Source organism: Canis lupus, chromosome X, assembly GCF_011100685.1.
Source record: "Canis lupus familiaris isolate Mischka breed German Shepherd chromosome X, alternate assembly UU_Cfam_GSD_1.0, whole genome shotgun sequence".
Taxonomy (NCBI): domain Eukaryota; kingdom Metazoa; phylum Chordata; class Mammalia; order Carnivora; family Canidae; genus Canis; species Canis lupus.
The window spans coordinates 102,334,108-102,406,196 of record NC_049260.1 but is presented as its reverse complement, the minus strand read 5'-3'; the positions used below and the strand labels follow the sequence as shown (position 1 = coordinate 102,406,196).

General features: G+C 39.5%; 1 protein-coding gene and 1 pseudogene across 1 annotated transcript; one reads left to right on the top strand and one right to left on the bottom strand.

The window, feature by feature from the left end:
- Positions 1-12,345: 12,345 nt before the first annotated feature.
- Positions 12,346-43,803, bottom strand: SLC25A14 (solute carrier family 25 member 14). The gene is made up of 10 exons (NM_001284446.1): positions 43,689-43,803; positions 38,259-38,352; positions 36,867-37,014; positions 33,930-34,024; positions 32,378-32,463; positions 27,377-27,472; positions 22,082-22,206; positions 20,911-21,046; positions 13,611-13,691; positions 12,346-12,686 (listed from the first exon to the last, which is right to left on the bottom strand). The coding sequence occupies exons 1-10, from the start codon at positions 43,761-43,763 to the stop codon at positions 12,645-12,647; spliced, it is 978 nt and encodes a 325-aa protein (NP_001271375.1). The 5' UTR covers positions 43,764-43,803; the 3' UTR covers positions 12,346-12,644.
- A 2,347-nt stretch (positions 43,804-46,150) lies between these two features.
- LOC100688891 lies at positions 46,151-55,899 on the top strand (annotated as a pseudogene).
- The last annotated feature ends 16,190 nt before the right edge of the window (positions 55,900-72,089 follow it).

Sequence of the window (72,089 nt, the reverse complement as noted above, 5' to 3'; positions counted from 1 at the left end):
GAACCTCTTCTCTTGCTACTATCACTCCCTTGGTGATCTCATTATCATCACTTTAAGCACCATATATATGCTGATGATTTCCAAATGTACATCCCTGGCCCATACCTTTCCCCTGAACGCCACACTTCTATGTCTCACTGCCCACTCCAAATCTCTATTGAAATCTAGTAGTGGGGGGATCCCTGGGTGGCGCAGCGGTTTAGCACCTGCCTTTGGCCCAGGGCGCGAACCTGGAGACCTAGGATCGAATCCCACGTCGGGCTCCCAGTGCATGGAGCCTGCTTCTCCCTCTGCCTATGTCTCTGCCTCTCTCTCTCTCTCTGTGTGTGTGACTATCATAAATAAATAAAAATTTTAAAAAAATCTAGTAGTGGGGAGGAGGGGCAAGATGGCGGAAGAGCAGGATCCCCAAATCACCTGTCCCCACCAAATTACCTAGATAACCTTCAAATCATCCTGAAAATCTACGAATTCGGCCTGAGATTTACAGAGAGAAGAGCTGGAACGCTACAGTGAGAAGAGTTCGCGCTTCTATCAAGGTAGGATGATGGGGAAAAAAGAAACAAAGAAACAAAAGGCATCCAAGGGGGAGGGGCCCCGCGAGGAGCCAGGCTGAGGCCGGGGCGAGTGCCCCCAGGACAGGAGAGCCCCGTCTCAGAGAAGCAGGAGCTGCACCAACCTTCCCGGGCGGAAAGGGGCTCCCAGAGAGTTGGAGCAGGACCCAGGAGGGCGGGGATGCCCTCAGGCTCCCTGGGACACTAACAGACACCTGCGCGCCCAGGAGAGTGCCCTGAGCTCCCTAAGGGCTGCAGCGCGCACCCACTGACCCGGGAGCAGCTCGGAGGGGCTCCGTGGGGCTGAGCGGCCCTGGGAGCAGCTCGGCGGTGGCGGCTACGGCAGAGGAAGAGGCTCTGTGCGGAGGGGGCTGCGCAGCCCCGGAGCAGCTGGGGTGGGAGGGGTGGCTCGGGCGGCGGCTCCGCGGGGAGGGGGCTGCGTGTCCCAGGAGCAGCTCGGAGGCGGCTCAGGCAAACGAAGAGGCTCCACGCGGAGGGGGCTGCGCGGCTCCGGGAGCAGCTTGCGGGGGGCTCGGGCGGCGGCTCCGCGAAGGAGGAGGCTGCGCAGCCGGAGCGCGAATCCAACAGCGCAGGCCCGCGCAGGCCCCGGAGCACTGGGCGCCTGGAGACAGCCCAGGATCCGGCCTCACCCCGGGACAGGTAGAGGCCGGGAGGGCACAGGACAGCAAGGATGCTCCTGCCCCGAGCTGAGATCAGCGGCCCCCACCTCGGAGCCTCCAGGCCCTGCAGGCTGAGATCTCTGTAGTTACTGTGGGAGCTGAATCCAGGGCTCCAGAGCTGGCCGCCTGGGGCCTCACGGGGTAAACAACCCCTACTGAGCCCTGCACCAGGCTGGGGGCAGAGCAGCTCCCCCAAGTGCTAACACCTGAAAATCAGCACAACAGGCCCCTCCCCCAGAACACCAGCTAGAAGGATAAGTTCCAGGGGAAGTCAAGGGACTTAAAGTATACAGAAACAGAAGATACTCCCCCGTGTTTTTTGTGTTTTTTTTTCTTTTTGATTTCTGATTGCTTCCCCCACCCTTTTTCCCCTTTCTTTCTTTTTCTTTCTGTTTTTCTTCTCTTTCTTTTTTCCTTCCTTTTTTCTTTTTTCTTTTTCTCTTTTCTTTCCTTCTTTCTCTCCTCTCTTTTTCTCCTTTTCCCAATACAACTTGTTTTTGGCCACTCTGCACTGAGCAAAATGACTAGAAGGAAAACCTCACCTCAAAAGAAACAATCACAAACAGTCCTCTCTCCCACAGAGTTACAAAATCTGGATTACAATTCAATGTCAGAAAGCCAATTCAGAAGCACTATTATACAGCTACTGGTGGCTCTAGAAAAAAGCATAAAGGACTCAAGAGACCTCATGACTGCAGAATTTAGATCCAATCAGGCAGAAATTAAAAATCAATTGAATGAGATGCAATCCAAACTAGAAGTCCTAACGACGAGGGTTAATGAGGTGGAAGAACGAGTGAGTGACATAGAAGACAAGTTGATGGCAAAGAGGGAAACTGAGGAAAAAAGAGACAAAAGAACATGAAGACAGATTAAGGGAAATAAATGACAGCCTGAGGAAGAAAAACCTACGTTTAATTGGGGTTCCCGAGGGCACCGAAAGGGACAGAGGGCCAGAATACGTATTTGAACAAATCATAGCTGAAAAATTTCCTAATCTGGGAAGGGAAACAGGCATTCAGATCCAGGAAATAGAGAGATCCCCCTCTAAAATCAATAAAAACCGTACAACACCTCGACATTTAATAGTGAAGCTTGCAAATTCCAAAGATAAAGAGAAGATCCTTAAAGCAGCAAGAGACAAGAAATCCCTGACTTATATGGGGAGGAGTGTTAGGGTAACAGCAGACCTCTCCACAGAGACCTGGCAGGCCAGAAAGGGCTGGCAGGATATATTCAGGGTCCTAAAGGAGAAGAACATGCAACCAAGAATACTTTATCCAGCAAGGCTCTCATTCAGAATGGAAGGAGAGATAAAGAGCTTCCAAGACAGGCAGGAACTGAAAGAATATGTGACCTCCAAACCAGCTCCGCAAGAAATTTTAAGGGGGACTCTTAAAATTCCCCTTTAAGAAGAAGTCCAGTGGAACAATCCACAAAAACAAGGACTGAATAGATATCATGATGACCCTAAACTCATATCTGTCAATAGTAACTCTGAACGTGAACAGGCTTAATGACCCCATCAAAAGGCGCAGGGTTTCAGACTGGATAAAAAAGCAGGACCCAAAAAAAAAAAAAAAAAAAGCAGGACCCATCTATTTGCTGTCTACAAGAGACTCATTTTAGACAGGACACCTACAGCCTGAAAATAAAAGGTTGGAGAACCATTTACCATTCAAATGGTCCTCAAAAGAAAGCAGGGATAGCCATCCTCCTATCAGATAAACTAAAATTTACCCCGAAGACTGTAGTGAGAAATGAAGAGGGACACTATCTCATACTTAAAGGATCTATCCAACAAGAGGACTTAACAATTCTCAATATATATGCCCCGAATGTGGGAGCTGCCAAATATATCAATCAATAACGAAAGTGAAGAAATACTTAGATAATAATACACTTATACTTGGTGACTTCAATCTAGCGCTTTCTACACTCGATAGGTCTTCTAAGCACAACATCTCCAAAGAAATGAGAGCTTTAAATGATACATTGGACCAGATGGATTTCACAGATATCTACAGAACTTTACATCCAAACTCAACTGAATACACATTCTTCTCAAGTGCACATGGAACTTTCTCCAGAATAGACCACATACTGGGTCACAAATCAGGTCTGAACCGATACCAAAAGATTGGGATCGTCCCCTGCATATTCTCAGACCATAATGCCTTGAAATTAGAACTAAATCACAACAAGAAGTTTGGAAGGACCTCAAACACGTGGAGGTTAAGGACCATCCTGCTAAAAGATGAAAGGGTCAACCAGGAAATTAAGGAAGAATTAAAAAGATTCATGGAAACTAATGAAAATGAAGATACAACCGTTCAAAATCTTTGGGATGCAGCAAAAGCAGTCCTGACGGGGAAATATATCGCAATACAAGCATCCATTCAAAAACTGGAAAGAACTCAAATACAAAAGCTAACCTTACACCTAAAGGAGCTAGAGAAGAAACAGCAAAGAGATCCTACACCCAGCAGAAGAGAGTTAAAGATTTGAGCAGGACTCAACGAATTCGAGACCAGAAGAACTGTGGAACAGATCAACAAAACCAGGAGTTGGTTCTTTGAAAGAATTAATAAGATAGATAAACCATTAGCCAGACTTATTAAAAAGAAGAGAGAGAGAAGACTCAAATTAATAAAATCATGAATGAGAAAGGAGAGATCACTACCAACACCAAGGAAATACAAACGATTTTAAAAACATATTATGAACAGCTATATGCCAATAAATTAGCAATCTAGAAGAAATGGACGCATTCCTGGAAAGCCACAAACTACCAAAACTGGAACAGGAAGAAGTAGAAAACCTGAACAGGCCAATAACCAGGGAGGAAATTGAAGCAGTCATCATCAAAAACTTCCCAAGACACAAAACTCCAGAGCCGATGGCTTCCCAGGGGAATTCTATCAAACGTTTAAAGAAGAAATCATACCTATTCTACTAAAGCTGTTTGGAAAGAGAGAAAGAGATGGAGTACTTCCAAATTTGTTCTATGAGGACAGCATCACCTTAATCCCAAAACCAGACAAAGACCCCAACAAAAAGGAGAATTACAGACCAATATCCCTGATGAACACAGATGCAAAAATTCTCAACAAGATACTAGTCAATAGGATCCAACAGTACATTAAGAAAATTAGTCACCATGACCAAGTAGGATTTATCCCCGGGACACAAGGCTCATTCAACACTCGTTAAACAATCAATGTGATTCATCATATCAGCAAGAGAAAAACCAAGAACCATATGATCCTCTCATTAGATGCAGAGAAAGCATTTGACAAAATACATCATTCATTCCTGATCAAAACTCTTCAGAGTGTAGGGATAGAAGGAACATTCCTCAACATCTTAAAAGCCATCTACGAAAAGCCCACAGCAAATATCATTCTCAATGGGGAAGCACTGGGAACCTTTCTCCTAAGATCAGGAATAAGACAGGGATGTCCACTCTCACCACTGCTATTCAACATAGTACTGGAAGTCCTAGCCTCAGCAATCAGACAACAAAAAGACATTAAAGGCATTCAAATTGGCAAAGAAGAAGTCAAACTCTCCCTCTTCGCCAATGACATGATATTCTACATAGAAAACCCCAAAGCCTCCACCCCAAGATTGCTAGAACTCATACAGCAATTTGGTAGCGTGGCAGGATACAAAATCAATGCCCAGAAATCAATGGCATTTCTATACACTAAGAATGAGACTGAAGAAAGAGAAATTAAGGAGTCAATCCCATTTACAATTGCACCCAAAAGCATAAGATACCTAGGAATAAACCTAACCAAAGAGGTAAAGGATCTATACCCTAAAAACTATAGAACACTTCTGAAAGAAATTGAGGAAGACACAAAGAGATGGAAAAATATACCATGTTCATGGATTGGCAGAATTAATATTGTGAAAATGTCAATGTTACCCAGGGCAATTTACACATTTAATGCAATCCCTATCAAAATACCATGGACTTTCTTCAGAGAGTTAGAACAAATTATTTTAAGATTTGTGTGGAATCAGAAAAGACCCCGAATAGCCAGGGGAATTTTAAAAAGAAAACCATATCTAGGGACATCACAATGCCAGATTTCAGGTTGTACTACAAAGCTGTGGTCATCAAGACAGTGTGGTACTGGCACAAAAACAGACACATAGATCAATGGAACAGAATAGAGAATCCAGAAGTGGACCCTGAACTTTATGGTCAACTAATATTCGATAAAGGAGGAAAGACTATCCATTGGAAGAAAGACAGTCTCTTCAATAAATGGTGCTGGGAAAATTGGACATCCACATGCAGAAGAATGAAACTAGACCACTCCCTTTCACCATACACCAAGATAAACTCAAAATGGATGAAAGATCTAAATGTGAGACAAGAGTCCATCAAAATCCTAGAGAACACAGGCAACACCCTTTTTGAACTTGGCCACAGTAACTTCTTGCAACATACATCCACGAAGGCAAAAGAAACAAAAGCAAAAATGAACCATTGGGACTTCATCAAGATAAGAAGCTTTTGCACAGCAAAGGATACAGTCAACAAAACTAAAAGACAACCTACAGAATGGGAGAAGATATTTGCAAATGACGTATCAGATAAAGGGCTAGTTTCCAAGGTCTATAAAGAACTTATTAAACTCAACACCAAAGAAACAAACAATCCAATCATGAAATGGGCAAAAGACATGAACAGAAATCTCACAGAGGAAGACATCGACATGGCCAACACGCACATGAGAAAATGCTCTGCATCACTTGCCATCAGGGAAATACAAATCAAAACCACAATGAGATACCACCTCACACCAGTGAGAATGGGGAAAATTAACAAGGCAGGAAACCACAAATGTTGGAGAGGATGCGGAGAAAAGGGAACCCTCTTACACTGTTGGTGGGAATGTGAACTGGTGCAGCCACTCTGGAAAACTGTGTGGAGGTTCCTCAAACAGTTAAAAATATACCTGCCCTACGACCCAGCAATTGCACTGTTGGGGATTTACCCCAAAGATACAAATGCAATGAAACGCCAGGACACCTGCACCCCGATGTTTCTAGCAGCAATGGCCACGATAGCCAAACTGTGGAAGGAGCCTCGGTGTCCAACGAAAGATGAATGGATAAAGAAGATGTGGTTTATGTATACAATGGAATATTACTCAGCTATTAGAAATGACAAATACCCACCATTTGCTTCAACGTGGATGGAACTGGAGGGTATTATGCTGAGTGAAGTAAGTCAGTCGGAGAAGGACAAACATTGTATGTTCTCATTCATTTGGGGAATATAAATAATAGTGAAAGGGAATATAAGGGAAGGGAGAAGAAATTTGTGGGAAATATCAGAAAGGGAGACAGAACATAAAGACTCCTAACTCTGGGAAACGAACTAAGGGTGGTGGTATGGGAGGAGGGCGGGGGAAGGGGGTGAATGGGTGACGGGCACTGAGTGGGGTACTTGACGGGTTGAGCACTGGGTGTTATTCTGTATGTTGGCAAATTGAACACCAATAAAAAATTAATTTATTAAAAAAATCTCAATAAAACTAGAAGGAATTTTTACAAAAAAAAAAAAAAGAAAAGAAAAGAAATCTAGTAGGGGGATGAAATCTAGTAGCCATCCAGGGATGGCTCAGTAGTTGGGCATCTGCCTTTGGCTCAGGTCGTGATCCCGGAGTACCAGGATTGAGTCCCATATCGAGCTCCCCAGGGGGAGCCTGCTTCTCCCTCTACCTATGTCTCTGCCTCTCTGTATCTATCATGAGTAAAATAAATAAATTTTTTTTAAAAAAGAAAAAAAATTAGAACAGTTCCATAAGGAGAGACAAGTACTTATTTAAAATAAATAAAATATGGGATCCCTGGGTGGCGCAGCGGTTTGGCGCCTGCCTTTGGCCCGGGGCGCGATCCTGGAGACCGGGGATTAAATCCCACGTCGGGCTCCCGGTGCATGGAGCCTGCTTCTCCCTCTGCCTGTGTCTCTGCCTCTCTCTCTCTCTCTCTCTCTCTGTGACTATCATAAATAAATAAATTAATTAATTAATTAATTAAAATAAATAAAATATAATCTAGTAGGCACTTCAAACTTAACATGTACAAAACAAAATTAGTACTGTCCTGACCAAAAACAACCTGTGCCTTCCAGAGCCTTCTCCACCTCTATGGCAATACTGGCCTTCTAGAGACCCAGGCCTTGGAGCAATTCTTACCACTGCTCACTTTCTCTCTTACAACACATATCCTATGCCCTAGCAGGTCATTACTTGCTCTTCTCCAAAATATATGAATTTCAACCACTACTCACAGCCTCCACTGCTGCTACCCTCATCCAAGCCACCATCACTTTTTGCTTGAATCATTAAACTTCAAGTACACCCTCACCTCAGAGCCTTTGCATTTCCTTTAACTCTAGATTGGCTCCTTTTCTCACCCCCTATAGACTTAAATTTGACTTTCTTGTTATGTGACCCTGCCCCAATATTCCCCTTCCCCTGCTTTATTTTTCTATGAACTATTTATCACCATCCAGTATACGATATATTTTACTGATTAATCTTTTTGTTAGGTCTCCCTTCTGCAGACAATAAGCTCTATGAGGCAGGGATATTTGTTTAATGAATAAAAAGATAATTTAAAAGATTAGATATATCAGGGCACCTAGGTGGCTCAGCCAGTTAAGTATTCAACTCTTGAAATCAGCTAAGGTATTGATCTCAGGGTCATGAGTTCAAGCCCTGCATTGGGCTCCGCACTGGAAGTGGAGACTATTATATAAAATACTTGTAATAATAATAAATAAAAGATTAGGTGCATCTCCCTCAAGCACCTCTATGTATCCTTAATATCCTACTCTTTATCATCTCATCCTTATCTAGTAATTCAAAACTTAATTTCATTCCATTTAAATCCCACGGTATTTGTTTAACCTTTGCTATATTTTAGGCATTTTATCAGAACTTTGGATATAGATACATTTATTTTTTTCATTTTAATATTTAATGAGTATATATAATAGTGCTAGGCATGGAGCACATAGGAGTAAACAAAATCAACAGAATCCCTATTTTTATGGAGCTTACAGACTAATGGGAGATATTGATATTAATCAAATAGTCACACAAATATAGTATGTAGTTATAAATATGTGGTATAAGAAATTATAATGAGGAAAGTTATTTAGATTGGTAGAGAGAAAATCAATGTAAGGTTTCGTTAAAGGAGTAACATTTAAGCTGAGATGAATAGAAAGCCAATTTCCTATATAAATCCTTTAAGAAACTACCCTTCAGTCTATGCCCTTGTGAAAAAATGGCTTCCTTTTTGCTCATCTATTCAGGAATGAGTAAGGTATCTTACTGGTGTAGTAGTCTTAAAAAGTATATACAATGGAATATTATTCATCCATAAAAAGAATGAAATCTTGTCATTTGCAACATGGATGGAGCTAGAGAATATAATGCTAAGTGAAATAAGTCAGTCAGGGAAAGACAAATACCATATGATTCCACTCATATGTGGAATTTAAGAAACTAATGAACAAAAGAAAAAACAAAGGAAGAGTCAAACCAAGAAACAGACTCTTAATCATAAAGAACAAACTGATCAGGCAGCCCTGGTGGCGCAGCAGTTTAGCACCGCCTGCAGCCTGGGGTGTGATCCTGGAGACCCAGGATGGAGTCCCATGTCGGGCTCCCTGCATGGAGCCTGCTTCTCCCTCTGCCTGTGTCTCTGCCTCTCTCTCTCTCTCTCTCTCTCATTAATAAATAAATAAAATCTTTTTTTAAAAAAAGAACAAACTGATAGTTACCGGGGGGGGGGGGGGTGGAATAGGTGAAGGGGATTAAGAGCGCACTTGTCATGATGGGTAATGATTAATGTATGGAGGTGTTGAATCACTATATTATATACCTGAAACTAATATAATAACAGTGTATGTTAACTATCCTGAAATTAAAATTAAAAATTTTGGGGCACCAGGGTGGCTCAGTCAGTTAGGCATCTGCCTTTAGCTCAGATCATGGTCCCAGGGTCCTGGGATCAAGCCCTGCATTGGGCTTTTGGCTCAGTGGGGAATCTGCTGCTCCCTCTCCCTCTGCCTACCACTCTCCCTTCTTATGCTCTCTTTCCTTCTCTGTCAAATAAATAAAACCTTTTTTAAAAAAGTAAAAACTTTAAAGAAACTTTTTAAAGTGACAACTGAAAGAGAAAAAAATAAACAATGAAATATGACTACACACCTATAACAATAGTCAAAATCCAAAACACTGACACCACTAAAAGCTGGCAAAGATATAGAGAAACAGGAACTCTTGTTCATTGTTGGTGGAATGCAAAATGGTACAGCCCTTTGGAAGACAGTTTGGCAGTTCCTTACAAAACTAAACATACTCTTATCATACCATTCAGCAACTGGACTCCTTGGTATTTATGCAAATGAGTTCAAACTTCTATCCAAACAAAAACCTGCATATGAATATTTCTAGCAGCTTTACTCATAATTGCCAAAACTTGGAAGCAACCAACCAAGACATCCTTTAGTAGGTAAATGGATAAATATACTGTGGTACATTCAAAAGAAAAGAAAATGAGCTATCAAGTCATGAAAAGACATGACATGAAAAGACTAGACCTTCATGCATATTACTGAGTGAAAAAGCCAATCTGAAAATGCTATATACCAACTATATGACACTCTGGAAAAGGTAAAACCATAGAGATAATAAAAGGATCAGTAGACTTCAGGGGTTAGGGGAGAGGGAAAGTCAAATAGGCAGAGCACAAAGCGTTTCTTGGGCAGTGAAATGATTCTACATGATACTAAAATGGTGGGTACATGTCACTGTACATTTGTCAAAACCCATATAATGCATAACCCCAAAAGTGAATCCTAATGTAGATGATGATTTGGAACAGATAATGATATGCCATTGTAGCTTTACTGACTGTAACAAATGAATCACTCTGGTGATGAATTTCAATGGGGGGAAGCTGTGCATATGTAGGGTTAGGGATACTTGAGAAATCTCTATACCTTCCAAACAATTTTGCTGTGAATCTGAGACTTCTCTTAAAAATAAAGTCTACTAAAATTAATTTCAAAGATAGTACTTTTGGCTGATAGTTAAGAACACACTATGGAGTGGTAGAATGAGACACGAAAATATCTGAGAATTATGTACTAGTCTCAAATCTGCCACAATCCAGTTATGTGACTTAGGACAAATTGTCTTCATTTTTGTGGACCATATTGTGTCTACCTGTACATAAAAATTAGATTTCAGTGGGTCTTAACTTTTTTCGGTTGTTCCCCTCCTGGCTACCCTCAACAACAGGGTTATCTTTCTAACAAATAAAAGCTGGTTATATGATTCCCCTATTTTAAACTTCCTTTACCTACCCCTCCCACTCCAGGATAAGAAAAAAATCACTTTCTTGGTGCAAATAAACATCCCTTGGGCTCCCTGGGTGGCTCAGCGGTTTAGCACCTGCCTTCAGCCCAGGGCCTGATCCTGGAGTCCCGGGAGCAAGTCCCACGTTGGGCTCCCTGCATGGAGCCTGCTTCTCCCTCTGCCTGTGTCTCTGCCTCTCTCTCCCTCTCCCTCTCTCTCTCTGTCTTTCATAAATCAATCAATCAATCAATCAATAACTTTAAAAAAAGATTCCTCATAATTTGACCCTTTTGGTCACACAATTACTTCATTTCATTCCAGCCCACAGTTCTATACAAGTGATTCCCAAAGTGTAGTCTAAGGAGCACCTGTATCAAGTACCTGTGATGAAATCAAATGACTTTGCCCCCAAATAAGGTTAGGATCTCAGGCAAAGGAATATAAGAATCTACATTTTCATAAGATTTCCAGGAGATTCAGCCTTGCACAGTATTTGAAAACCACTGCCCTACATTTTAGCCACACTGAACTTTCCCCTATTTCCTTGCTCCTAATGTCCTTTGCTGCCTTATCCATATGAGGTAGATTTGCTATCTACCTCAAATGTCACCTCTGCTATGAAGCCTCTGGCCAATCCCTAGGTAACTGGCTATTCCCTTCTCTGTGCTTCTAGCACTTTGTTCATCTTCCGTATAGTACTTAGTACCTACTATAATTATATACTTACATGTCTATTTTTCCTCCTATAATGTGAGCTTGAAAACAGAGACTATGACTTAACTTACTTTTATATTCCCAGCACGTAGGACATGATAGACATACAATAAATGTTTGTTGAACAAATGAATGGATAAGAAGAGCTAAACTAGCCATTCCACAAGTATTTTTTTGATTTTTAAAATTTAAATTCAATTAATTAACATACAGTGCATTACCAGTTCAGCAACCCATCAGTCTTCTATAACACCCATTGCTTACATCACATACCCTCCCCAATGTCTACCACCCAGCCACCCCATTCCACCCCTACCCAGCAACCCTCAATTTGTTTCCTATGATTAAGAATCTCTTATGGCTTGTCTCCCTGATTTCATCTTGTTTCATTTTTCCCTCCTTTCCCCTATGACCCTCTGTATTGTTTTTTAAATTCCGCATGAATGAGATCATATAACTGTCTTTCTCTGATGGACTTATTTTGCTTAGCATAATAACCTCTGGTTCTATCCACAAATACTTGAGTGCCTACAACATGCTAGGCACTGTTATAGTACAAGAAAAGAGCCAGAACTTTTTGCCTCTAAGACAATTAGAACCCTGGACACATAGTTCTATTTTAAGTCTCTTCTTACATTTTATCTGTAGAAACTTCCAAATGAGCCACTTGTTTATTCATACTTAGGAAAGAACCATTTATCTGGTGTTTATAAGTGAGCAGCATTATGACAAGTGGCAGTGGGAAAACACAATGCTCTTTGTCTATTCCCATAAATGTGCTTTAAGAGTCCAGACTCAATTTCATAGAAACCTTCTCTTTATCACTGTCTGGAGAATATAACTTAAAGAGATGGTGAAGAAGAAAGTAGTAAATGAAGACCAAGCCAAAGTGATTTTGCCAATAAATACTTTAATGAGAACCGAGGTCTGTAACATACATAGCAGTAACTGCCCTGGCCTATGCCTTCTGCTCTAGCCCAAATCTGGGGCTAATCAACTACATTTAACCAACATTTGAAAAGAAGGCCATGTTGAATGTCATCCATCAGTATCCATCTTCATAGAAGATACCAATCTGGGGCCAGAGTCGTAATGTTAACACTTCCTCTCAGGGAAAAGTTAACATGGTAACACAAACACATGAACAATTTTGAACCACCCTAGAGTTCTTCCATCAGGAGGCTTGGGAGACCAGCAGTTCAGTAAACACAACTTTGTCAAAATACATTAGAACATGGAAAAAAGGGAAAAGAGTAGAAAGGCTGGCAGGGCTTGGCTCACATATAATTCAGTCCTTAGATTTGAAGCCTCTTGAGCTGCTCGTATGTAATAAAAAACTGAGGAGTAAGTCATGGAAGATCACTGGGTTGATAGTGAAGCCTAACCCTGTTCTAAAAGTGTGTATTGCATTCTCTTACACTGAGTAGTGTGTGCTCTTCTCAGTTACACTTGCTTAAGTCTTTTTAAAACCAATACCTGGCAAGTCAAGATGTGTTGAGTGCCCATTATGTCCCCATTATGATTTGGCATGTAGCAATAAAAACAGATTAAAACTCTAACATACTTATAGTCCTTAGGGGCAAACAGGTCACACACACACACACACACACACACACACACACACAAGAACATTAATGACATGTAATTCAATGCTTAGAATAGTTACAGTCTTCCAGTGATTAGATCAATCCCAAAAGAGAGAGATACTATCTCCCTCAACCTATAGACTCCACAAGGGCAAGGAATCAAATTTCACCCTGCAATCTTCACAATACACAGAAGCCATACACAATATTCAGTTCACCTCTCTGCACAGAGGAGGCACTCAAACACAAGCTAAAGAAACGAGATCCACCCATGAGGAAAGAACCCTACTTGGCCTGAATTCCTTTGCTCTATGAATGTTTTCTGTTTTATTATTGCCCCAGTTATTTTGGTCCTATAGTTAGGAGTAGGAAATATGGACCACCTCAGCATGTTGGGCAAATCCCAGCAGGGTTTCCAAAAACTTTGTAACCCCTTCCAGATTTGGTTGTCCTTAAAGAGGAAACTTTGGTACATCTTTACTGCGGCCTTTAATTTGTACTAGACTCCATCCTAAAGCCATTTCTCTATTTGGTTCCATCCTCAATGGTCACCACTAGACTGCCTGAGTTAATCACTTGCCTCAAGGTATCAATAATCAAAATTTCCTTCCCATAGCCTAGAATTACCTGGGAGCTTGAAGCATCTGTTTTCATTCTCATATTCTAAAAGGATACAATGATGTTCCAGGGTCCAAGTCGAAGCCAGTTTGGCCAAAATCCTTTATAGAGTGCAAAAAATCCCTCATGTTTCCACATCTGAGGGAAAGATATAATAAAAAATATAGTGAATTCCCCTTACTATTTACATCTGACACTTACTTTTCTTTTAGTACTCCTCTTCCATGTCCCTCCCCAACAACTTATGGCTCCATGAATGCTGTTTTCCTAAGACATAGTTTTGAATTCATATATACTCTAAATCTACCTGCTCATTCAACAAATATTTAAGCACCTTCCATATGCAAGGCACTCTTCTTGATGTTTACTATACTCTTCTCTGGTTTACTATTATTAATGTTATAATTATTTTCTATTGTTACTATTATAGCAAACCAAAGAAAATGTGGTAGCCAGCCTCCAAGATGACCCCAATGAAAGCTACTACCAGTTTTTCATACCCTTGTATAACCCCTCCCACAACATCCCAGGAGAGGTCTGTGTCCCCAAGAGAATACAGCAGTCTGTCACTTCCATGTTATGTTCTAAAAAAAAATGTTTATCTAAAAGGCTTCTGCATCTGCCTTTTTCTCTCTTGAATTGTTCACAGTAGAGAAAGCCAGCTGTCATGTCATGAGGAAAGGCCCAGATGGGTGAGAAAATATGGCTTCCAGCCAACAGCCAGAGAAGAACAGAGGCTTCCTGCTAATAGACACATGAGTGATCTTCGAAATAGATATCGAAGCTCCAGTCAAGCCTTCAGATGGCTGCAGGCCTAGCAGACATCTGACTACAATCTCATGGGAAAATCTAAGCTGAAATCACTGAGTTAAGTTGCTTCTGAATTCCTGACCCATGGAAACTGTAGGATAATGTATGCTTCTTTTAAAGCACTGAGTTTTAGAGTGATTTGTTATACAGGAAGAGAGAACTTACACAGTCCTTGCTTTTATGGAGTGCATACTCTAGCAGAGCTGACAACCAAATACACGGACTGATATATATTACATTTAGAAATAATAAATGCTAATAGGAAAATGAAAGTAGGGTAAGGAAATAGGGAGTTGGGCAAGTCACTATCCTTCTGTTTCATCATATTAAATTCTGTGTAATGCCATGGACTACCTCATATAAATGCTTTCAAGATTACATGAGGAACAATGTGAATTGCTTTGAATTTAGGTTTCCTGTTTTATACTATGGGGGTCCTACACACACCAACTGAGTGGTTATTAGAATTAAATTACAAACTATGCATACCAAAGATCATAAACTGATGGTGTGTTGAATTCAGCCAACAGAAACAGTTCCTATTTAGTGGACTGTTTTTTTGTTTTTGTTTTTGTTTTTAGTGGACTGTTTTAAAATATCTATTAAGTAACTCCTGTATGTTAGGCACATTGAAAATGTTATTCTGCCCTTCCATTGGTGAAGTAAAATCCACCACTATACTAAAAATGGATATATTTGGATAAGACAATAATATGAGAATCCAAACTTATAAATATCCTCTATTTCCATCCTATAGTTTAGAAATACTAGAGATAATTATCTTTACTAACCACTTTTCTGAACCAACAGTAGCAGAATAAAGGCACCTTTTATAGAAACATAGTGGTAACAGGCTTCCCCCCCAAAAAAAAAGATTACCAGCAAATGCTGAAGGTCTCAGACCAAAAAAATTAATGTTAGAAAATTGTGAAATTCAGGCAAAATAAAGCCTAGATGAAGATAACCTAGAATCACAGACTGCTAAAATGGCAAGGGACCTTAAAGATACATCCAATATAATAAATAAATAAACATAGTTAATTTATATATTAAATTAAATTATAAGTAGTATCACTTTCCTGCCTGGTGCTCTTCGAAGGCTTCCCCATGGATTTCATTCTAATTGCACATTTTCTATGATGACATGACTCAGCTCCTAACAGTCTCTCCAGGTTCATTTCCTGCTACTCTCTCCTTCACTTACCACACTCAGCCACACAAGCCTTCTCTTTAACCCTTAAACATTGCCAGTTCATTTCCAACTCAGGACCTCTATACCTGTTCCCTCTTTATGAAATGTTTTTCTCCTAAATCTTCACATGGCCACCTTCTTCTCATCAAGAAGAGACTTGATCTTTGCTCAAATGTCACATACTCACAGTGTTTTCCTGGGTAGCCTAGCTGAAGTTGTTGCCTATCATCATTACCAAGTCACTGTCTAATGCTCTATTAATGTCTTCACAGCATTTACTTCTACCTGAAATTATATTATTATTTGTGTGTTTATTGTCTGTCTCCCTCAACTAGAATGTGGTCTCCAGGACAACAGGGAGTATGTTTGTCTTGTTTACCATTATATCCCCAACAACTAACACTGTCTGGCACAAGGAAGTTTCCTATAAATACCTAAATGAGTATTTGTTGGGTAAATGAACATACAAATACAGTGAGGGTCTCTGACATACCCATGAGCCATATGAATATTTAAAAAGCTCCAAACAGTGACCAACTCCTTCAGAACATTAAGACTAGGAGAACCATTTTTTGGTTTTAGGCAGTTTTGTGAAAACAAACAAGAACTTTTGTAACAGAGACAACAGACTACTTCATAAAGTTATGCATTCATTCAATAAGCAGTTTGCTGTGGATAAAGTGATAAGATGCACACAGTCCTGCCTTTACAGTCTGGGAGGGGCAGGAAGACTTTAAAGCAATTAAAATAAAATGTAATAAGTGTGAATAAATGTCATATAATCATATAGTGGAATATTATCCAGCCATAAAAAGGAGAAACACACTGATACACACTACAACATGAATGAATCTTCAAACATTATGGCAAGTGAAAGGAATGAGTCAAAAGGTCACATATTGTATGATTCCATTTATAGGAAATACCCAGAATAAGCAAATCTATAGAGATAGAAAGTAGTTCAGTAGTATCCTAGGACTGGGAGGAAAGGAAAAGGGGATGATAACTAAAGGGTACAAGGTTTCTTTTTGAATTCATGAAAATATTTTAAAATTGACTGTGGTAATGATGGCCACACATATCTATCTGTGCATATACCAAAAGCCACTTTGAACAGGTAAATTTTATGATATTTAAATTAGTCCTCAAAAAAGATGTTTTAAAAAAATAATGTTGACAGAGCAAGTACAAGAAACTATGTACAGATAACCTAGTTCAACAGTCAGGGAAGGCCTGTATGAAAAAGTAATGAGATCTGAAGAATGAATAGGAGCTAGCCAAGTGAAAAGGATATTTAGGCTAGGGTAGGGGCATCCATTTTTTTTTAATAATAAATTTATTTTTTATTGGTGTTCAAGTTGCCAACATACAGAATAACACCCAGTGCTCATCCCGTCAAATGCCCCCCTCAGTGCCCGTCACCCCCCGCCCTCCTCCCCTTCCACCACCCCTAGTTCGTTTCCCAGAGTTAGGAGTCTTCATGTTCTGTCTCCCTTTCTGATATTTGGGTAGGTGCATCTAACAAAGCATATGGCATGGATGAAAATTTGAGAATGAAAGAAAGTCTACCAGTAGAAATTGTACAGTCCATCTGGAATGTAGAATAAAGGTAGCAGTGATTAAGCTATAGGAGGAATAAGGGGCCAAATCATATAGTCTTGGGTCAACGAGAGGCCATTTAAGGATTTTAAGATAGAAGTAACAGGATAAGATTTGCAGCTGTTTGTTTCTATGTCAGAGATGAATGCATGACTTCACTCACCAGTGCTGTGGAATTGTTACTGATGAAAAATAAAGCATGATGCCATCATATATAATGACATAGAGCAGTCATTATAAAGAATTTTAACAGCAAGTGAATGAGTAAACATAAGTAAAGGTTACTGACAATATGAAAATATGATTCTGGGATGCCTGGGTGGCTCAGTGGTTGAGTGTCTGCCTTTAGCTCAGGTAGTGATCCTGGGGTCCTAGCATCAAGTACCACATCTGGCTCCCTGCGGGGAGCCTGCTTCTCCCTCTGCCTATGTCTCTCCCTCTCTGTGTGTCTCTCATGAATAAATAAAATCTTTTTTAAAAAGGAAGAAAATGGGGATCCCTGGGTGGCTCAGCAGTTTGGTGCCTGCCTTTGGCCCAGGGCACGATCCTGGAGTCCCGGGATCGAGTCCCGCATTGGGCTCCCGGTATGGAGCCTGCTTCTCCCTCTGCCTGTGTCTCTGCCTCTCTCTTTCTCTCTCTCTCTCTCATGAATAAATAAATAAATCTTTGGGAAAAAAAGATAGAAAATATTATTCTGGGGCACCTGGCTGGCTTGGTCAGTTAAGCATCTGCCTTCGGCTCAAGTCATGATCCCAGGGTCCTGGGATTGAGCCCTGTGTCGGGCTCCCTGCTCAGTGGGGAGTTTCCTTCTCCTTCTGCCCCTCCTCCTTCCCTCATGTTCTGTCTTGAAAGAAAAGAAAAGAAAAGAAAAGAAAAGAAAAGAAAAGAAAAGAAAAGAAAAGAAAGAAAAGAAAAGAAGAAAGAAAGAAAGAAAGAAAGAAAGAAAGAAAGAAAGAAAGAAAGAAAAAAAGAAAAAAAGAAAGAAATAGAATCTTTAAAAAATATATGTTTCTGCCAATACAACACAACATGGAGGTTCTAAGTATAAATTTTGGCGTATACTTTGGTGTAAACTTTTTAGGTGTATAATCTTGGGTAAGCCACTCTGATCTGAGCTCCCTTGTTTATAAAATGGAAAACATATCTACTCCACAGGATAGTGTGTGGCACATAATAAGCATTCACTAAATGCTACCTATTACTCTATTATTGTACCTTCTGTCTCCTCTTAGCCAACCTTCTTGAAAGAGTATTTTACACTTGTCTACTTACTCTTGAATCTCATGGGTTTATCTGTCTCCATTAGAATTAAACTGTCATGAAGGCTAAAATGTTTTGTTCACCCAACTAGAACAGCACCTGGCACATAAGACTTAAACATTTTTGTATTCAATCAATGAGTAATTAAACACACTCTTCATACTAATCTAGCTTTTGCAAACACAAACCCAGAAAACCCCCTCTAGAACATAATAAATCCAATAGAAATTTTTAGTCCTTATACTAGATCTCTATTCCAGTTGACATTAAATAAGTACTCATTTCTTCTTGAAACTCATTACTCCCTTGGCTTCCATTACTCTTGTAAGCTTCCTCATTATCTTCTGTTATCTTTTGGTGTCTTTCCTAAATTCCCCACCTGCCAAGCCCTTAGCAACTGGTAATTCCCCAAAGTTATTTCCTTGGCCCTACCCTTTCTCCCTACAGCAGCTATTGTCAAGCGAAAGGAGAAGCATGTCAGAAATACCTAGGCGGAGCTTTTACCAAACTCTACTCCCCAGAGTCTGAGAATCACTTCCTGTGAATCACTATTAATGGAAGTAGTTTATAATACTCTAGTGTGCTAGAAAGGGAAAAAAGTTGGGAACTCCTCTACCTTTTCTCCTTGATCTTCCCCTCCACAGTTGTGTAACACCTGTACACTACTGCTTCCCCAGGCTCCATCTATACCCCTAAACTCTCTCCTGAGTTAAGAGTAAGATATCCAAATAGATCCACTGGGTGTTCCTCATGCACTTCAAACTAAGTGTCAAAACTGTACTGTCTCCCCAAAAACCTGCTCCCCTATGATGTCTCTGTCAATGAGTACCACCACATGGTCACCAAAACAAAACAAAACAAAAAACAGGAAGTCATCTCTGACACCTCCTTTCTCCTACACCTCTCCACACCCAGTCAATCTACTCCTGTTGAATTTATCAACTAAATTATTCTCAACTCTATCCCACCTTCTGCATCCCCACTACAATGCTCAAGTTCAGGCTTCATTGCCTCTAACTTAGATTACTATAAAAGCCTTCTAATCGGCTTCCTTATCTCTAAATCAGGGTTTCTCAAAGAGTAGTACCCAGATTAGCAGCCTCAGTAGCGTCTGAGAACTGGTTAGAAATGCAAATTCTCAGGTCCTACTCCAGACCTACTGAATCAGAATTTGGTCATGGGGCCTCTGGTCATGGGGCCCAGCCATCTGCAGTTTAATAAGCCCTCCAGGTAATTCTGATGCATGTTAATGTCTTAAGAAGCACTCCTCCAGGTTTATCGCCTTAGATTAATGGCTTTCAAATTAGGTAAACACTGCAATCACCTGAAGAGTTTTAAATAATTTCAACCTGGGTCCTACCCTAGGAAGTTCTGATTGGTCTATAAGGTAGATGCAGGAGCTGTTTAAGTTCCCCAGGTGATTCCAATGTGCACCTAAGACTGAGAACCACTGTCTTAGATTCAATCTCTACAAAGCCAAAGTGATCTAAAATACAAATCTGAGCTGATTAAAATCTTTAAATAGCTCCCCGTCAAGTAAAAAGAAAAAAGCCCAAGCACCTCAGCATAGCATTCAATAGCCTTTATAACATAATTAACCCTTGGCCGTCAACATGCAAAAGGCACTATAGTATGGAGGTTAAAAATGTTGGTTTGAAACCAAATGGTCTGAGCTGAAATCCCACTAGCTGTGAAACCTTGGTCAGGTTAGTGCTTCAGGATCTACTTCATGGGATAATGATGAGGATTAAGTGAATGAATATATGTAAGTCTCATTAGAACAGTATCTCATATCCAGTAAGGCATTCAACAGATGTGAGTTACTATTATTCAAGATGCCACCAACTTAGACTAAAATTCCCTCCCATGGGTCCCTGAGTTTATCACTTACCAAGCTGTGTTGGTTATCTGTATACCTGCAGTATACTCTTATTTATCTGTGTCTACTAAAATGGTGCCTGTTAGATAATAAATCGTTGTTAAACTAAACTGATAGCAGCAGAGAAACCATATGGAAATGTCATATTTTAGCTGCAAATTTGCTTTTTGTAGATGATCACCAATGATTATATAATACATTTCTGATATTCAGCTTCCTACATAACAGCAGAAACTTTTTAAAGGCAAAGTGTGAATAACAGCACAATATTGAACTGAAATTGAGTACCAGATTTTCTATTACAGGGTCCCCATCTTGTATGAAGCAGGCAAATGTGGGATATGTTAAGTCCCTTCTCTCAATAATTCTACATGGTACTATCAATAAAAATATCCTACAGTCTCAAGCATTCAAACTGGAATGATAATTATTAAGGGCCACTGTGTATCAGCAGATTGCCAAGGAAACGTCTTTTCTACCTGGGAATTATTCTGAGAGGCTATTAAAATATACATAATGATTCTTCCATCTTCAAAATGATACATAGCAACTAAGGACTGAATGTCTGAGACATCAAAGAAAATTAAAAATGCAAACCAAGCTTACAGTGTGCATACCTTTAAAATACCATCCAAAGTACCCTTGTAGAGGTCCACATGTCCCACAATTGCTCTCTGGTTCATCATGCGAGTTCGAACCACATCAACTGGATTGGAAGCCAGAGCCCCGGCCAAGCCACATGTAAAGCTGGAACTAAAGGTGAAAACTTTAGGATAGACTGCACCACTTCGAACCCTGACTAAACATAAATGCATAAATGTACAATGAGTCAGACTCATCAGATAAAACCTGGCACTTGCCTTTTCATTCCAATCTAAAGAAAAAGGAAATATTTTCTAAAGAAACATGACTCAAAATTTATTCCCATGGGGTACCTAGCTGGCTCAGGCAGAAGAGTATGCAACTCTTGATTTCAGGGTAAGTTTGAGCCCCTTATTAGAGTAGTTGGCTGGCTCAGTCGGTTGAGTTTCTGACTCTTGGTTTCAGCTCAGGTCATGATCTCATGGGTTGTGGAACTGAGCCTCTTGAGCCCCTGGGGCTTGGTGATTCTCTCCCTCTGCCCTTCCCCCTACTCATGCTCATGCATGCTTGCTCTCTCTAGAATGAACAGATGATTTTTTTAAAAAGTTATCCCCTTTACTTTTTAATCCAAAACTCAGCCTTTTGGGGGGGCAATTTATAAGTCTAGCAAGATCTCTAATAAGAAAGTATCACTCATCATCTATTAGTTACATAAAGTTTTCATATCACAGCATCATATACCAAATGCATTTCAGCAGTAAAGTGTCATAAAAGCTGCAAGATGGAGAGAATGTAAGATGAGATTAACAACAGTTTTCAGCCCAAAATTGTGGTTTTGTTTCACAGGCCCTATAAATTTTTACTTTTTTGTGATTCTAATTGAGAAAAGTTTACTTTCTAATAAAAAAATTAACCAAAGCATATAACGGATAAGTTTAGATATAGAGGCTGTGTATGAACAAATGCAAATCCTATAGACATCTGATAGGCTATTGTAATAGACACTGCTACCAAGTACCAAAATACCCATAGCATCTGGGATCTCTGTACAAGTACTGGAAGGCTTGAAGTTCTAGTGATAAGAAAGACAGGGGTATTTAGACCATCTGTACCCATTATTGATTCTATATGAGGACTTCAGTGAAAGATGCTTTTTTGTGCTCCAAATAATAGAAATATGGACTACGTACAACCTCTCACACTTACACAAAGTGAGTTAAAATTGTGTCTCCCATCACCCCTGACAATATTAAGTGCTTCTTTGTAATATCATAGACTGGCAGCTCTACACCCACAACGATGGCAGCCCGCTGAGCAGTTGGGACGACACCCTGCAAAACATAAGTGATATTAAACACCAAAAAAATACACAAGTAGTGACATAAATCTAAAAGTGAACAATATAGTTTGAGAGTTAGAAAGTAACATAACATAAAAAGCCAAGTCTGAGGTACAGAGGTCATTCTTTCAAATCAATGACTAATAGTGGAACACTTATAAATCCAAATTTACTTATTGTACTAAAAATAATTGATATGACACCCAAAGCACAAGTGACAAAAGAAAATAAGCTGGACTTTATCACAATTAAACGTTTTTGTGATTCAAAGGATATCATCAAGAAAGTAAAAAGACAGCCTACACAATGGGAGAAAATTTTGCAAATCATTATCTGATAAGGGACTAGTAGCCAGAATGTATAAAAAGTCTTACAACAATAAAAAAATACCAATTTAAAAATGGGCAAAATATCTGAATAAACATGTCCACAAAGAAGATACACAAATGGACAGTAAGAATATGAAAAGATGAGCAACATCATCAGTCATTAGAAAAGGCAAATCAAAATCACAGTGACATAATGCTACACACCAACAGGGTAGCTATAATAATAATAATAATAACAATAATAAAAACTATTGGTGAGGATGTGGAGAAATTGAAACTCTTATACACTACTGGTGAGAATGTAACATGGGGGCAACCGCTGTGGAAAATACTTCAGGAATTCCTCAAAGGAGTTAAACATAGAATTACTATGTGACTCAGCAATTTCACACCAACTAATTATTATTCAGCCATAAAAAGAAATGAAGTACTAATAAATGCTAAAACAAAGGTGAAACTTGAAAATAGTATGCTAAATGAAAGAGGCTTGTCACAAATGCTGCATATTGCATGATTCCATTTATATGAAATGCCAGGACTGGCAAATCCATAGAGACAGAAAATAGATTAGTAGTTGTCTACAGCTGGGAGGGTTGGGGGACATGGAAGTGGTTGTTAATGGTTATGGGGCTTCTTTTTGTGATGATTAAAATGTTCTAAACGTACACACTGGTGATGGTTGCACAAGTCTGTGAGTAAACTAAAAACCATTAAACTACACACTTCAAGGGGCGCCTGAGTGGCTTAGTCGGTTGAGTGTCTGCTCTTGATTTCAGCCCAGGTCATAATCTCAGGGACCTGAAATCAAGCCCTGCATCAGGCTCCCTGCTCAGCAGGGCATCTGCTTAGGATGCTCTCCCTCTCTGCCCCTCCTCCTGCTCACGTGGCTCGCTCACTCTCCAAAATAAATAAATAAATCTTTAAAAATTACACACCTCAAGATGGTGAATTTTATGGTATGTGAATTATCTCAATAAAGATGTTACAAAAAAAAATAAAACCATGACACAAAAGTGAGTGGAGAGAGGAGAGCTTCTTAGCTTAATTTATAGAATTTTAGGATGTGCAGAAAAGATACACCAGGATGACAACAAAGGTATAATGCAGCCAGGGAGGCCAAGATAAAGGGGTACTTCCTTACAAGTCCTCCTGCTATCAGCTTTTCGCTCCCTAGCAGAATATTCCTATTATAAATCATGTTACAGCACAGGGATGCTAGAACATTAAAAGTCATGCTTTTGAGGAATATTAATAATAGAAGAAAATGCTGATAACATTAAAGAAGGCAAGACATTTAGTATTAATCTAACTTTGAGAAAAAGGATATATGCACACACACAAAATTTTTATAAAGGATTAGAAAGAATACAGCAAAATATTTTTCTTTATCTGGAATTAGGGTAAGAGATAAGTTAATTTTCATTGTTATGCCTTTATATATTTTAAAAATTCACAATAAATGTTTTATTTTCATAACTCTGTTTAAATATCACTTAAAATTGAAAATAACACTCCACAGGGACAACTGCTTTCTGGGATACCTGTTATATTAAAGTTCTCAATCACCTATAAATTCCTGAACTCAATTTATAAAGTGGAAGCAATATAGCTGTGCTATCACCAGGAGATATCAGATTGTGCTGATCAGGCTGGCTGGCCCAACGGTGCCTTTCTCTCTGATCCTTCCACCTGCTCAACTGTGTTAGAAGATGATCTTCACAGACGTCTACCTTGCTGAACAGTAAGGCCCAAATTGGAGCCCATGGGCCAAATTCAGGCTATAGACATGTTGTGTGCCCTACACAGTATTTCTAGACAGCTGAATTAGCTGTCAACATAAAAAAACAGGATACTTCACATAGGAATGCAGATTTCCAACTTCTCTTGAAAGCCCAGAAAATTTGGCCACACTGGATTCCCATCATGCATGACAGCAATGAACAGGGCAGGTGCTCTCCAATTCACCAGTCCCCATCACTCTCTACAGTCTCTTCAACTCTGATATAAGTTCCAGTTACTTTGTTACTGCACTTGAGCTGTTAATTCTTACAATGGAGTCCGAAAATAAAATGTTACCAGTACCCATGTGACAAGCAAAGCAGGAAAAGAAAACACTGACAAAGAAGGCCATGTGTTTGAGGAAAAATGCAAACCTATTTTCTTGTTGAAATGAAAAAATATTCATGTATTTTAACAAGCAAATAATACATGGCTGTGTTAAAAGAATACAAACACAATGTACTTCACTTCTTTATCTTACATGTCTGGAGGATGTAAGCAGCCTGGATCATAAAAGTAGCTATGCTCCATTCCTCAAAATATTAGACATAGAATTACCAAATGATCCAGCAATCCCACTTCTGGGCATATACACAAATGAACTGAAATCAGAGTCTTGAAGAGATATTTGCACACCCATATTCAGAGTAGCATAATTCACAAGAGCAAATATATGGAAACAACCTAAATGCCCATTAACAGATGAACATATAAATAAAATGTGGTATATACACACAATGGAATATTATTCAGCCTTTAAAAAGGAAGGATATTCTGATACATTTGACAACATGAATGAACCTGGAGGACATTATACTAAATAAAGTAAGCCCGTAACAAAAACAGAAATATTGTATGATTCCACTTTACATGAAGTACCCAGAAAATTCAAATTCAGAGAGACAGATAGAAGGATGGTCACCATGGGGCAAGGGAAAGGGGGTAATGGGGAGGAGTTGTTTACTGGGTATGGAGTTCTAGTTGTACAAGATGAAAAGCATTATGGAGGCTGGCTGAATAACACTGTAAATGTACTTAACACTACTAAACTGTATACTTAAAAATGGCTAGGATGGTAAGTTTTATGTTATATGCATTTTACCACATTAAAATGTTTTTTTAAAAAATGTTTTTATTAAGAATAAAGTAGCTATGTTCCCCTGACAAAATCTCCCTATTGTATTTATTGTTCTTTGTCTTTCCCTTAGCATTACTTTGTGAAAATTTTCTAGTTAGATCCATTTTCTGGTTTTAAATTAGACTAGTCAAGAAAGTACACCCTCTGTTATCAAAAAGCAAACCTCAAGGATCATTAATGGATGCTAAGATCATTAGGTGAAAGGTTATTAAATAATAAAATATATGCATGTTGTTAGAATGTCACCCTACAAATTACCCACTATTTACAAAGAGGGAAAACTTTTATCTTTTATGATGGTGAAATCTGGTGGACATCATCTTACCAAGTAATCAAATTCAGCATCATTAATTGTGCAATAACCTAACGTACTTATTGCTGTGATGCAGTATGAAATATACAGTGGCACCTATGAAGTTCTCTTATCAAAATGTTTAACAGTAATCTAATCAAGCCAACACATCTAACTTCCAGTTTGCAGGAAATACAGGGGAAATGTTCTATAAGAAAACTGATCTGGGGACGCCTGGGTGGCTCAGCGGTTAAGCGTCTGCCTTCTGCTCAGGATGTAATCCTGGAATCCCAGGATCAAGTCCCATATCAGGTTCCCTGCGTGCAGCCTGCTTCTCCCTCATCCTGTGTCTCTGCCTCTGTGTGTGTGTGTGTGTGTGTGTGTGTGTGTCATGAATAAATGAGTAAAATCTTAAAAAAAAAGAAAACTGACCTGATGTCATCAATAAAGGAAATTTGAATATAAACTAGATATTAGATATTAGGGACTTTTTAACTTCCTTAGGTGTGATAATGGTATCATTATTATGCATTATTATGTAGGAGAATGTCCTTATTCTTAGAAGGAAATGCATAATGAACTATTTAGGAGAGGGCCATGATGTCTGCAACTTCCTTAGAAATAGTTCAGGAAAAAAAAAAAAAAAAACAGGGGCACCTGGGTGGCTCAGTGGTTGAGCGTCTACCTTTGGCTCAGGTCATGATTCCGGAGTCCTGGGATTGAGTCTCACATGAAGCTCCCCACAGGGAGCCTTCCTCTCCCTCTGCATATGTCTCTGCCTCCCTCTCTATGTCTCTCATGAATAAATAAAATCTTTAAAAAAAAACAATGAATGTGTATGTGTACATTTATCTGTGTATACTACACATGCATAGAGATAAAGCAAACTTAACCAGACTTTAACAGTCATTTAATCTGGGTAGGTAAGGTGTTCACTGTTGTTCTTTCAACTTTTCTGTATGCTTGAAAATTTTTATAGGAATTTGGGGGGAAATAACAAAGGAAGAAAAAAAACAAAGCTCTCTTCTTTAAGAGTCTATTCATGAATTTCCCATTCTACTCTTTCTGTATATTCTACTAGTAGTCCTCTTTAGTATTATAATATTAAGTGATTAAAATAAGATAAAAAGATATAGGAACAATAAAAAAGGAATATAGATATGACTGGATGATAATATGACAAAATGTTAACAGTGATTATCTCTAGCTAGTAAAAGTACTGTTTTTTTCTCTTTAAAGATCTCAGTATTTTATAGTACAATTTTTACTTTTTATAAGGTTAAAAAAAGTTGTTTTAGGTAAACAGAGACTATCATAAACATATATTGCTGTATTAGTATAAAACCGGTGGCATAATATATATTGAAGAACTAAATTCACTGTGAATTTGAGCAAATCAGAATGACTACCTCAAATAATGTAGTAACTTCTCTCAACCTCCAAATATCAGGCAGAAATAAAGACAACTGGAAAGCTTTGATCCTTTCATAGGTAATAGAAATTTCTTACCTTATCCTCTGGGTTACCAAGAATCAGTGAAAGATGACAATTCATAGGTTTATGGCTTTATATATGCAAATTATATGAAATGGGCATACAACGATACCAGGAAAAGAGTACTCACTCTCCACAGACCCCTGGTACCTTCTTGTTGATATATATCGATGAAGCTGCCAATCATGCTGCCTTGGAATAAGCTCCCCTGAGCCTGCATTCGAATCTAAAATAAGAAGATTCTTATTCTCTGTTTTAACAGAGACCAAAATAAGATGTTTCACACATTCAAAATAAAGAAAACAGTATTTGGGAATTATCAGAAATATTAGCCTGCTATTATGATAAAATTAATGACAAACTATATGTTTTTAAAATGTAATTTGTGTCAAAGTATATTTTATAGAGCAGCCCCAGTGGCTTAGTGGTTTAGCGCCACATTCCACTCAGGGTGTGATCCTGGAGACCTGGGATCAAGTCCCACGTCAGGCTCCCTGCATGGAGCCTGCTTCTCCCTCTGCCTGTTTGTTTGTTTGTTTGTTTCTTTCTTTCTTTCTTTCTTTCTTTCTTTCTTTCTTTCTTTCTTTCTTTCTTTCTCTTTCTTTCTTTCTCTCTCTCTCTCTCCCTGTGTCTCAAATAAATAAATAAATAAATAAATAAATAAATAAATAAATAAATAATCTTTTTTAAAAAGTATATTTGGGATCCCTGGGTGGCGCAGCGGTTTGGCGCCTGCCTTTGGCCCAGGGCGCGATCCTGGAGACCCAGGATCGAATCCCACATCGGGCTCCCGGTGCATGGAGCCTGCTTCTCCCTCTGCCTGTGTCTCTGCGCCTCTCTCTCTCTCTGTGACTATCATAAATAAATAAAAATTTAAAAAAAATTTTTTTAAATAAAAAAAATAAAAAGTATATTTTATAAAAATGATTTTCATCAGCCTTAAATTCCTTATACCTAGCCCATCAATTCTGGAGCTGAAAGAAATTTTGCAAAAAAAGAGAGAACCAGTATTCAGTGAGGGTAGAAAATGATTCATTTAAAATTTGATTAGTTTAGTAAAAAATTAGAAACAATCCACATGTCTAAAAGCAAAAACAAAGGATTGGTTGCATACATTATGATACGTCCATTTAATGGGATACTATGCAGCCATAAAATTTTGTTGTAGACTATCTGTTGACACTGGAAAATGTCAGCAATTAATCACTAAACTGAAAATGCATGTTACAAAGCAGTATGTATGGCTATGTCATTTTTATTAAAAACATGTAACTTATGGGGTACCTCGATGGCTTGGTTGGTAGAGCATGAGACTTTTTTATACATCTTTTTAAAGACTTATTTATTTGAGAGTATGCACATGTGCAGAAGTGGGAGCAGGGGGAGAGGAAGAGAGAGAATTTCAAGCAGGCTCCCTGATGAGCACAGAGCCTGACATGGGGCTCCATTCCACATCCCTGAGATCGTGACCTCAGCACAAATCAAGATTCCGATGCTTAACCAACTGAGCCACCCAGGCACTCTGAGCATGCAACCCTTTATCTTGGGGTTTTGAGTTTGAGCCCCATGTTGGGTGTAGAGATTACTTAAAAATAAAATCTTTGGGGGTGCCTGGGTGGCTCAGTTTAAACATCTGCCTTGGGATCCCTGGGTGGCGCAGCGGTTTGGCGCCTGCCTTTGGCCCAGGGCGCGATCCTGGAGACCCGGGATCAAGTCCCATGTCGGGCTCCCAGTGCATGGAGCCTGCTTCTCCCTCTGTCTGTGTCTCTGCCTCTCTCTCTGTGTGTGTGTGTGACTATCATAAATAAATAAAAATTTAAAAAATTAAAAAAAAATAAACATCTGCCTTCAGCTCACGTCATGATCCCAGAGTCCTGGGATCTGGCCCACATCGGGCTCTCTGATTAGCAGGGAAACTGCTTTTCCCTCTCCTCCTCGCTTATGCTCTCTCTTGCTTTCTCTGTCACTATCTCTGTCTCTCTCAAATAAATAAAATCTTTTTTAAAAAAGCATGATACTATACTCTGCAAAGTAGCCTTTGAGAGGCACAAGAAAGTAGAGCTAATATTAAAAAGCCCTGTGAAAGATTTGGTACAATTTCCCACTGACTGAACACACAGAATCATAGTAGTTAGTCACTAAATACTAGTGGCCCAAATGTGGGCCTGATTTTCATGACATGCAACTCTACGCTTCAATAAATGTTTTTGGGAAATCCTGAGACAACAGTATGTTTTTATGTGGAATGTCAATTGCTACTAAAAGTTTTGAAATAAAAACCTAAACTCGGGCAGCCCGGGTGGCTCGGTGGTTTAGCACTGCCTTCGGCCCAGGGTGTGATCCTGGAGACGCGAGATCAAGTCCCACATCGGGCTTCCTGCATGGAGCCTTTTTCTCCCCCTGCCTGTGTCTCTGCCTCTCTCTCTCTCTCTCTCTCTCTCTCTCTCTGTTTCGCTCATCAATAAATAAATAAAATCTTTAAAAAAAACTAAATTCAATTAAATTGGAATAGAAGCTATCACAAAGACAAATGGAAACTACAAATATCCTATTCTAAATAGGAGACTTCTTTAAGGAGGTGATTCCTTTTTTTTTTATTTATTTATGATAGTCACACACAGAGAGAGAGAGGCAGAGACACAGGCAGAGGGAGAAGCAGGCTCCATGCACCGGGAGCCCGACGTGGGATTTGATCCCGGGTCTCCAGGATCGTGCCCTGGGCCAAAGGCAGGCGCCAAACCGCTGCGCCACCCTGGGATCCCAAGGAGGTGATTCCTGAGCAGGGCTGGGACTAGGGCAAGGTAAGTGCGGCATTTTCTTCTGGCATAAAATGTAGGAGGAAGACTCAAAAAACCTCAGTAATCCAGACAAAAAATAATGCAGTATTTCGAAACATGAAAATGTAATGCACAGGAACACCTGGGTGGCTCAGAGGTTGAGCGTCTGCCTTCGGCTCAGGGCGTGTTCCTGGGGTCCAAGGATAGAGTCCTGCATTGGGCTCCCTGCGGCGAGCCTACTTCTCCCTCTGCCTGTGTCTCTGCCTTTCTCTCTGTGTCTCTCATGATAAATAAATTAAGTCTTTAAAAAAATAAAAAAGGGGGATCCCTGGGTGGCGCAGCGGTTTGGCGCCTGCCTTTGGCCCAGGGCGCGATCCTGGAGACCTGGGATCGAATCCCACATCAGGCTCCCGGTGCATGGAGCCTGCTTCTCCCTCTGCCTGTTGTGTCTCTGCCTCTCTCTCTCTCTGTATGACTATCATAAATAAATAAATAAAGTTTAAAAATATAAAAAAATAAAAAATAAAAAAGAATAAAAAAATTTATGCACAAAACCCCACAATGAACCAAATATCAAAACTCACTAAAGACAGTATCCAAAGGGGTGAGGTTAGGATGAGGGGAGTGAGATAAATTATACAAAATATTGGTATTTTATTCATCATAAATATTTTATATTCATTTTAGTTTTTGAAAAATATTGCATAAAAATGTTATTTCTCTTGATTACTGAGTTTTTTATGCCCCCTTCCATTTTGCATCCAAGGGGAATATCTCACTTGTCTCATTCTAGTCCTGGCCCTGTTCCTGAGCAGCTTTGAAGGATTAATTCATGATGCAAGAGGGAAAAGGCATTACAGTCAGAAAGAGAGCTACATATACCACAGCAAGGAAGCAACACATAGTAGATCCGAGAAATAGCTGTCCAAGGATATGTGAAAGGACTGAACAGCTCAACTGTGATTATAGATCCTACATTGGTACTGTCACGGTCTAAGTTTATGATTCTCCCCACCCCCACCACCGTCAGTCGTACCTAGGTGTAAGAAAGGAAAAAGTAGATTATAGTACTGGTCAATGGTTGTAATCGTACCAGGCAGGTGAGGACAGGAAATTGAAGCAAAGCACTTAGGTGATTAAATCAAGGATCCAGATGGATAAGAAAGGAAACTTTAGGAAGTTAAGTATTATTGTTCCTGAAAACGTCAAGTGTAATTATATTATAAATATTTTAGTTTTAGGATACAATCCTCTTCATAAATACTTGCTCTGTAAGTCTAAAGTGATATAAAAAATCCTGTAGCTACATTACTATCAGTTTAATCCAGAAAGATAATTTCATATCTTTTCTCCATCAACTGCCTTTGGTTTCTTTCATGTGTGCTGTTTTTCAAGTTACTCTCTCAGTTCTCAAAACTCTCTGAATTGCAATAGATCTCTCTTTCATAACCCAGTCACCTGTGGTTTCAAATAAATAAAGCATATGTCCTCTTTTTTCTTACATTCCCCAGATGTGAAAAACTTAGGACTCTCTCACATTTTATAATCATGTATTTAATGCTTTTAATTAATCATAAGTATAGATTAGTAACTACATAGAAAATGTGTACCATTTTATGAAATAAAATGACTACTGACGTTATTAAATGTTTCATCCTGTGTTTTGATAAAATGTGAAAAAAAATCCAATTACATTTTTAAAAATCAACTCCAGTAGCCATGCTGTTCTAGTTCTGAATTCGGACTATCCCAATACAATCCAAAATATAACATTTTAAAGCCAAATCTCACCCTTAATGGAAATATAAGTGAGCCAAGAAAATACAGATGCATTATAGACTAAGGTACCTCAATTAACTATTAAAGGAGGCTTCTCCAAAAACTACATTTTGATTATCCCTTTGTCTGGTACCCTAGATTACATACTAAGATTTGAAATGGGTGGGGAATATGCCTTTCTTCTGTAAAGTGGGGAAAGAACTATTAAAAACACAAATTCATTCTCAGATCAATTTTAGAAGAAGACAAATGGAAGTAAGGGTCTTGAAACTGACTCCCTTACAATTGCATAGTCCTTGGAAAGAATTGTATAGGGGTTCGCATACTCTAAAGACCAATGGATTCATGAATATCATAATAAATTAACTACTATTTTTATATATTATCCCTAATCCTAAACAACCCTATGCAATAAGTACTGAATTACCTTTATTTTACAAATGAGGAAACCAAGGCTTAAAGCAGTTAAATGATTTGCCCAAGGTTTTACAGCTGGCAAGTAACAAATGTGACTCAAAGTTCATGCTCTTTTCATATCACATTGCATACATCCAATGCTACCAGACTGCTCTTACCTTTAGCACATCAGTGGGGTTGGCTATAGTGGAAGATATCACTCCTGACACTACCCCACAGATCATATTAATTAGAAGAGTTTCATCTGTAAAAAGGGAAAAAAAAGTCTGCTGGTATTAAGTACTAGTTTCAAAGAACAGAGTACACATCTATCAGAGTAAAGGAACCCTAGGCAGAGAAACAAACCACAAAGCTTATGAAACTGAAGAAACTCATATTTCTAGATCCCAAATCTACTGAAATATAAATCATTATTTTTTAAAGTATTTCTAAAGGATACTAGAACATGTCCTATTATTCTATATACAGTAAACAACTGCCAGTAATCTACATAAATTCAGAATGTGGTATTTCTTCAAACATTTCAAACACCTAAAGAAAATTCTTTTGTCTTTTTCTGTAGAATCATCAACTCCAAAGACTTAAGAACCAAATGTTAAAAAATTAAAACTAAGGGCAGCCTGGGTGGCTCAGCGGCTTAGTGCCACCTTCAGCCCAGGGCATGATCCTGGAGACCCAGGATAGAGTCCCACATTGGGCTCCCTGCATGGAGCCTGTTTCTCCCTCTGCCTGTGTGTCTCTGCCTCTCTCTGTGTGTCTCTCATGAATAAATAAATAAAATCTTAAAAAAAATAAAATGTTTAAAAGAATAAAAACTAATGCATAACAGAAAAAAATCAGCTAAATACTAATTTTGACTGACCTTGATATCTACTAGCTTCCATTTATTTAAAGAAGGTTTCTGTAGACAAGTATGAAAAACCAGTCATTTGAAACTAAATCCGTTCGAAAGAAAAAAAAAAGAAGAAACCACAGAGCATAATGTTCTAAAATGAAAATTTCATCTTCACCATGCCTCCTTACCATGAAGAGCCTACAAATAGAAACTAGGTAAACCCAAGTGAAGCATCTGTGAAAGGAAATTATTTTAGGAAGCAAACCCTTCAGAATCCTCAAAGAAGCTCCAGAAAAAGTCAATTTAGGACAATAAAGTAATTCAAAGGACATTACTAATCAAAAGGCTCTCCAGCTATCCCCACCCATGAAACAGCCCCAGGTCTTTGGTAAAATACCCATTTAGTACAGCATCAGGCTGGAAACACTGCAGCAGCAAATTTAGATACATAGGATAATGCTAAAAGTGGGTAAGGTGGCCACAGGTACAAAAAAATCTAGAATAGTTTAAAGTTACTACATCTAACAAAAGCTTATCAAAATTAGCAGATAGAGAATTGCTTATAACTGAAGTCCTTTTGTTGATGAGGACAGCATTAGTTTTCTGGACAAACCTGTCCATGGTCTTTCTGTGATGACCAGAAGCCTTTTTTTTTTCTTTGATAGTAAAAGGAACAAACTTAAAGAGTAGGTCCGTTTAACCCACTAATCACCTCTGCAAGGATTAATCCCAAGATCCCAAGTTAGTAGGAGCTCACTTTGTCCTTGTGATGACTATCACCCACTCTCAGACATCCCATGATAATACTTCTCAGTAAGCATGATTTCAATGAACCCTTTCAGTATTATCGCAAAAGAGAATGAGTCTATACTGACCTTCTAAACGTTCTACAAATAATCTCTTCAAGCTTTGGTAAATGCCAATTTTGATGGTGCCATATGATGCCTGTCTTAGTAAGGCAGGAGCAATTCTGCCAAAAAAGAAAGAAAAAGTCAAGTATACTCAACATGTACTTGCAGATTATACATATCTAGATAGTCTACTCATTTCCATTACTCACCTCATTCCACCCAACTATATCAGAATATGCATTTTTTCAAGCACCCAAGGAACATTCACCAAGAGAGAGCACGTTTGGATCATAAAACAAACCTCAACAAATTTAAAAGAATTAAAGTCATATAGAGTAAGTTCTCTGACCGTAATGGAATTAAACTAGAAATCAATAAGGAAAATCCTCAAACACTTGGAAATTAAACAACACATTTCTAAACAATCCATGGTTCATAGGAACTCTCAAAGGAAATTTTAAAAATACATAGAACTGAATGAAAGAAAATTTAACATATTAAAATATGTAGGATACAGCCAAAGCAGTGCTAAGAGGGAAATTTATGGCACAAATGCTTATGTTAGAAAGGAGTGAAAGTCTCAGGCAACCCTCTCAAGTCCCCTTCCCCTCCGGGAGCTTTGTACTATCACTTTACTATCACTCAATAAACTTTGCTTTGCTGCCCACCAAAAAAAAAAAAAAAAAAGGAGGAAAGAACAAAGAAGAAAAAAGAAGAAAGAAGGAGAAGGAGAAGAAAAAGAGGGACAGTTTCAAATCAATAATCTAAGTCCCTAACTCAAGAAACTGGAAAAAGAAGAGCAAACTAATCCCAAAGCAAGCAGAAGGGGAAGAAATAATAAAGAACATAAATTAATAAAATTGAAAACAGAAAAATAGAGAAAAATCAATGAAACCAAGAGATAGCTCTTTTGGAAAAAATCAGTAAAATTGATAAACCTCTAGCAAGGTTCAAAGTAATAAAAAGAGAGAAGACATAAGTCACCAATATCAGGAATGAACCAGATCAGCACTAAAAGAATAATAAGAGAAGACTATAAATAAATTTATGCTCATAAATTCAGCAACTCAGAAGAAATGGACTAATTCCTTGAAAACTACGAACTACTAAAACTCAAAATGATATAGATAAAAATATGGGAATCATCAAAAAAGATGAAATAGATAATCTGAATAGTCCCATAACCATTAAAACATTTTAATTCAAGGCAGCTCTCTCAGGTCTCTTCCTTTTTCAGGAGCTTTGCACTCTATCACTCAATAAACTCTATTACTGCTCAAAAAAGAAATTTTAATTCATAATTAAAAGGTCCCAAAAAAGAAATCTCCAGGCCCAGATAATTTCACTGGGGAATTCTACTAAGCATTTAAAAAATCAACACTAATCTTACACAATCTCTTCCAGAAAAAAGAAGAGAGAATACTCCCAATTCATTTTGCTAGTAATACTCTGATACCAAAACCAGACAAAAAGAATACAAAAAGTAAAAAACTACCAATATATTTCAGGAATTTAGATGCAATAATCTTTAACAAAACATTAGCAAACTGAATCTAGCAATGTAGAAAAAGAAGTATACACCAGTATTCACCTCATGGAGATTTTGGTGGGGGGGTTATACAGTATTATTTTTTTATTAAATTCTTTTCTATTGAAATTCAATTAATTAACATATAGTATATTATTAGTTTCAGAGGTAGAACTCAGTGATTCATCAGTCTTATATAATACCCAGTGCTCTTTACATCACATACCCTCCTTAATGTCCATCACCCAGTTATCCCATTCCCCCTACCGCCCTCAGGAAACTTTTAAAAAATCAACCTTACTTCCTTACAGTTGTAGATACATCTTTAATCTATCAAGGAGGTACTAAGCCAAGATTTCACCCTATTTAAGTTCTGCTTATAAACTGAAAACATTCTCACTCATACCTCCTTTGAGATTCTTCCAAATTGCCGAACTACACTTTAGTAGTTAAAAATAGAAAGACGACAGAAGCTTGGACGGTTATGATTTTAAAAATGATGACTAAATATGCCTATTTCTGACATTATTGCTTGCTATTAGAAAAAAATAATCTTGGATTATCCATGCTGATTAAAGAAAGGTAGAACAGCTGATCTATGATTCACTAGTTTCAGGATGTATCACTTGATTTTTTTTCTCTAAGAAAGCTATCTTTTAAAATGAAGTCCAACACAGGTTAATAATAAAATTGATGAAAAAGTAATAATAAAATTGATGTCCATTCTCTGAGCAGTAAATTGGCAACCTAGATGTGGGAGTGACCTAGGAAATTGGGAGCATATACATGACAAAATGGATGATAAAACACAAACCTACAGCTAATTAAAAGTTGACCAAAAAAGATGAGTCTCAGGACACCTGAGTGGCTCAGTGGTTGAGCATCTGCCTTTGGCTCAGGTCATGATCCTAGGGTCCAGGGACTGAATCTCACATCGGGCTCCCCACGGGGAGCCTGCTCCTCTCTCTGCCTATGTCTCTGCCTTTCTCTTGTGTCTCTCTCTTGAATGAATAAAAACTTAAAAAAAAAAAACGATGGGTCTCTAATTCTGCATTTTATGTTTAAACTGCTAGAATAGCATTTCTTTAAAGAGGAATATATTTTAAAGAACTGAGTATTTAGCAATTCAGGAAGAATATCATGGAAATGCACAGTTAATTGGTGCTGCTATTCACAGTGGCTATCGAGGACTCTCAGGAAAACAGGAGAAAGCCACTGCTGCAATGAGATATCCATTTTAAAATGTATCACTTAAAGCCAGATGAACACAAAATCCAAAGCTCAAGACCTACAAGCAAGTGAAATATAAACTGGTAAGTTAATATTGAATTACAAGTTGGAATGAATACGAAGGGCACATACTATCAGCTGAAATACATGGCTTCTTTAAAAAGTATTTCTATTCATGATGTAAAGAAAGAACCCAGTCTCACCCAGAATACAGAGCCAATACACCTTCTTCTTTATAGATTCGGAACAAGGCATGAAACATTCCTCGGTATTTTATTTCTTTGAAACGGACATCAATGCTTTGGCCCTGAACTTGAAGTCGCGTTTTGGTCAGATCCACAGGGAAAGTTCCTGTGAAGGGACACACTGATTTATATGTTTTTCCAAAGAGTCATAGTTAAAATTTTGGCCAAATTTCAGCCAATGACAATTTTAAAACATAAGACTAAGGCCTTTTTATAACACATAGAGGGTATCTCTACTAGGAGTACCATTGTCAAGAATTGCATGTGGTAAACTGAAATATACTGTACTGTATCTAGGCAGTAGAATTTACCCACAGTATAATTCAAACTGTGATGTAATAAAGTGCTTTACAATAGTCTTAATATACTGTAAATACAAAATAATTTAAATGATTTTTTAATTTCATCTGTAACATATAATTTGGCATTTGTCTTTTCCTCTGTCCCCCATCTCATCTCATTTCTTCTTCATAAAATCTCCCCAGATTTTCACAAAGATAGGAATTTCTGTTCCAGGTACCCTTACATAATATTAGAAAGTTTTGTGGTTTTTTTCCTCTTTTATCTATTTACAAGAAACGAATAGTTCCCTGATATTATGAAAGATAATGGCAAAGTCCTATTTGGTCTACTCATCTTGGTTTGCAGGTAATTTGGGACTAATACCAGCAGGGTGCTTAGGAAATTTCTTCAACCAACTTCTTTTATTATATCAACACACAGAAGTGGCCATTATATTAACAAAATATGTTTCAGGGAATATTTTGAAGTATAAAATTAACAAGGTGATTATGTAGCTCTGGTCACTGATGACCTTGATATCACATCAGAGCATTTTCCAAGAAAGTCAACAAAGATTAATGGATTACAGTAGCTTATAAATAGTTTAGGAAGGAGAAATTTGGAAAATGAGAAAAACATAATCTAAAAACATTTCAAAATTAAAATCAAATAGAGAAGACTCTAATTTGATCCTATGAGTCAATTTTCTTCTAAAATGGGACGGAGGTTTGAAAGAAAAAAATCTGGATACTTACTAAGAAAGTTATAAACAACTCAGCATAAAGGAAAGACCATTAATACAAAAATAGAGCAGAAACTCCTATGTTATCTAACTCCCTTTATTTTTTCCCATATATTACTTAAGCCTAGAACAAATCAACAAATCATTAAACTATCAAAAGAGCTTCTCAAGTTTGACTTTTCTTAATCTCACTCACCATATCGCTAGTACTTTCTGAGAACAAACAGAATGAGCATTACTTTTTCTCTAGTTTTCATCAAAAATAACTGCCACCATAAGCTAACCATCTATACCATAAGCACATTTGTCAGTTTTCACATTCTTACCAAATTCAGCAACAATAGAGGCAAGGCCGCCATATACAAAGGGTTTCCAATTCAGACCAGACATCTCATGGCTTACAGTGGCACTGTTCTGGTGCTAAAAATAAACATAAATCAGAACAAGGCACAAGAGTGAGGAGCATTTGTTAGTATTGATCACATTATTTATATCAACAAAATTGGTAAATAAAACAGAAGTAGAGGAAAAACCCTACCAAATGGAATGTAACAAAATGGAGGATCCTGTTTTATGTGATAGATGATGATGAACGTGTTCTTTATTGCCATTCTGTATGGGTAGGCGTGCAATTCCCTCAAAGATGAACTTGCGCCCTTCATTCTCTCCAGTTTAATATTATCCATGTCCCCACCCGAAGAAGAGGATTCAGTCCATCCAGCACAATCAGTTTAGACATTCAACTAGACAATTACAAGTGAAGGAACGTGGAGTTCAAATTATATAGGCTGAGGCATCTCATAAAAGCAGTTCATGGTATTCAGTTACCTTGATTCAGGTGCAAAGGAAAGGCTGACATCACTACCCTCTCACATTCTTAGCCCTCTCATCTCTCCACTAAACTTCGGGGTTTTAGCCCATCTAGCTACTTCCAGCTATACACAACTTCTCTTTATAAAGTCCAAGCTGAACTAAGTACTTTTTCATCTTCCTTCTGGTTCCCAGAGGAATGAAACAATAAAAATGATGTCTCTCTTCTCTCTGACATTTAACGTACATCCATCTACTGAATCTCTTTTTCCCTGGCCTTTGAAAGCACATACATACAAATATTTTTTCTTTGATGTTCAGACTCCTTAACAATGTGTTTCTACTCCCGGCCCTCTCTCCTTCTTCCTCATCCCGCCCCCATTAGATCTGTCATCTTCAATCTTTTCATGTTTATTTTTCCTGTCACTCTAAGCTATTTCTCTCTTGGATTTTATTTTTTTTTCCACAGGTATACCCTTTAGACCAGTGGTTTTCAATTTTTAGGTACACCAAAATGATCTGAAAGGTGGATTAAAACATAGTGTTGGGTCTCATCCTCAGAATTTCTGATTACCGTCCTGGATTTGGCCTGAGAATATGCAAGTTTCCAAATAATGCTAGTGCTACCCATGGCACTAATCAGAAATTCCAGATCATTTTGGTAGTGTCATGACTTGAACCTAGGCAGTCTGACTTTTGTCTGAGTTTTTATTCCTGACCATAAAACACTTGGAAATGATTTTGAAATTCATTGTATATGTACTAATGATGCTCCATGCATCACCTACTAAATCCTGGTCCAGCTGGAAGTAATCTCTTTTAAGATGGACTCTCAGATTTCTTTTACATATTCTCTTTCCAGAACTTCACAATACCTATACTGGGTACTGCCACTTACGAGCTCTGTGACCAAGTTACTTAACCATTCTATGCCTGCATTTTCTGAACTATAAAATGGGGACAATAATAAATACTATATTATAAGGTTATTGCAAAAATTAAATGGGGGCAGCCTGGGTGGCTCAGCAGTTTAGCACTGCCTTCACCCCAGGGTGTGATCCTGGAGTCCCGGGATCGAGTCCCACGTCGGGCTTCCTGTGTGGAGCCTGTCTCTCATGAATAAATAAATTAAATAAAATCTTTTTAAAAAATTAAATGATGTATGTAAGATACCTAGAAAAGTACCTGGCACCTAGTTCAACTATTATTTTTTTAGGTTTATTCTTTTTTTTTTTTTTTTTTTTAGTAATCTCTACACCCAACCTGGGACTCAAACTCACAATCCCAAGATCAAGAATCACATACTTTTCCAACTGAGCCAGTCAGGAGCCCTCTAGTTGAATTATTAGCTATTTTCATTACTACATTTTTTAAAGTACTCAAATTTGTATTTTAGCAAATACTACTTACTGCCCACCACCCCCACTGCCCAACTTGAGGTTAGAACCACTGAGTCACAGTCTCTTTCTAGGGAAGACAATGTATTGCTTTATTTCCACAAAAGGCAATCTCTGTAACTAAACACAAATGAACAATTTCCCCAAAGAGGACAGCAAACATGCAAATGTTTTTAGTTACAGGCCACAAAAATAAGTATGGGCACTTCCTTTCAAGCATAGTATGATTGGGGCAGCCTGGGTGGCTCAGTGGTTTAGTGTCTGCCTTCGGCCCAGGGTATGATCCTGGAGACCCGGGATCGAGTCCCATGTCGGACTCCCTGCATGGAGCCTGCTTCTCCCTCTGCCTGTGTCTCTGCCTCTCTCTCTCTCTGTGTGTGTCTCTCTTGAATAAATAATTTTTTTAAAAAAAAGCATAGTATGATCAGCCAGTCTATCTGATATACAAAGTCTGGAATATGTAGCTCTTTTGGAAGAAAGTTATTGAAAGAAACTCTAAAAAGCAGAGTAGAAATAGGCACTTCAAGGACCAGCTACAGTTTGAAATGAATCTTAAGTACTAAATATAATCTTATTAACACTCACATTTTATTACAATTGATAAACATGACACACATAGTGAAAGGGTAAGCATGGAAAAGCAAGAACCGTGGTATATTCTCTCTCTTAGTCAATGGAGATTTTCCTAAACAGTCAAGCATTTCAAATGGCTGCTATGCTTTTCTCCAAAGCTTTCTTTTTATAACTTCTTTCCACTCATCTCATTACAGAGAAAGCCTCTATGAGAACTTTATTATCTGCTACCTAGACTTTTAATAAGGAAGATGTTCCCAGGGTTCAGGGAACAATAATAAATCAATTAAAGGCAGGGGGCAGAGCCATAGCAGGGAATGGAATTTTAGGTCAGCCCAGAGATTCTTTAATGAAGTTTTCACAATGAGGTGAAATGAAAATAAGGGCACCTAGTGCCTCTTTTTTCAGCTGAATATACTTAATTTAGAGGATTATCTATTAGGAAATTATGTTCTTCCTCCTCTTGGAACATTTTTAAAAATCACCTTTCCTGTATGAAATGTAGTTGATAGTTGATTTTGTTTAGTATTCTTCTCAGCAAAATAAGACTGGCTACCTTAATTTGTGCCTCCTCCCCACATTATCACTTAATATGATTGGTCCATGAAATCCATAAGTCTAGGGGCCACTGGCTAAATTCAACACTGCTACCACTCCCTCATCTGTCAGTAAAATCCCTTTTCCTCCATGTTTGGAAAGAATCTTGTTACAAAAAAGTCCTTTACATCTTTAATTAGGTCTGCTTTTAGACATTCTTTCCTCATAGCTGAGCCAAAAGTCTGCTTTTCTCTAGTTTTCACCCATTTGGGGAGGTAATATTAAACAAACTTATTCTATTTCCCTTGGGGAAAAAAGACCTCCCCCTTGGGGGGGGTCTTTCAAGTTTTTAAAGGAAGCTATCATGTTCTCCTACATCTTATATTTCTCGGTGTAAATATTCACCATAATTTTCTTCACTCACTATATTATACTCCACTTACCACAGCTGAAAATTGCAGTCACTTTTGTGGGGGCCATATCACACTACTGAAATCATTAAAATGTCAGCTAAAACCTGTTAAGTCTTTTACATAAGGATGTATACATGCATGCATGTCATTGCATATCTATTCCACAGTTGTGTACTGTTTTTTGAATCTTCATTTACCCCCTTCTATATCTTAATTTCAGACACCCATGATGAAGTTTCTCTTCTAGTTGCCCCATGCTATTTTCTCTCTTAATTAGGTATGATCCCTGAAGGCAAATACCATGCCTCACAGTACTTCTCATAACCCTTGCACAGAATTGGGTATATATATATATATCCATTAAATACTTGGTTGATGCCAGTGTAATGTCCTTTATCTATGTATGCAGTGTGTATGTAAAAGATTATATGAGAAATTAGAAAGTTAACTTGTGGGACTTGAGCAATGCTACATACTCTGTACATAACATTTTGTTTTTATTGATCCTCAGATTCTCTAGTTCTCTTCCCTCGCTTTTGTTGCAGAGAACTACTTGTGTAAAAGACCTCAAGCATGCTAAAAATGGTTTTTACCTGTGGGAACTATCCTCAGATATGGGTAAAAAGGAAAGAAGTCACATTGGAGTTAAAACAGAAATACACTACCTTAAATATTTATCACATAAAGAAGCCAATGAAATGTCTATAAAATGCAAATGTGTATTCTGAAGTCTAAGGAAAATCTGATAAAGAGTGAGAATAATATCCTACAACATAAGTTACATAGCACTATACTATTCCAAATATCTAGTCAGAAAAATCTCCTTTAGATTTTTCTCATTTTCTCATTTTCTTCTTTAGAAAAGACTAGCCATTACAGATTCTCAGACTTGGGAGGTAATAATGGAGACAGAAGCAAATATTTATTGGAAGCATACTAAATGCCCAAAACTGCAACATGCTATGGGTATAAACATCATGTTAAAAACAAATATATGTTCTAACACATGACAATATTTATCATTCAACCTATCTTTCCCGGACAATCAAGGAGATTGGGGTAGGGATAAAGTTGTACGAAATATAGTACTTGCCTTTCAAGAGCTTATAGTCTGGCAGAAGAAATCAAAGTAGTTCATTAGAGAAAAATTAAGTACTAAATTATATAGCACAAACTGCAAGAGCAGGAGCATGGAAAAGGAGACAATCAACATGGGCCTGAATAATTTGAAAGGCTTCTGGAGGTGACAGACTTAAAATGGGCCTTGACAGAATGCAAGTAGAATCAGAATAGCTGTAGATAAGGGAGGGGTAGATGAGGAAAACAGGATGAACAGAGACACAAATGTGGGAAAAGCACAGTATGTGGAGGCAGGCATCAGTATAGCTTGTTCCAAGAACAAAGAGCGCAAAATAACTGGAACAGAGAACTCCCTTAACAGACTGAAACAATTATGGGACAAGTATGATAAGGAAAAAGACTGAAAAGCTTGAAACTAAAATGTGTGTGTGGCAGGGCGGGAAGGATACTGTAAGGTTTTGAACAGGGAAGGGACATGAGGATATCCACATCTTAGCATACTAGGGCTGCAGGAAGCAGTGGATTACAAATAAGAGAGGCAAGGAAACTAGCATAGGATGGTATGAAATAAAAGGACAAAATAAAGCAAAGTAAAGCAGACATGATGTTTGTTGGTAATGAGATTAGAGATAAACTTCTAAAATGGAAACACAAAGGAACTTGATAATGTAGGGAATGAATACAAGAGTTCACAATAACTCCAAGCATCCCTAGCCTGGAAAAACCCAAGGAAACACTGGCAGAAAACTATAAATGTCCCAGCTGTTACCTTGTCTGAGAATCTAATTCATGTTGATAATGGCTGTCATCCCAATTAGTTAGCTGAACTGCATTTTAATAGATGCCTTCAATGCCTTGACCTCAAGGAGTGGCAGGGGGTAGAAACTGAAAGGGAGCATCTTTTACCAGCATCCCTCAGACTAACACAATGGAGGTGTTTGCTTACTCCGCTTACAATCACGGCCGCCGTTGCAAACTTCACCCTTAGAAAAATTAGGATTATTCCAGGAAAGATACCCATTCACCCTCTGGGTAGCAGGATCTTGCCAGTTCCTCAGCTGTCAGAGCGAGTTCGTGGAGAGAAGGGAGGCGCCTGAAGAAGGCGGCCTCCCAAGGGGGTCGAGGAAGCAGGGTTCAATCGAAGAAGTAAAACCACCGATGCCAGAAGAGTGAAAGACAGGGAAGGGACTCGGCTGAGGGGAGAGAGAGATCAAAGGACCGTTAAGCCCCTCCCAGGCCGGGAACCAGGCCAGCCGGCCCCGCGCGGCCTGGCGCGGCCCAGCCCCGCTCCCCAGCCTGGAAGTCCAGGAGCTCCCTCTCACCTGCTCGGGCTCAGCGGACGACTGGGAAGCCGAGGCTCCCACAGTCGGAAACGCCACCGCAATGCCAACCCGGAAGCATTGAGACCAACGGAAGTAACCAAGTCGTCGCCTTAGCAACGGTGGCACACGCATTCCAACACCGCCTCCTCAAAGCCTAAAAAAGAAGGCGCGAAATGAGAGGTGTAAAAGACAGGGGTCCTAACCGGGGAGTAGAGCAGGCTGCGAGTGCAAAGACCCAGAAAGGACAACCTTTCGGGAGGTGTAGGGAAAGAGAACCAAGTCGTGAGAATTTGGCAGCTTCTGCAGTTCACGTGCTCGCCAGTGGGGGTAGGGACGTCACCTGGTTACCGCGTTACCACCCACGATGCGTGTACTAGGGCTAGGAAAGGGCGGGGGTAAGAGGAGCGGCCTAGCCGAATGTAAAGGACGCGAAGGGCGGGACAATCGTAGTGAAGGGGCGGGGCAATCGTTGTGAAGGGGCGGGGCGGGGCGAGGCGCCTGCGCGCAAACTACAAAAAAGGAGGGAAAGTGAGGGAGGCGGGGCAGGGGACTTAAAAGTAAGAAAATGAAGGAAAGGAGTGAGCAGTATTTAGTGAGGTGCCCAAAATCGAAAAGAAAATAAAAAGTAAATAAACCGCAGCACTGAATGGGCGCCAGGTATTAGGGACTGAGGAATCAGACTCAAACCCTTAAAGCACACAGTTGAGGAAAAAAAGAAAAGGTTGGAGACAGAAAGAGAGACCATAAAAACTTAAAGAATCTGAAGAGTAGAAAAGCTAACAGAGGAGTTCAAATTAATCCGTACCTCACAATCAGCCAGAAAGATGAGAGCCTGATGTCCGGCTCCTGGCTCTAACCCCTTGCGGGACTGTAAGGAATGGTTGCAAAGCACTCTGGGTAATTCCATTGTCCAATGGGCTACGTTTTCTTTTTAAACCTCTCACGAGAAGATTCCATAATCACGCGAGAATACGAAATACAGTTTGTGTGTTGTGTACAAGTAAAAGCGGCGAGGTACATGGCCCTAGATCATTGTTGAATTAATAAGTATTTGGAATACTTTGTTCCAAAGGATTTTTCTCATTTTAGTTAACACTTTGGTTTTCACCCATTAAAAAGATGTCTTCAGGCAGCATGCATAATATTACCTGATGTGGAATGCTTACCAAGGACAGTGCCAAGAGCTTCATGTGCAGGCAACTACATGAGACAGGTACTATTTTTTTACCCTTTTGATAGATTAAAAAACTGAGGTCTTGAGAGAGTAACTTGGTATTAGCAGAGCTGAGACTCAAATTTGGGTCTGGCTGAGAAGCCTAGACTCTTAAAAAAAATGTTATGTATTTATTTGAAAGAGGGAAAGAGCCCGAGCAGGGGGAGTGGCAGAGGGAGAGGGGAAGCGGACTCTCCGCTGAGCAGGAAAGTATGTTAGACTCCATCCCAGGACCCCAGGTCCATGACCCCAATGGAAGGCAGATGCTGAGCCAACTAAGCCACCCAGGCGCCCCTAGAGCCTAGGCTCTTAACTACCATGCTATACTGCTCTCAACTTTAATAAATACCCTTGTTACCTTCAGAAACTTTCTTACTAAAAATAGATAATATAAAAAACATGTGCATGCATTCCAAAATGTGAATTCCCTTCGATTTATATCTCAGCAAAGCACTCTTCCAGCTAGACAAAGAGGGTTGTAGCTTAAAGTCCTTCTTACTTGGAAGGGCTGTATTCTCCCAGTGATGGGAATTTTATGTCTCCAGCTATGGCCTGGTCCTGTCCCTCACATCCAGGTCACTGAACCTTACAGAATTAAGGTTCTTCTCTGTGAGCAAATCACTGTCTTAACTTTTCTACAAGACCGCACTTTTGCCTCAGCTGCAGCCACCACCAGCTAATATCACTCACTGACCACCTAGGTAAACTTTGTTAAAAAAAAAAAAAGCTTTGTTTTCAAACAACTTATTTTATTTTATTTTTAAAGATTTTATTCATTTATTTGACAGAGCGTACAAGCAGAGGGAATGGCAGGCAGATGGAGAGGAAAAGCAGGCTCCTCACTGAGCAAGGTGCCTGATGTAACGCTGGATTCCGGGACCCTGGGATCATGACATGAGTGGAAGGCAGATGCTCAACCAGCTGAACTACCCAGGTGCCCCTCAAATGACTTATTTTAAAAGCTCTATAATAGATTAATTAAAAATAGCATTTCTAGAAACATAGACGTATGCCACACTTTTATTTAACATATTTGCTATTTGATTGCTTAGGTTGTTTTCAACATTTTTCTAAAACAACATAAAAAAGATCTAATCCTCATTATCAAAGTTGGCCATTTTCCTTTTTAATTACCTTCTATTTGTAGTCTCTATCTCGTAGATAAGTATTTGATTATACTCTGTCTTGTGTTATGCCTGAATTCTGATCTCTCCAGGAGATAAAGTATTCAAGAGGATAGAATACTGGAATCTTCAAGTTGGAGGGACACTTAGAGGTCCCTTCTATAATATTTATTATGGACAGTTATTCCAATCTTTGCTAGAATACTTCCAGTCTAAGTATACATCACAAGTCAGCCCATTACACTATTGGATAACTGATAGAAAGTTTTTTCGTTTATGTTAAACTAGAATGTGCTTTCCTCTATCTACTCTCCCAAAGAAACACTTTTCTTCGCAAAGAAACAGTCTTTTTTTTTTAAGATTTTATTGATTTATTTGAGAGAGAAAGAGAACAAGCAGGGGATGAGGGCAGGGCGAGAGGGAGAAGCAGACTCCCTGCCAAGTAGAGAGCCCAACGTGAGGCTCGATCCCAGGAACCTGAGATCATGACCTAAGCCAAAGGCAGATGCTTAACGGACTAAGCCACCCAGGTGCCCCGAAATACCTAGTCTTTTCTTTTTCTCTTCCCAAATTACCTAGTCTTAAAGAATGAAAAAAGCATTGTATTTGAAGCCAGAAGAAATTTTTTTTTATTAAGGTGAAGTTTACATTACTAATACAATATGATCTCAATTATATCTCAATAAAACTTAAAAAAAGGACAAAAAATATATAAAATCGAGAACGTTTTTATTTTTATTAAAGACACAATTAAGATAGTGAAAAGGCAAGCTACAGGCTGGGAAAACAGACTTCTAATTCATGTATCCTATAAAATCTCATATCTGGTATAAATAAAGTACTCCTAAATTCAGCAATAAAAAGACAGGCACCTCAATGTGTATGTATGTATGAACACATATACACACAATAGAATATTACTCAGCCATAAAAAATAATGTGATCTTGTCATTTGTGACACTATGGATGGTTCTAGAGAGTTTTATGCTAAGTGAAACAAGTCAGACAGAAAGACAAATACCATATGATTTTACTTATATGTGGAATCTAAAAAACAAGCAAACCCCAAAGACTCATAAACATAGAGAACAAAACTGGCTGTTACCAGAGGGGGGGAGGGGGGAATGGGTGAAATAGGTGAAGTGGATTAAAAGGTACAAGCTTCTGGTTATAAAATAAGTAAGTCACAGCATTGGGAAGATAGTCAATAACATTGTAATAACATTGTATGGTGACAGATGTTAAGTATACCTATCATGGTGAGCATTGCATAACATATAGAATTGTTGAATCACTATGCTGTACACCTAAAACTAATATAACATTGTATGTCAATTCTACTCCAATAATGAAAAAAAAATGTTCTTAAGTCTGCACACATAAAAAAATAAAGACAGGCAACTCAATTTTTTTTAATGGGAAAAATACTTGAGAGGCACTTCATAAAAGAGTATATCCAAATGATCAACAAGCATATGAATAAGTATTCAACATTATTAGTGATCTAGAAAAGTAAAATTAAACTACACATCCACCAACATGGCCAAAGTTAAAAGGACTGACAGTACAAGGGGACTAATGGAAAGAAAGCATGTCAAATTCTCATATGCTGCTGGTAGAAGGATGTATTAGTTTTCTATTGCTGCATAAAAAACATTGCCACAAAGTTGGCAGCTTAAAACACCACACATTTAATTGTCTTCCAGTTTCTGCAGATCAGGAATCCAGGCATGACTTAACAGGGTCCTGGGCTATGGGTCTCACGAGGCTGCAAATCAAGGTGTTTTTATCTCAAGACTCAATTAGAGAAGAATTCACTTCCCTATTTTATTTAAAGATTTATTTATTCATTCATGAGAGACACACACAGAGAGAGGCAGAGACACAAACAGGCTCCATGCAGGGAGCCAGATGTGGGACTTGATCCCGGGTCTCCAGGATCACACCCTGGGCCAAAGGCAGCACTAAACTGCTGAGCCACCCAGGCTGCCCAAGAATTCACTTCCAAACTCACTCAGGTTGTTATGAAATTTACTTCCTCGCAGCTGTAGCACTGAGAGCTTCGGTGTCTTGCTGGCTGTTGTCCAGAGGCCACTCTCAGCTCCTGAGGCTGTCTTAGTTTCTTACAACATGGCCCTCTTTGTGGGCAGTTCACAATATGGCACTCGCTTCACCCATGCTGGCTTCACCCATGAATGAGAGCCTAAGATGTGGTTTTATCAACACAGAATATAATGGGACTATTATTTTCCGTGATGAAGGCTACACCTATTTTGCAAAATTACCATAGCTTCTTTTTCTGATTATAAAAAATACATAGTCATTATAAAACATTGAAACTGTACACAGAAGTGCAAAGAAGGTAAAAATCACCCAAAACCCAAACATCCAAAGGCTACAACTCTCAACAGTATGGAGAGCCTCCTTCTAGTTCTTCCTCCATGCATACACACCTACTTATACTATCATTCTTGTGATGTGCATGTTCCTGTCACATGTTCCTGCATGGTGGCCTTGTGCTGAAGTCAGTATCCCCTGCTACCTCTTACTTATGGCCCTCCCACATTTCCTCCATTTTCAAACTTTTGTATCTTTATGGAAGTAAAAGGAAATTATAAAAACCATAAACAAAGGGATAAAAATGCAAAAGAAGTAAAAAATGTAAACATTACCCCCACTACCCAGATAACACCATTAACATTTCTGTGTGTTTCCTTCCTGCCTTTCCATTGTTTGTATAATTGTATATATACCTCCTAAACCTTGCCGCACCTCCTGGCTTCTCACAAATCTCACTCCCGCACATGCTGGACAGCCAACCTTTTGGTTATCCATTTATCCCTCCTATTAGCTTCATGTTCTTCCCAGTGTACCAAAACAAGAAAATCTTCTTCTAACCCCATGTCACCCTCCAGATACTGCCAGCTCACCTTCCATTCATAACCCTGTAAAATTTTTAACAATACTTAACCCAGTATATCCAAGATAATATCATTTTGCGATGTAATCAGTATAAAAAGTATTGAGATATTTCAGTTTATTTATATACTAAGTTTTTGTGGTTTTACACCACAGCCCATCTCAGTTCAGACTAACATTTTAAGTGCTCAATATCTACATGTAAGTTGGCCACCATACTGGGCAGCAGAGGTCTAACTCATTGCTCCATCTGATGTGATGTAGGAAAGACATTAGGGTTCAAAGCCGACAGCCAGGAAAGAATTCTTGAGACATCTTTGGTGCAAAAAGGTGGTTTTATTAAAGCACTGGGACAGGACTCTTGGGCAGAAAGAGCAGCACTCGGGTCATGAGGAGTGGCCCATTATATACTTTCAAGTTGGGAGGGGGTTAGGGATAGTGTAAGCCTCCCAGGTATTTTGGAAACAAGGTATCCAGGATCCTGAGGAGGCTAGCTATTCTTAGGAAACCTCATTTATTACTGTTTAGTAAAAACTAGTCATGAGACCCTTCAGATGAATATTGGTAGGTCATATACTTGTGACTTTTTCTCTGATCAGAAAATTTTCAAAAATGCTTTTTTAATAAAACTGGGATATATAGAGAAAAAAGATCTTTTTAAAAAACTGTAATCCCATTATCCAAAGACACTTTCACATGTTTATACAGATTCTTGCAGGATTTGTTTTTATGACAATTGTTCCTTAAAATAAAGGTTTTATGGTGCCCCTGTTTGGCTCAGTGAGTTAAGCATCTGCCTTGGGCTCAGGTTGTGATCCTAGGTCCTGGGATCCAGCTCTGCATTGGGCTCCCTGCTCAGTAGGGAGTCTGCTTCTCCCTCTCCCCCTTCCCACCGCTTGTGTGTTCTCTCTCTCTTTCAAATAAATAAATAAAATCTTTAAAACTAAATAAATAAATAAAGGTTTTGTTTGTTACCATGGAATTCTGAATATGCTTTTGAAGGAGTAATATTTTATAGATGTACTTGCCTTAAAAATATACCATTTTTCAAATAATATGTAGCTATCAGAAATTGTTTATGAGAACTAGGGATCCCTGGGTGGCTCAGTGGTTCAGTGCCTGCCTTCAGACCAGGGTGTAATCCTGGAGTCCCAGTATCGAGTCCCACGTCAGGCTCCCTGGATGGAGCCCGCTTTTCCCTCTGCCTGTGTTTCTGCCTCTCTCTCTCTCTCTCTCTCTCTCTCTCATGAATTAAATAAATAAAATCTTTAAAATAAAAAAAATTAAGAAATTGTTTATGAGAACTGGCAATCATAATAATAAACTTTATCTTCTATTGAATGCCTTCTGTGTTCCAGAAACTTGACACATGCTGTCTCTAATCCTCACTACAACCCTGTGTAGGCTTTACCATTGGATGGGCCAGGTTTTGCCAGCTGAGCAGTCTTGAGTAAGTACCAACCTTCCTGTCCCTACATTTCCTAACCTGTGAAAACAAAGAACCTACTAGCACCTACCTCTGGAGTTACTGAGCATTAAAATGAGGTGATCCACATAAGGCACTTGGAACAGAGCCTGGCTAATTATCAGCCCTCAAGAAATGTTTATGTTCACCAAATAAATTCTAGGTGCCCTGACAATTTATTTTTTTTTTTTGCCCTGACAATTTAAACATGAAAAATGAAATCCAATGATGACAATATTCACAGCACTCAAAGAATAGAATATGCTAGGGGTGCCTAGTGGCTCAGTTGGTTAAGCGACTGACTCCTGATTTCGGCTCAGGTCATGATCTCAGGGTTGTGAGATAAGCCCCACATCATGTATGCTTCTGTGCTGGGTGTGGAGCTTTCTAAGATACTCTCTCTCTCTCTCTCTCTCTCTCTCTGTCTCCCTCTACCCCTCCCCCAACCCACACTCTCCACCACTCTCTGAAAAAAGAAAAAAGCATATATCAGAAGTATAATCCCACAGGTGGGGAAGACTTCTGAGCACACCATTAAAGGTAGAGACAATCAAAGCAAAGGATTATCAGAACTGACCACACAATAAAAATCATGGCTGAGTGACAGGAAACACCAAAAAGTTAGAAGATAAATCATAATTTGGGGAAAAATCATAACTAATTTGACAGACAAAAAGATCTTTAATATACAACATGCTTTACAATTTAAAAAATTACAAACAATGGTATTTTCCCAGAAAAAAATAGATAAAGGATAGAAACAGTCAAGCAAGACAGTCTGATATGGCCAGTTTCTGCATGGGAACATTTTGATAAGCCCTACTGACACAGTTGCCCTGACACAGCCACCTGTTTCAGCTGTCCCCAACACAGTACACTCCCCCAGCCTCCCTCTCTCCCCATCCTCCAGTCCAGAGAACTCTTGCTTTGTATTTTAGTTCTTTCTGCGTTGTTTTCTTTTACAAAACTGTTACTTCTAATAAAAAAAAAAAAGAAAGAAAGAAATATCTTTTAGACAGAGTGTTAACCTCCAAAGGGAAACTAAAATCATCTTTATAAGAGAAATTTTATGATATTAAATATAATGTCTGTATACTCGAATCCTGAGAGAAAAGTTGAGAATTTCATTGAGCTTTTCCTCTACATTCTGGAGCTGAGAATAAGAAATCTTATGTGCTCCAAATACCTTCCTTCTTCCCCTCTACACAGTGTCCATAGATAGATGCAGTGTATTCATCCATTCACTGAATAGGTACTTAAAGAGCACCTGTTGGGTGCCAGGCATGGTGCTATGCATGGGGATCTAGCAGTGAACTAGAAACAGCCCCTGCCCCCATGACGCCAACAGTCTAGTTGGGGGAGGAGCAAACAAAAAGGAATTCAATATCCATGTGAATTTCACCATCCAGTGTGAAGAATCATGAGGCAGGGAAAGGACAAAGAGAATGGGGGGGGGGCTGCTGTTTTACATAAAATGGCCAGGCGGAGAGATTTGAGGAGAGGCATTAAGGAGGTGAGCGAGTGAGCTATGAGGATTTCTGAGAACATTCCAGGCAAAGAGAACAGCAACAGCAAAGGCCTTGAAGCAGGAGGTGTGTTTGATGAACCTTGAGGTCACCAGGGTGACTGGAGCAGAGGGATAAAGGGAGAGAGCAGTAGCAGATGAGGGCAGAAAGTTCAGGGGTTGAGGGAGATCAGGTAGAGCTGTGTCTGTCATGGTAAAAACTTTGGATTTTATTTTATGAGTCTGGGAAGGTTGACATAATCAGAAGAAAGCAAGCCTACAAAAAGCAGAGGTGTGTCTATCTTATGTTTTTAAACAAAAGGAGTAATTTCCATTTTCATTTTCCAACAAATAATTTAGTTCTATGCGATTATAGACCAAAGGGTGCCCAGTCCCTAACCATCCTTTACTCCCCCATCACTGAGACCTTTACCTCAAAGGTAAAGGGCAGGGGTTGGCAGGGGTTAGCAATAGGGAATTTGAGTGTTACAAGGGATGAGTTAACATAACAGGTTTGGTGGCTCATTTCCTTGCCTATCTCCAAGAGAACCAGGATAGACCCTAAGGAAACCCATGAGAATGTGTCTCTGAAACTGATTATTTTGTTGTGTACACCTAGAATAATAGGCAATGCCATGCCACCTTGTTAGGATTACTTTGCACAAACATGAATATTGATAATCTGAACCTGGTTTCATTGTTGGGGTCAACAGTGTTGAGGTCCTGAGTCTCCTGGTCATGGCCTGTTGTCAATAAGACATACATATGTGATAACCCTCCTATCTGTGACCCAAACCCTGAGACTCAAAGTGGTCTCTATGGGCACAGGTATTCTGCATATGTTCCTGGAATTCACAGTTATAAAACAGCAAAAGGGGAATTAGAAAGTATTTTGAACTAAATGAAAATGAAAACACAATATAGCTAAAGCTGTGGAATGCAGCTCAAGCTGTATTTAGAAGGGAATTGATACCACTAAATTCCTATATGAGAAATGAAGAAAGGCTTCAAATCAATGTCTCCACCTTTGATCCTCAGGAACTAGAAAAATAAGAAGAAATTAAAGTAAGCAGAGGAAAGGAATTGTTAAGGTAAGGGCAGAAACCAATGAAATAGAAAACAGGAAAAAATAGAGGAAATCAATGAAACAAAAAACTAGTTATTGCAAAAGATCAACAAAATTTATAAACCTATATTCAGGAAAAAAAGAGAAGATACAAATTATCATTAGCAGAAATAAGAGCAGGGATATCACCATTAGACCCTCCAGAGAGTAAAATGATAAGGGAATATTATAAACAACAAACAATATAGGAAATTTAGGTAAATTAGAGTTCAAATTTAAAAATTTTTGTGTCTTAAAAAATAAAAAAATAAAATAAAATAAAATAAAATAAAATAAATAAAAATTTTTGTGTCTTAAAAAATCAAATTAAAAAATAAAAATGTGTCTCAAAGTACACTACCAATAAAGTGGAAAAATAACCCACAGAAAGGGAAAAAAATATGTGCTAACCATGTATCTAATAATAGTTTAGTATCTAGAATGAAGAATTCACAGAACTCAGCAAAAAAATAAGCAAGTCAATTAAAAGTGAGTATAAGGGGGCGCCTGGGTGGCTCAGTCGGTTAAGCATCTGCCTGTGGTTCAGGTCATGATCCCAAGGTCCTGGGATCAAGCCCTGACAGGCTACCTGCTCAGCAGGGATTCTCATTCTCCCTCTGCCCCTCCCCCTGCTCATTCTTGTGTGCTCTCTCTCTGAAATAAATAAAATCTTTAAATAAATAAATAATTACAGGGGCACTTGGGTGGTGTAGTCAGTTCAGTGTCTGACTCTTGGTTTCAACTCAGGTCCTGATCTCAGAGTCATGAGATCAGCCCGGAGTTGGAAAGTTGGGGCTCCAAGTTCAGCACAGAATCTGCCTGAGATTCTCTCTCATTCTCCCTTTACCCCCCTCCCAAATAAATAAATAAATAAATAAGCCTTAAAAATAAATAAAAGTGAGTATTATCAGAGAAAGAGAAGGATAATATGTGATTATAAAAGGATATGGGGGTAAATTTTGCAAGAGGATATACAATTCTAAGCATTTATATACCTAATAACAAAGCTTCAAAATCCATGAAACAAAACTGATAAAATAGAAATGCAAAATAAGCAAATACACACTTAGAGATTTCAAAACACCTTTCAATAATTGACAGCAAAGTAGACAGAAAATCAGTAAAGATATAGAAGACTTAGCACTATTTACCAACTTGACCTAATTGAAATTTATAAAACACTCCAAGGAACAACAGAATATACATTCATTTCACGTGGCCAGGGAACGTTTACCAAAATAGATAATATCCTGAGCCACAAAACAATTCACAAAACATTTAAAAAGTATTAGAATTAGAAAACATGTTCTCAAAAAAAAAAAAAAAACATGTTCTCTGAACACAATGCAATTAAATTAGATATTACTATATTAGATTAAGTTAGATCAGTAAAGCAAAGGTTTCTGGAAAATCCCCAAATATTTGAAAGCTGAAAAACAAACTTTTAAATAACACATGGGTCAAGGAATAAATCAAAAGGAAAATTATAAAGCATCTTGAACTAAATGAATAAGAAAACAGCAAAAATTGTGGGATGCAGATAAAACCATGGTTAAAAGAAAGTTTATAGCAGTAAATACTTATATTAGAAAACATTAAGGATCTTGCAACAATGACCTCAACTTTCACCTTAAGAACCTAGAAGAAGGCAGACCACGCTGGGTTGCCGCCACCGCTGCTGCCACCATCATGCCAGCCCCTCTGGTCTCAAGGAGCCCGGTGACACTCCAGAATGGGAGACAAGCCAATTTGGGAGCAGATTGGATCCAGCTTCATTCAGCATTACTACCAGTTATTTGATAACGACAGAACCCAACTAGGCACAATATATTGATGCATCATGCCTTACGTGGGAAGGACAGCAGTTCCAGGGGAAAGCTGCCATTGTGGAGAAGTTGTCTAGCCTTCTGATAGACACACAACACAGCATCACAGCACAGGACCATCAGCCCACGCCAGATAGCTACATCATCAGCATGGTTGTGGGCCAGCTCAAGGCTGATGAAGACTCCATCATGGGTTCCACCAGAAGTTCTATTAACATTAATGATGCTTGGGTTTGCACCAATGACATGTTCAGGCTTGCCCTGCACAACTTCGGCTGACCTCTTCCCAGCCAGGCACTCATGCTGTTTCCTCCTCCCTCCCCTTCCTGATACTTACTATTCACACTCCTCCAGATGCTCCAAATACACACAAATGAGCAGGGCCGCAGTGGGAGCGGGCACAGTGTGCTGCTACTACCAAGGTATTGTGCATGATGTTTGGATGCTAGACTAGTTGCATCTGACAGGAGAAGTTTGTGTTGTACCGCATGCCTTGGAAAGACTTAAGTAATGCAAAAGGTTGTCTTTTTTCCTTTTTAATCTACTGACAAGTTGTTCTAGTAACCCAAAGAAGTGAAGGAGAAAGCAGCTGCCTCACCACCCAGATATTGATTTGTTCGGATGTTTCAATGGCTCATGATATAATAAAATCACAAAAATTTTCTTAAAAAAAAAAGAACCTAGAAGAAAAAGAGTAAATTAACCCTAAAGTAAGCAAACTTAAATCTAAAGTAAACATGGCAGAAATCAAACACACTGAAAATCAAAAAAAGAAAAACAACAACAAAGAAAAGCTGGTTCTTTGAGAATGTCAATAAAATAGATAAACCTCTAGACAGATTGACCAGGGAAAAAAGGATCCAACTAACCAATATTAAGGTTGAGAGAAAGAACATAAACTATAGATCCTACAAATATTGTAGCAGGTAGACTCTAAAATCGTCCCCATTGATGCTTATCTCCTGGTATTCATGCTTGTGTAATACTCTCTCCTTGAGTATGGTGTAAAGTCGTAACTTGTTTCTAAGAACAAAATACAACAAAGGTAGTGTGCTATCACTTCCATGACTAGGCTATGACTATCATCTTGTAATATTCTCCCTTTTGCTGGCTTTAGTGAAGCAAGCTGCCATTTTGGAAAGGCAAAATGGCAGGGAACTGAGGGCAACCTCTTGCCAACAGCCAACAGAAAAATTGAGGCCCTCAGTCCAACATCCCACAAAGAACTTAATCCTGCCAACAGCCATGTGAATTTAGAAGTGAATCCTTCCCCAAGTCAAGTCTTTAAATGAAACTCTGGCCCTAGGTTACAGCCCTGTGAGAGACTGCAAACAGAGGACTCAACTAAGCCGTGCCTGGATTCTGGATCTGCAGAATCTGTGAAATAAAAAATGCATGTTGTTTCAAGCTGCTAAATTTGTAGTTATTTGTTATGCAGAAATAGGTCACTAGTACGAATGTTAAAATAAGGATATATTATCAACAATTTCATGCTAATAAATTTGTGAACTTTGATGGAAAGGAAAAATGGACAAATTTCTTAAAATACACAATCAAAACTCATTCAAGAATAAATCAATAGGGCAGCCCCAGTGGTGCAGTGCCTTAGCGCCACCTGCAGCCCGGGGTGTGATCCTGGAGACCCGGGATCGAGTCCCAAGTCGGGCTCTCTGCATAGAGCCTGCTTCTCCCTCTGCCTATGTCTCTGCCTCTCTCTCTGTCTCTGTCTCTGTCTGTCTCTCTCTCTCTCTGTGTCTCTAATTAATAAATAAATAAAATCTTAAAAAAAGAATAAATCAATAACCTTAATAGTCCTGTAACTATTACAAAAATTTATTTGTAGAGATGCTTGGGTGGCTCAGTCAGTAAAGTGTCAGACTTTTGATTTCAGTCCAGGTCATGATCTCAGGGTTGTAAGATCGAGCCAGACAATGGTTGTGCTCCATGGTCAGCAGGCAGTTGGCTTGAGATTCTTTTCCTCTGCCCCCCACCTCCCTGCACATTCATGTGCACTGTTTCAAATAAATAAATAAATATATCTTTTAAAAAATTCATTTGTAGTTAAAAACTTTCCCACAAAAAAACTTTGGGCCCAGATGACCTCACTGGTGAATTTCCCAAGCATTTAAGAAATAATTATAATTCTATACAAACTCTTCTAGAAAATATAAAATAATACCTCCCATTTTATGAGACAAGCATTACTGTGATACCAAAATCAAAGACATTTTATGAAAGAAAATAAAGACCAATATTGTTCAAAAACTTAGATGCAAAAATTCTTAGCGAAATTTTAGCAAATTGAATCTAACTATAAGTACAAAGGATACTTCATTGTGACCAAATGAGGTTTATCTGAGGAATGCAAAGTAGGTTGAACAATCAAAATCACTGTAATTCACCATATTAACAAAAGAATAAAGAAAAAACATATCATCATCTCATTAGATACAGAGAAAGCATTTGACAAAATGCAACATCTTAGCATAAAATCTCTTAAATAAAATCTCTTGGGGATCCCTGGGTGGCTCTGCGGTTTAGCGCCTGCCCTCAGCCCAGGGCATGATCCTGGAGTCCCGGGATCGAGTCCCATGTTGGGCTCCCTGCTTGGAGCCTGCTTCTCCCTCTGCCTGGGTCTCTGTCTCTCTCTCTCTCTCTGTGTGTGTCTCTCATGAATAAATAAATAAAATCTTTAATAAAAATCTCTTAGCAAAATAGGAATAAAAGGAATCTTCCTTAATCTCAAGAAAGGTAACAACAAAAGACCTACAGCTAACATCACATTTAATGATGACAGACTAAAATGTTTTCCCCCTAACATCAGGAACAAGGCAAGGCTATCTACTTGTACAATTTCCAGTCAATATTATACTGGAAACTCTAACCAAGCCAGTAAGTCAAGAAAAAATGCATCTAAACTGGAAAACCTTAAGGAAAGGAAAACATTAAACTCTCATTAGTCATGGATGATAAATTGTCAAAACAGAAAATCTTCCAGAATGCATAAACAAGCTACAACAACTAGTAAGTGAGTTTAGCAAGTTTGCAGGATATAAAGTCAATATACGAGAATCAGTTGTATTTGTATATATTAGCCATGAATAACTGGACATTTAAATTTTTTTAAAAATATTTTATGTATTTATTTGCCAGAGAGCGAGAAAGCAATAAGCAGGGGGAGCAGCAGAAGAAGAAGGAGAGGGGATCCCTGGGTAGTTCAGCGGTTTAGCACCTGCCTTTGGCCTGGGGAGCGATCCTGGAGTCCCGGGATCGAGTCCCGGGATCGAGTCCCACATCGGGCTCCCTGCGTGGAGCCTGCTTCTCCCTCTGCCTGTATCTCTGCCTCTCTCTCTCTCTCTCTCTCTCTCTCTCTGTCTATCATGAATGGATAAATAAAATCTTTTAAAAAAATAAAAAAAGAGGGAGAGGAAGAAGCAGGCTCCCCGAGGTGCAGAGAGCCCTATACAGGGCTGATCACAGGACCCTGGGATCATAACCTGAGCTGAAGGCAGATGCTTAACAGACTGAGACACCCAGGAGATCCTAAATTTTTTTAAGGCATCAAAAATACTAAATACTGGGGTGCCTGGGTGGCTATGTACTTGAATTTGATCAAATGTATTTGATCATGAAGCTCTTTACTTGCACATTAGCAATATTCTATGAAACACACTTTAGAAACCATGATTTCTTCAACACTTTTGCTTTACTTGTGAGGAATTTGATACCCAGAGACAGTAACTCACTTGACCAAGACCACTTGTCTAACAATGTCTCCAGGCATAAATTCTGCACTCCTTGCATTACACAACAGATTATCATTTTCATTAGGTATGGGATATATCTTGAAGGTTTCATAAGCAAGTACTGCTTCTATTTCTGTGCTTCCACTAGTCCAGGGGCTGGACTATTATAGCACTTACCATGATATAGTACAATTGACTACAGTAGACTGAGCACTCCCTCTGCCCAGGGAATGTGGAAGGATCATTTTTGTTTTGCCCAGTTAGTTCCAGTGACTAGAATATAGTGGAATCTCAATAAATATTCCATGAATAAAAGGATTTGGGGTGGGGGAAGGACTTCTATGTGGACCGTCCAATAACAAGAGTACAGGTATCCAAGAGAAGAGTATAAGACTCCAAGTTGGGAAAAACATGCTGAAGAACAGTGATCTAGGGGAAGGACATAGGATGAAGAAAAACTAAAACCAGTGTTCTCACAGTAAGGAATCAGGAAAGTAGACCCAATGAGATATAGTGGTGTCACCAATGCAGAGAAGATGTTTGATTCAGGACAGCTGGTGCATTATTGCATAATCTCTAAATAATTAGCTATACTAAATGCCAATAAAATGCTCTGCTCCATGCAAAAAAAAATAACACATTATGACATAACCATATTAAAATGATTATTTCAGGGGTGCCTGGCTGACTCAATCAGTACAGCATGCAACTCTTAACCTTAGAGTCCTGAATTCAAGACCCACATTGGGGTGGAGCCTACTTTAAGAGATAGATAAATAAGTAATCATTTAATTTGGATAGCACAGAAAATCTATCATAAGTATCAGTTCAATATGTTGAGGTAAATTTTTTCAAGCTTGTTATTCTCAAAATAAAAATAGAATATAATGAAAACAAAATTACATCACAAAAAGAACATTATTAATCATGACAAGCTCTTGGCATACATAAGCTCATTTAGGTTTAATAACTACTCTGTGAAGTGAACATCTCTCTGTTTTATAAAGATTTGAGGAACTAAATCTAAGAATCTGCAGTTCTGTTATAAGAATCTGGGTTACCCCAATTTCCCCCAATAATTTTCAAAACCAAAGTTGCTCTAATGTGGTGAACTTCTCCAATGACCTTAATTTTATAAAGAGTTTAATTTTTCTGACTCACAACTTCTTGTTGAGCATTTTAAAATGATAACAGGTGCATTATCTTGTTCAGGACAAAATGTAGGAATTCAAAACAGTTGCCTCTCTAAGGAGCATCCAAGACTTTTACAAGTCCCTAATATGGGTTTTGTATCAAAATCAATTTGTAACCTTTCATGGGAAGAGAAGATAAAGAGGAATGAATGTTTATAAAGAGCTTAATAAATTCCAGATATCGTGCTAAACACTCTAAAAAGCTTCCTGTATATAATTCTCACACCTTCCTTACGAGATAAAAATGGACCTTGCTTTCAGAATGTTTATAAAAAATTACGACTTTTAAAAGTTAGAAAACAAAGGACACAAATGGGATAAATGTTTAAGAATGGGAATTAGTCATAAATATACATAAAGTAAACTCATAGACAGCACTACTATAGGAATAAAATCTAATTTAACTTTAAATCTAAACTTCTATTCATTTGTATCACTCATTTCATTGACATTTTAAATAATTGTCCACAAATAAGGCAAATATATTGATACTATTTTCTAACCCCACTTGGAAATATTAGTTATGTTCTATTCTAGAAAACCGGTCACTTAGATGAGAGATCTTAAGATTAAGTTTAAATTGTAAAGTTTAGCCTATGTTCTTCACTTGGGAAAAAACTAAATCTCATTACATTTGTATTTACACAGATGCAGTCAAAATCATGTCCAATAACTCTACTGCAGGAAAGATTCATTACAACACAGTTCTATAGAGCAGGTGTTTGTTGGTCCTGCCTCCTACCCAGCACTTAACAAAATTCAACCCATTAAAAGCAAGGGCAGGCCCTCTGGTTTGATACTTTTTTTGTCATTAAGTTATCTCCCACCCCAAATTCCAAAGCCATCTTGAAATAAAAGTGTGCAGCCCAAACGGCTGGAAATTCCAGCCCTGTACTGGCTTTTCTATAACTGTCATGTTTCATATATCATAAACTATATTAATCTGATCTTGGGAGGGGAATGGAAAGGGATGTTGAAAAAATTAAAATTCTTTTTACATAGAAGACTCTATCCCTAAATTCCTAATAAACAGCAAGATCAGAGGGTGACTCATGAATACACTGTTGCCCTTTTTAACTAGTTAAATCAAATGACCCCTCTGGCATTCACATTTTAAATCTGCAAGTCTAGACATTACATCAAAATTGAGATGTCCAACTTGCAGAAGTTGGACTCCAGCCCCAAAAACTACCACCCAAAGCAGATGGACTTCACGCTACCTAGTCTCCACATCGCCTTTTTTTCCTTCTTCTTTCTTTCTCTTTTTGTAAACCTCGGCAGAACTCCAAGATGCCATGGAAAATTCTCATAGGGCAATAAAGTCGAGCAGGTTGCTCAGCTGCTCATTGATCGCTATGAGCGGCCATGCGCTGCTATTGGCATTAATCTTTGGCCATTTCTAAGAGGTCCTAAAGCTGAGAAGAGGGGCTCAGTGGGAGACAACCAAAGCCCAAAGTTGAGAATGCGAAGATGAGGCAGGGCATCAGGAAAGAGGAAGAAAGTTGGGGGCTCTAGGGTGACTTCCAATGTCCCCTACTCATTCCCAAAGCAGTGTGAGCAGGAGGCGGGAGAACCCAGGATGGATGAGGGCTCAATTCGGTGTCCCGCCAGCTGAGTGGCCAGGAGAGAAGAGAAATGACGCCCACCCTGCAAGGAAAAAATTGACATGTTCCAGGAAATACGTCTTGGGCAGCGCCGGGTGTGACCTACTGCCTAACATCTCCAGTCTGCTCTGTGGTCGGAAAGCTCCCCTCTGCAGGCCCAAGGCGCATTGTTAAAAACAAAGACACGGACCACTACTGTCACTCTCGCCTGGCCTTCTCCCACTTTTGAAGCCCCGTCTGCGAACGACCAGCCATGGACCCACCGAGCCCACGAAGCTCGCTTCGCACGCTAAAGCCAAGTGCTCTCCCACTTACCGTAGAGGCCAGGCACTTGCACCAGCAGAGCCCACCATGAGCGGGCTAGTGACTATGAGTCACCACCCCGCTCAGCTAGCCCACGTGGAGCTGACTCCGAGTTAGAGTTCAACACCCTGCACAGAAGCCGCGGGCCAGGGGCGCCCCTCCCCTCGTCTGAAATTGCCTGCCACCCTCTGGCTGCATCCAGCCACCAGGATTAAAATTCCCTTTGGCTCGGTTCACGTTGGGCCAAAGGGCTCTGGGTCTGAGCGGGAGCCGGGGGTGCTTCCAGCCCGCCCCTTTCTCCCTGGACACCGTGGCCGCCACCACCCCACCCCTGACCCCGCCGGAATTGAACTGGTGGGTCTTGGGCAAGCACTTGTTCCCTGGGGTGGTCTCAGTCCGAGACACGGCCTCAGCTCCAGCCCTGGCGCCCTCTAAGCCTGAAAAAGCGCCTAGTTAACCCCTTAGTCCCCAGCCCGCTGGCGTCACCTGCGCGGAGGAAGTAGGGCAGGTGGGGGGACGCAGAAGAGCGGGCGGGAACCAAGAAAGACCACTGTGCTTGCCAGCACAAAGCCCGCAGTGAGCGGAGGTGGGCTGGCGGGAGAGGTTTGCAGCCCCCCTGGGGAGCGCAGCGCGGCGGGCATGGGCACAGCCTGGCTGCCCGCCTTCTCACTCTGTACTCTGCCTCGAAGTGCAGCCAGGAGAAGCAGGTGCAGACGCATCTGGATCCATCGCCCGTGGGCTGGCTGTCGTCCCCCAGCAAGTCGCCCTGGATGCAGGAGACAACGCCTGGGGAGGCTGCGCTGCGCTCGGCGCGGAAGATGCGTGCGCGGGGGAAAAAGGAGGCCAGGCCTAATCGGCCCATCTCTGCCCACTCTGAGTAGGTTTTGGTTGGTCAAATTCGGTGTGGAGCCCAATGCAGAATAAAGGGCAAAACCGCCCTTGAATTCCACAAAGCAGTGTGGGCTTCATGTTTCCAAACACTACAATCACTCAACCCCCTCCTTGTCCACAATCATTTCCACCCATATGAATCCTGTTCAGGGCAACGGAATTGCGCAGTGGAACCAGTCGGTGGAAATGGATGAGAGCAATCCTTTACGTTTCACAAAAGTGAACCAGACAGGTTTTGTCAAATAGGCACTATCTGGCACAAGTTTTGAACCTGGCTTGAGGAAAAAGCCTCAAACGGAGAAAGAAAACATTACTAAACCCCTATTGTGTTCAATTCAGGGAAGTAAGTAAGGACTTCTACTGACAGTCACTTTTTGGGTCAGTGAATGCAGTTGAACTGGTAAGCCCAAGCAGAAGACACAGTTCAGAGAAAGACACACCCAGAGTAATAAATTCAAGGAAACAGCCATAGCTGAGGGCAACACTGTGGCAAGAAGGAGCCATTGGTACTCTGAGTTGGATGAAAACAGAAATATAGATTCAATGGAAAATATATGGATATAATTCCTTACAAAGGAAATTTTCCATCAGGGAAGGCAATTGTAGTTTGGGGATGAGGATTTCCAAAATATCAATGGCTAAACAAGACCCTGTGGTAACTTCCCCAATATCCACTCCTCATGTTAGTAACCGCCTTCTGTTTAATGTTACATCCTTTCCCTGACCCCCTTCTGATAGTGTGATTGCAATTTTAACAAATTAGCATAATTCAAATTTAAATTAATCAGCATAATCCTACTCCCTGCCATTGATTGGCTTTGAGCATGACCCTACTGGGCCCAGTGTGTGTAGCAATTTCCTGAGTGAGAGCTTTGGGAAAAGTTTTTCTTTTATGTTCTGGAGGAGTTTCAGAGGTAATCCTCTCTCCTGCACATGCTCAAAGAAACAAGGAGCCCCATTCTGTGGACAGCCATATGTCAATATAACAAAGAGCCAAGTTAAAATAAAGCAGACATCAAGAAAACATGGCAGAAAGAAATCTGACTTTGGTGCCAATTTTGGTCCTTTGAAAAGTGGAATTTTTCATATCTATTATGGCCCATAATATTTTATACATTATTTTCCTTGATAGACTGCAAATTCCATCAGGGTTGGAGCTGCCAGGCCTCTTTCTACAACACATAACTGACACAATAGACACTTTAAAAATTGGGGTTGGAATGGTATCTATCAATCACTTGACATTAGAACAGAAATAATTTTTATACTGTAATGAAGTCTTTGCATATGTCATTGTTAATGATTTTAATGACGTTTTATTATTCTTACAAGTGGATTTCCTATAATATAGCTCTGTCCACTTGGGACAAGAGCAAACAATATGATATAAAAATTAATAATAATCAAGTTCATGCCTTTAGTTCATGGCATGTCAATCACCACTGAACTAAAATCCAAGATTGAGATCTACTCTATCATAAGCTAGGTTTAGCATTTAACAACAGTTACATCCTGCTGTTCTCTTTCAGCCAGCAAGAATATCCCACCCCTGGGATTCCCTGGTAGAAATTTTACTTATGGGACACCTGGGTGGCTCAGCGGTTGAGCATCTGCCTTTGGCTCAGGTAGTGATCCCGGGGTCCTAGCATCGAGTACCACATCGGGCTCCCTGGGGGGAGCCTGCTTCGCTCTCTGCCTATGTCTCTGCCTCTCTCCCTATGTCTCTCATGAATAAATAAGTAAAATCTTTATTTTTTAATCGGAGTTCAGTTTGCCAATATATAGCATAACACCCAGTGTTCATCCTGTCAAGTGCCCCCCTCAGTTCTTGTCACCCAATCACCCCAACCCCCCCGCCCACCTCCCTTTCCACCACCCCTTGTTCATTTCCCAGAGTTAGGTGTCTCTCTTGTTCTGTCACCATCACTGATATTTCCCACTCATTTTCTCTCCCCTTTTATTCCTTTTCACTAAGGTAAAATCTTTATTAAAAAAAAGAAATTTTACTTATATTTACTCTCTGAACATTGGTAGATAACAAAGATTTCTCTGAACTTTGCTAGTATTCTTTTTTATTTTTATTAAGGTAAAATTCATATCACATACAATTAACAATTTTAAAGTGTTCGACTCATAATACATTCATTATATATTCATAATGGCCCCTTCAGTTTCAAATCGCCTCATCATCCCAGAACACCCTGTACCAGTAAAAAAATCACTCCTCATTCAGTCCTTGACCTATGCCCGGGGAACCACTAATCTGCTATCTCTATGCACTTGACCAATCTAGATATTTCACATTTTCAAAACACATATAAAATGTGACCTTTCATGTCTGGCTTCTTTCAGTTAGCACTACATTTTTTAGTTTATTTATTTAAGCAATCTCTACACCCAATGTGGGGCTCAAACTCATGACCCAGAGATCAAGAGTCACAAGCTCCTCAGACTGAGCCAGCCTGGCACCCCAGTTAGCATTATGTTTTATTTTTTTATTATTTTTTAAGATTTTATTTATTTATTCTTGAGAGACAGAGAGAGAGAGAGAGAGAGAGAGAGAGAGAGAGAGAGAAGAAACACAGGCAGAGGGAGAAGCAGGCTCCATGCAGGAAGCCTGATGTGGGACTCAATCCCAGGACTCCAGGATCACGCCCTGGGCCAAAGGCAGGTTCTAAACCGCTGAGCCACCGGGCTGTCCTAACATTATTTTTTAAAGGTCCATCAATGTTGTAGAATGCATCAGTCTTTCAATCCTTTTTAGAACTGAATAATATTCCATTTTGTGATTTTACCGCATTTTGTTTAACATTTCATCCATTGAAGGACATTTGGTTTGTTTCCACCTTTTGGCTATTATGAATGTTACTGCTATAAACATTCATCCAAATTTTTCTGTGGATATGTTTTCATTTCCCTTGGGAATATACCTAGGAGTACAACTGCCAGATCATGTAGTAATTCTATGTTTAACTATTTGATGAACTGCCAAACTGTTTTCCATAGCTGCTGCACCATTTTACATTTACATCCACCAGGAATGTATAAGAGTTCCTATTTCTATACATCCTCACCAAGATGTTTATTTTTTTAATAATAAATTTATTTTTTATTGGTGTTCAATTTGCCAACATACAGAATAACACCCAGTGCGCATTCCGTCAAGTGCCCCCCTCAGTGCCCGTCACCCATTCACCCCCACCCCCCGCCCTCCTCGCCTTCCACCACCCCTAGTTCGTTTCCCAGTTAGGAGTCTTTATGTTCTGTCTCCCTTTCTGATATTTCCTACCCATTTCTTCTCCCTTCTCTTCTATTCCCTTTCACTATTATTTATATTCCCCAAATGAATGCGAACATATAATGTTTGTCCTTCTCCGATTGACTCATTTCACTCAGCATAATACCCTCCAGTTCCATCCACGTTGAAGCAAATGGTGGGTATTTGTCATTTCTAATGGCTGAGTAATATTCCATTGTATACATAAACCACATCTTTTTTATCCATTCATCTTTCAATGGACACCTAGGCTCCTTCCACAGTTTGGCTATTGTGGACATTGCTGCTATAAACCTCGGGGTGCAGGTGTCCCAGCGTTTCATTGCATCTGTACTTTGGGGTAAATCCCCAACAGTGCAATTGCTGGGTCGTAGGGCAGGTCTATTTTTAACTCTTTGAGGAACCTCCACACAGTTTTCCAGAGTGGCTGCACCAGTTCACATTCCCACCAACAATGTAAAAGGGTTCCCTTTTCTCCGCATCCTCTCCAAATTTGTGGTTTCCTGCCTTGTTAATTTTCCCCATTCTCACTGGTGTGAGGTGGTATCTCATTGAGGTTTTGATTTGTATTTCCCTGATGGCAAGTGATGCAGAGCATTTTCTCATGTGCATGTTGGCCATGTCTATGTCTTCCTCTGTGAGATTTCTCTTCATGTATTTTGCCCATTTCATGACTGGATTGTTTGCTTCTTTGGTGTTGAGTTTAATAAGTTCTTTACAGATCTTGGAAACTAGCCCTTTATCTGATACGTCATTTGCAAATATGTTCTCCCATTCTGTAGGTTGTCTTTTAGTTTTGTTGACTGTATCCTTTGCTGTGCAAAAGCTTCTTATCTTGATGAAGTCCCGTGGTTCATTTTTGCTTTTGTTTCTTTTGCCTTCGTGGATGTATCTTGCAAGAAGTTACTGTGGCCGAGTTCAAAAAGGGTGTTGCCTGTGTTCTCTGCTAGGATTTTGATGGAATCTTGTCTCACATTTAGATCTTTCATCCATTTTAAGTTCATCTTTGTGTATGGTGCAAGAGAGTGGTCTAGTTTCATTCTTCTGCATGTGGATGTCCAATTTTCCCAGCACCATTTGTTGAAGAGACTGTCTTTCTTCCAATGGATAGTCTTTCCTCCTTTATCGAATATTAGTTGACCATAAAGTTCAGGGTCCACTTCTGGATTCTCTATTCTGTTCCATTGATCTATGTGTCTGTTTTTGTGCCAGTACCACACTGTTTTGATGACCACAGCTTTGTAGTACAACCTGAAATCTAGCATTGTGATGCCCCCAGATATGGTTTTCTTTTTGAAAATTCCCCTGGCTATTCGGGGTCTTTTCTGCTTCCACACAAATCTTAAAATAATTTGTTCTAACTCTCTGAAGAAAGTCCATGGTATTTTGATAGGGATTGCATTAAACGTGTAAATTGCCCTGGGTAACATTGACATTTTCACAATATTAATTCTTCCAATCCATGAGCATGGAATATTTTTCCATCTCTTTGTGCCTTCCTCAATTTCCTTCAGAAGTGTTCTATAGTTTTTAGGATATAGATCCTTTACCTCTTTGGTTAGGTTTATTCCTAGGTATCTTATGCTTTTGGGTGCAATTGTAAATGGGATTGACTCCTTAATTTCTCTTTCTTCAGTCTCATTGTTAGTGTATAGAAATGTCACTGACTTCTGGGCATTGATTTTGTATCCTGCCACGCTGCCAAATTGCTGTATGAGTTTTAGCAATCTTGGGGTGGAGGCTCTTGGGTTTTCTATGTAGAATATCATGTCATCAGCGAAGAGGGAGAGTTTGGATTTTTCTTTGCCAATTTGAATGCCTTTAATGTCTTTTTGTAGTCTGATTGCTGAGACTAGGACTTCCAGTGCTATGTTGAACAGCAGTGGTGAGAGTGGACATCCCTGTCTTGTTCCTGATCTTAGGGGAAAGGCCTCCAGTGCTTCCCCATTGAGAATGATATTTGTTGTGAGCTTTTCGTAGATGGCTTTTAAGATGTTGACGAATTTTCCCTCTATCCTTACACTCTGAAGAGTTTTGATCAGGAATGGATGCTGTATTTTGTCAAATGCTTTCTCTGCATCTAATGAGAGGATCATATGGTTCTTGGTTTTTCTCTTACTGATATGATGAGTCACATTGATTGTTTTACGAGTGTTGAACGAGCCTTGTGTCCCAGGGATAAATCCTACTTGGTCATGGTGAATAATTTTCTTAATATTCTGTTGGATCCTATTGGCTAGTATCTTGTTGAGAATTTTTGCATCTGTGTTCATCAGGGATATTGGTCTGTAATTCTCCTTTTTGGTGGGGTCTTTAGTTTTGGAATTAAGGTGATGCTGGCCTCATAGAACGAATTTGGAAGTACTCCATCTCTTTCTATCTTTTCAAACAGCTTTAGTAGAATAGGTATGGTTTCTTCTTTAAAGGTTTGATAGAATTCCCCTGGGAAGCCATCTGGCCCTGGACTTTTGTGTCTTGGGAAGTTTTTGATGACTGCTTCAATTTCCTCCCTGGTTATTGGCCTGTTCAGGTTTTCTATTTCTTCCTGTTCCAGTTTTGGTAGTTTGTGGCTTTCCAGGAATGCGTCCATTTCTTCTAGATTGCCTAATTTATTGGCGTATAGCTGTTCATAATATGTTTTTAAAATCGTTTGTATCTCCTTGGTGTTGGTAGTGATCTCTCCTTTCTCATTCATAATTTTATTAATTTGAGTCTTCTCTCTCTTCTTTTTAATAAGGCTGGCTAATGGTTTATCTATCTTCTTAATTTTTTCAAAGAACCAACTCCTGGTTTTGTTGATCTGTTCCACAGTTCTTCTGGTCTCGATTTCGTTGAGTTCTGCTCGAATCTTAATTACCTCTCTTCTTCTGCTGGGTGTAGGATCTATTTGCTGTTTTTTCTCTAGCTCCTTTAGGTGTAAGGTTAGCTTTTGTATTTGAGTTCTTTCCAGTTTTTGAATGGATGCTTGTATTGCGATGTATTTCCCCGTCAGGATTGCTTTTGCTGCATCCCAAAGATTTGAACAGTTGTATCTTCATTTGCATTAGTTTCCAGGAATCTTTTTAATTCTTCCTTAATTTCCTGGCTGACCCTTTCATCTTTTAGCAGGATGGTCCTTAACCTCCACGCGTTTGAGGTCCTTTCAAACTTCTTGTTGTGATTTAGTTCTAATTTCAAGGCATTATGGTCTGAGAATATGCAGGGGATGATCCCAATCTTTTGGTATCAGTTCAGACCCGATTTGTGACCCAGTATGTGGTCTATTCTGGAGAAAGTTCCATGTGCACTTGAGAAGAATGTGTATTCAGTTGAGTTTGGATGTAAAGTTCTGTAGATATCTGTGAAATCCATCTGGTCCAGTGTATCATTTAAAGCTGTCGTTTCTTTGGAGATGTTGTGTTTAGAAGACCTGTCGAGTGTAGAAAGCGCTAGATTGAAGTCACCAAGTATAAGTGTATTATTATCTAAGTAATTTCTTCACTTTCGTTATTGATTGATATATTTGGCAGCTTCCACATTCGGGGCTTATATATTGAGAATTGTCAAGTCCTCTTGTTCGATAGATCCTTTAAGTATGATATAGTGTCCCTCTTCATCTCTCACTACAGTCTTCGGGGTAAATTTTAGTTTATCTGATATGAGGATGGCTACCCCTGCTTTCTTTTGAGGACCATTTGAATGGTAAATGTTTCTCCAACCTTTTATTTTCAGGCTGTAGGTGTCCTTCTGTCTAAAATGAGTCTCTTGTAGACAGCAAATAGATGAGTCCTGCTTTTTTATCCAGTCTGAAACCCTGCGCCTTTTGATGGGGTCATTAAGCCCGTTCACGTTCAGAGTTACTATTGAAAGATATGAGTTTAGTGTCATCATGATATCTATTCAGTCCTTGTTTTTATGGATTGTTCCACTGGACTTCTTCTTAAAGGGGAATTTTAAGAGTTCCCCCTTAAAATTTCTTGCAGAGCTGGTTTGGAGGTCACATATTCTTTCAGTTCCTGCCTGTCTTGGAAGCTCTTTATCTCTCCTTCCATTCTGAATGAGAGCCTTGCTGGATAAAGTATTCTTGGTTGCATGTTCTTCTCATTTAGGACCCTGAATATATCCTGCCAGCCCTTTCTGGCCTGCCAGGTCTCTGTGGAGAGGTCTGCTGTTACCCTAATACTCCTCCCTATAAAAGTCAGGGATTTCTTGTGTCTTGCTGCTTTAAGGATCTTCTCTTTATCTTTGGAATTTGCAAGCTTCACTATTAAATGTCGCGGTTGAATGGTTTTTATGGATTTTAGGGGGGGAAATCTCTCTATTTCCTGGATCTGAATTCCCAGATTAGGAAAGTTTTCAGCTATGATTTGTTCAAATACATATTCTGGCCCTCTGGCCCTTTCAGTGCACTTGGGAACCCCAATTAAACGTAGGTTTTTCTTCCTCAGGCTGTCATTTATTTCCCTTAATCTGTCTTCATGTTCTTTTAATTGTTTGTCTCTTTTTTCCTCAGTTTCCCTCTTTGCCATCAACTTGTCTTCTATGTCACTCACTCGTTCTTCTACCTCATTAACCCTCGTCGTTAGGACTTCTAGTTTGGATTGCATCTCATTCAATTGATTTTTAATTTCTGCCTGATTAAATCTAAATTCTGCAGTCATGAAGTCTCTTGAGTCCTTTATGCTCTTTTCTAGAGCCACCAGTAGCTTTATAATAGTGCTTCTGAATTGGCTTTCTGGCATTGAAGTGTAATCCAAATTTTGTAATTCTGTGGGAGAGAGGACTGTTTCTGATTCTTTCTTTTGAGGTGAAGTTTTCCTTCTAGTCATTTTGCTCAGTGCAGAGTGGCCAAAAACAAGCTGTATTGGGAAAAGGAGAAAAAGAGAGGAGAGAAAGAAGGAAAGAAAAGAGAAAAAGAAAAAAGAAAAGAGGAAGAAAAAAAGAAAAAAGAAGAAAAAGAGAAAAAAAGGGTGGGGGAAGCAAACAGAAATAACAAGTAAAATAAAAAAAAACACTGGGGAGTATCTTTTGATTCTGTATACTTTAAGTCCCTTGACTTCCCCTGGAACTTGTTGGTCTAGCTGGTCTTCTGGGGGAGGGGCCTATTGTGCTGATTTTCAGGTGTTAGCACTTGGGGGAGCTGCTCAGCCCCCTGCCTGGTGTAGGGCTCAGTGGGGTTGTTTACCCTGTGAGGCCCCAGGAGGCACAACCACAGTGGCGGCGGCCAGCTCTGGAGCCCTGGATTCATCTCCCGCAGTAACTACAGAGCTCTCAGTCTGCAGGGACCTGGATGCTCCGCGGGTGGGGCCGCTGATCTGCTCTGCTCAGGGCAGGAGCATCCTTGCTGTCCTGGGCCCTCCTGGCCTCTGCCTGTCCTGGGGGGAGGTCGGATCCTGGGCTGTGTCCCCGGCGCCCTGTGCTTCCGGGCCTAAGCTGTTGGATTCCCGGGGCAGCCCCCTCTCGGCGGAGCTACCGCCGGAGCCCTTCCGAGCTGCTCCCAGAGCCGCGCAGCCCCCTCCGCACGGAGCCTCCACCCGAGGCCCTCCGAGGTGCTCCCGGGTCAATGCGTGTGGGCTGCAGCCCTTTAGGGAGCTCGGCTCACTCTCCCCGGGGCGCAGGTGACTGTTAGTGTCCCAGGGAGCCTGAGGGCATCCCCGCCCTCCGGGGGTCTTGTTCTAACTCCCTGCGAGCCCCTTCCTGTCCGGGAAGGTTGGTGAAGCTCCTGCTTCTCCGTCACGGTGCTTTCCTGTCCTGGGGGCACTCGCCCTAGCCTTAGCCCGGCTCCTCGCGGGGCTCCTCCCCCCTTGGATGCCTTTTGTTTGTTTGTTTTTTCCTTTTGTTTCTTTATTTCATTTTTCCCCGTCTTCCTACCTTGA

What these genes read in the sequence shown, in the direction of transcription:
- SLC25A14 (NM_001284446.1), bottom strand. Translation starts at nt 43,763, where the DNA reads ATGGGTATCTTTCCTGGAATAATCCTAATTTTTCTAAGGGTGAAGTTT. An exon ending in CTCTATTGTTGCTGAATTTG is followed by an intron (nt 37,015 to 38,258) that starts GTAAGAATGTGA and finishes GTCCCTTCACAG; the next exon opens with GAACTTTCCCTGTGGATCTG. An exon ending in ACCCCACTGATGTGCTAAAG is followed by an intron (nt 27,473 to 32,377) that starts GTAAGAGCAGTC and finishes TTCTTATTTTAG; the next exon opens with ATTCGAATGCAGGCTCAGGG.